Genomic DNA, 71,675 nt, shown 5'->3' on the forward strand with positions numbered 1-71,675 from the left:
CTTCGCTTTCCATTGCCAGCAGAACCCGTAGTGGAGCCGGAGCAGGGAGTGAAGCTGGGAATTGGCGTGGGTGGAAGCCGAGAGGGTTGAATTATTGAGACGCAAGCAGGGAATGTACTTGAAAACACCAGCAAACCTCCATGTCAGTAACCGGCCAGGCGTCTATCTCCCCCTGCTCGCTTCCTTTGCAGCTCACATCCCAGCCTTGTCTGGCTTTGTATTCACTCCAGAGCAGGGAAGCAGATCCCATTTGAAAGCCTAGCTGGTAGCGCCTGGCACCGCAGCAGCTGGGTGCTGTCTGTCGGGGTGGGGCGGGACTGCCCCAGAGGCAAGGGAATACCACCTGCCCTCCCCAATGGCCCCATTCACCGGTGGGAGCACCCGCCCTTAGAGATCTCAGCTGCAGGGATTGCTGGGGGATGCTGAAGCAGTGGGGGGTGGGGTGGGAGAATCCTGGCCCCCATCCAAGTCAAGGGGAGTTTGGCCATTGACTTCAAAGGAAGCCGGATTTCACCCCGTGGGGCTGGGGAGAAGCGGCTCTGCCCAGCTGCAGCGCTCTGGCAGTGGCACCAGTCACCCACCCCCAGCTGGGCCAGCTAGCCTGGGCTGGAGACCCCACTCACCTCAGGGGAGAAGGTTTGCGTGAGGCCAGGAGGGGGGCCAGGGAAGGGCACTGCAAGCCCAAATGTATTATTCTGTCCCTCCCCAAAAGACAGTTGATAAAGGTGCTGGTATAATTCAGGGGCTGATTCCCCAAGGGAAAATGGCCCAGCAGCTCCCAGGGTGACACTGACGGGCATGTTTGCCAAAGCGCTCAGCGCCCAACATGCTCTTTTGAAGATCTGGCCCCTAACTATGGGCCTGCATGGGCCAGCCCTGCTGGGAATGCTCCTGTCCACCTGTCTTAGCCCCCCATTGCTGAGGGACCTGAGCAGCTCAGAATCTCCGGTGCGTTTGTCTTCCCGGCCCAGCCCCGGGGGGTAGAGAAATGCTGCTCTCCTCCCTTTGCAGATGAGGAACCGAAACCCAGAGCGGCTAAGTGACTGGCCTAAGGCCTCATAGACAGTCAGTGGCAGAGCAGATATTTGCCCCTAGGCTTCATGAGTCTGGGCCACCCTTCCTAGCTGCTCTAGCTTATCTCAGACCAGCCCCCTCTGCAATGTGCATCTCCCTGCTAGGAGGTAGCATCCATCTGGTTGTTGCTCACAGCAGGCTGGCAAGATCCCCCGGGCTGGGTATTCGCCCAGTGAAATGGGATGCATTTGTTCCAGAACATCCGGCCCATTCGGCATCAAGCAAAGTCGCTGCGGAAGCTAAGTCATCGCAGTGCCAAGCAGACGAAGTCACAAGGTTCAGACACATTAAACACCAGGGCACCTCCTATCAAAAGAGGCTGGGAGAACAGGGGCAATGTGTGTCCCCAGCATCTTGTTTCAGCCCCTTCTACCAGAGCGCAGCAGTTCTGGTGGCCCTTGCAAGTTCAGCAGCTGAAGTGTGTCCGCAACGAGGCATGTGACATTCCCCAAGGCCAGGCCAGCAAAAAGAAGCAGGTGGCATCGGTGGGTCGGCAACGCACGGAGGGTCAGTTCGGAAGCTGAGTCTGGGACAGGTTCAGCTGAGTTATGCACAAGAGGCTCAGCTGATGGAGCTGCCCTCTCAGGCTTAGCCCTAGTCATATTCAGGGCCGACGTGGCTTGATCCTGACCTTGGCAAGTGGCGCAGTATTGACATCCACCATTTCTGATGGGGAAACCGAGGCACAGAGCGGTTAGATGACTTGACCAAGGCCCCGGCAGGATTCAGTGCCAAAGATGGGTTTACACCTCAGGAACACCTGACTCCCAGGGCGGTGCACAGACTCCAATTAGCCTGCGCCTCTCCTGCTAGATCACGCCTCTCAGATACACCCTGCACAGAGCAGAGCGGGTAAGAGGCGCGAGTCAGAGAGGGCACTGGGACAAGAGAATGGCCATCACGGGTGGTCCTGGTGTGGAGCAGGAAGGAGAAGCCATCGGCACAGGGCTGAGAGGGACAGGCGGAAGTGCAATGGAAGTGGGAGCAATTGAATGGAAATCCAGAGGTTGGATGCAGAGGGGGTTATGGCTTTAGTGTGGGTCACTGCCGTCTGCAACTGGGGGTGGGACCCACACACGATGGCGACGGGAAATTGTATAACAGCAGCAGGATGCTCCTGGGATCTCTGGGGGAAAGGTGTGCCTGTTTCACCCTCTCCCCCGCCTCCTGGCCCCCTTTCTCTGCTAATGCCTCCCCGTGTTCCCACAGGTCAGTACGGAACAGGTTTAGTTCTGGTATTCTACACTTCCCTCGTCCCGCCCATCCCAGGAGCCCCACTCGCTTTGCAATCACCATTAGTTAACTAACCCTTAGGACCCCCATGCGACATGGGGAAACTGAGGCACCGAGCCTAACGTTTTCAAAAGCCCCTAAATGCCATTTTCAAAGGGGACTTTAGGCATGTTAATACCTTTACAAACCTGGCCATTAGGCACTTGTGAGCCAAGGGGATTTAGTCACCTAAGATGATTCGGCCCCTGCTCTTTTTGGGATTTAATTCAATGCAGGTTAGGGGGCCTCAATATCTTTGATGCTCTGGACCACAGATGCTTTTGAAAACATCTGGATTAGCTATGCCACTCAATTCTGCACACGCAGACAAGGCCTACGGGACTGGCCCAGGGACGTACAGGAAGCCAGGGTGCCATTTGGGATGGCGATGGATGGATGCCGTGGCTGCTGGAGTCACCATCCCATTTAATATAGGCCATCCAGCTGCCATCAGCTGGGCACAGACAGGTACCAGGCCAGGCCCTGAAATCCTTACTCAGGCATGATTCCCATTGGAGGCCATGGGACCAAGTAGAAACTAAGTGAGGAGTTCAGGGTTTGGCCTAGCAGCCCTTCCCCACTCTGTGCCTCAGTGTTCCCATCTGTACAATGGGGACAGTGATACCGACCTCCTTTGTAAACCATGTAGAAATCTACTGTTGAAATTGTTGGGGCGACTTTGTACCCCAAGGCTTTTGGGTGCGAGCGGCATCCCTGATGTAGGTGCTTGTAGGAGCTAGCCCTGGTGGGTCCCAGTTCCCTGCCCGGCTGCTCCCCCATAAGTCCTACACAGTCCTGGCCGTCACAGCCTGCTCCACGTGCGGCTCTAGCCACAATTCCTGGGGGTTCTCTCCAGCTCCCTGAAGCCACGGGGCTCAGTCCCACTCCCAAACTGAGCCAGACCTTTCTCCTTACCTGGCTGACGGGAAAGGCAGTCCCTGCTCAGCCAGGAGGGAGGAAGGATGGGGATATGCAATGGAGCGGGGAGTCTGGCTCCTGCTTTACAGCTCCATCACATCATTATCATGATATCCTAAGTCCCAGGTTCGAATCTTGGCTGCATGCCTCACGCTCCCAAAGCATGCTCTGATTTCAAGGCAACAGGCAAACATCTAGGGGGAAACCTTCGCAGCCACCGGCCAGGCAGATGTAGAGGCCTCAGGGCTAGTAGGAGAGGCCACCTGGGGTGGGACGGAGGAATCCCCCCTCTCCACCCCCACGGGGCTTCAACTGGGCGAGGTAGCCACTCCTCACCATGGCGACAGCACGGAGCCCCCAGCTTTAGATTTCTATAGCAACCTCAGCAGATCTCAGCAGCCCCGGAGCCGGGCCCATCCCCCTCATTCCTCGAGGGAGAAAACAGGAGCGCCCTGTTGTCCAAAGCCTTTCATATTACGCCATGCAGAGACGCCCCAGCGTTCCTCATTCTCCTTCTGCTCAGAGTCACTTCCTCCCCCTGCTTTGTGACCTCAGAGGCGTGATCAGCATCTCCCTGCCAGGGATGAGACCTCCCCCTCCTCCCCCCGCAAATCAATTTTCTCTGCCGAGACTTCTGATGAAGGGGCTGATTAATGTCAGCTCTGATCGGGGTTGGGGGGGGGGCTATGGCCTGCTCTCTGCTAGGCCCCGGGCTCGTTCTGTGCTTGCGTGCCTATGGGGATGGACGGCTAAGTGCAAATACTCATCAGAGACGATGCTTTGTGTCTGCACAGAGACACGATCTCGGAGTTCGGGGTGACCCAGCAGACGCAGCTTTAGTTTCGTGCGTCAGGATAATAAATGTAACGAGATGACTTGGGGATGGGACCACACGCCTCACCTGGGTGGATAGGAGGCTTTTAGGATCCCTTAATGTAGCTCTGGCCCTTTAATCCAGCACCAAGGGGTCAAAGTGGGAGGGAGGCTGTTCCCTGCATTCCCGTTATCAGGGCTCTCCCCGCTGACAGCACCTACCGGCTAGTCAGTCACCTCCGTGCACCCAGCCGTGCAACCTGCTTCAATTGCTGCCAATTAAAATAAGTGCACCAGGGGAGATGGAACACGACTACGGAGATTATGACGTCACATCCATACCGTGTGCAGGTCTCACGTCCCGTCGGCGGCGCCACCGGCTGTTTCGTTAGCTAACAGCACTAAGCGGGGGGAAATAAAGGAGACGGGTTAGAACATAAGAACGGCCAGACTGGGTCAGACCAAAGGTCCATCCAGCCCAGTATCCTGTCTACTGACAGTGACCAATGCCAGGCAGGACCGGCTTTATGACCCACGGGGCCCGATTGAAATACTTGGTGGCGGTCCGGGGCTTCGGAGGCACTTTGGTGGCAGGGGGTCCACTCCGGGTCTTCCGTGGCACTGAACGACCCCCTGCCACTGAAATGATGCCAAAGACCCCCGGAGCGGGGCCCCCTTAGGCACGGGTGTGGAGCCCTCTTCGGCACGGGGCCCAATTCCGGGCAATCGGGGGAATTGGCGTAAAGCCGGCCCTGATGCCAGGTGTCCCAGAGGGAGTTGGGAAAGTAACAGGTTCTTATAGTCACTTCATCTCTCCGGGCCTTCGTTCACCATCTGGGACAAGGGGACACCGATCCCTCCTTTCTCCTACTTGCTGTCTTGTCTGTTTAAACTCTTTGGACCAGGAACTGTCCATTACTAGATATATGTACAGTACCTAGCGCAATGGGGGCCCAATCTCAGCCGGGGCTTTCATGTCCTACAATCAGCACCGGCAGCATTAAACGGTACAAGCGCCGCGTTCAGATCAGACTCTGGATGCTTAGAAGTGTCAAGGTGCCACCCCCCAAAAACAAAAAGAAAAGCCTCATGCACCACGGGAACGAGGGGACCAACGCGCGGCCCGAGGTACCAGCAAGTCAACCCACCCGGAGTCAGTAACGCTGATCAGTAACATAATACCGCCCCCTTCTCTCAGGCCTGCTCCGCAGGCAGGCTTTGTATTGCTGTAACCGGCTCAGGGGGTGATGTTCAGTTGACTTACCAGTGCAGTCCCTAGCGTGGGCACAGTTACACTGGTATAAAAGTGTAGCTTATTCCCCTTCCCAGCCTCAGACTCGCTATCCCGCTGTACGTCCCAGTGTGCTGGTCTAACTCTGCCCACGCTACATGGCCCAGACAAGGCCTGAGACACAGAGATTGGAACTGCCCCGGTGACTGCAGGGATTTGCCGGGTGGCTGTAGGGTTTGTTTTACAGGCTCCCGGCTTAGGCGACCCGCTCGGTTGGGAGGAAATAAGCACAGGCCGGGTGACAGATAAGGGCCAGCGCTTTGTTTGAATTCCCTTCGCGGACGGTGGCTTTTTCTCCCACGGGTACAATGCCATTATCGCAGGCCTCAGTTTCCCATTTAAAATGGTACTTCTGGGTCTGAATACATCGCCCGGTGTGGGACGGGTGCTCGCCCTAAGGGACAGAGCGATGGAAGAAGGGGCTGGGGCATCCCGTCCCCATGCGAGACGGCTGGGGAGCGTGAGGCCTGGTTTAATTTCCAGCCCCCCTCTGGGAGCATCGCCCTTCTGCAGCGTTGGATGCCACTGCAGGGCGGCTATGGGAAATGGGGTTGTTTTACTGGCGCTGGGAATCCCGCCCAAGCGAGGTGAAGGTGGCCAAGCCGGCACGCCGTGTCTAGAGGGGCTGCCGGGGGCGGTGGGACGCCAGGCCCCCTGCCCAGCGAACCGCCTGGAACTGAGCTCTCCAGGCTGCGCCCATGCAGACCCAAGCCACAGCACAGAGCTGGGGAGCTGTGCAGAAACCCCGCCGCCCAAAGGCTGCTGCATCACACAGCCCTAGCAACAGGCAGGGAAGCTGACAGGCAGCCGGCAGGGTTCGGCCACCAATGGCTGTGCGGGGATTGGCGGTGGGAATCCTAGCCGGAGCCCCAGCGGGAGCAGGGCCGGGGAGGGAGGGTGAGTCAGGCAGCAGGGCAGCTGGCTGGCTGTTTGCACAGGCCGGGAGGCCAGCTGGTTCCCGCAGGGGGTCCGTGGATGGGCATGCGGAAGGTGGTGAAGGGACTTGAAGAAAATGACCCTGGGGGAACTGGCCCCTCTGAGACAATATCCCCAAAGTTTGCTGGTTCTGAATCACAGAAATGTCGAGCTGCAAGGGCCCTTGAGAGGTCATCGCGTCCAGCCCCCTGCACCGAGGCAGGACCACATCCTTCACGTACCGAGGAGCTGCTCAGTTACCCGGCCACATGCCTTTTGGGGAGCACGCTTGTACGGTGTCAGCCCTTAAGGTGCAAAACCCTCCCCACGCCTGCCCCCTGCAGCCCTGGGCCTGACGAGTTCGTCTATTGCAGTCAGGTTCTGACACTGTGCCCATCTCTGTGGTATCCGGTACACCACTTTCCCTCCAGCATCGTGCCGTTCACTTCAGTGAAGTTACTCTCGATTTACCCTGCTGTAGCTTATCAGACTCAGCCCCTCCATTTCTGTGGGTCCCTCATTCCTTGACAGCGAGCGTCCATCTGTTCAGACGTTGTGTGTCCGGGCAGTGGACTTTTTATTCTGCTTTATATCCTGTGTGTATGTTCATCCGCCCCAGAGCTCCTCAGGGCAGGAGTCCGGGGAACTGGGTGGCTCAGGGCAGGTGGCTACTGGACACAGAAGCCCTTTTCACCATTAAGTCATTGGCTGCAGCACAACCATCACCTCCAGCGATTGCTCTTTAATGGCTGTTTGGTGGCTCATGGGAGACGAGCTGGCCTGGATCTGTCCTATTTCAAGTGTCCACGGCGCACACACTTCACTAGCCGGTTCAGTGGAGAGGCCAGTGGGAGTTAATGACAGTAATACCTAGCTTCTTCTAGCACGTTCCAGCCACAGATCTCCAAGCACTTTACAACATAGGTCAGCGACATGACGGGGCCCAGGGACGGGGCCACCCGCAAAGCAGCAACGTAGGCAGGAACTGAACCCAACTCTCAGTGGAGTGCCCTATCCGCTAGGCTACACTGTCTCTGCTCTCCCCGTTACACTTGTGGGGTTCACTCTCTGAGAGCTTCAGGTAGGATTAGGTCAGATGGGCGTTGAGTCTTTCGAGCTCCCAGGAGGGTCACAGCACATGAATAGGGCCCTACCAAATTCACAGCCATGAAAAACACATCATGGACCATGAACTTTGATCTCCCCCTGTGAAATCTGGTCTTTTGTGGGCTTTTACCCTGCACTATGCCAATTTCATGGGGGAGACCAGCGTTTCTCAAATTGGGGATCCTGACCCAAAAGGAGGTCACAAGGTTATTTTAGGGGGGATCATGGTATTGCCACCCTTACTTCTGCGCTGCTGCCTGCAGAGCTGGGTGGCTAGAGAGAGGCGGCTGCTGTCTGAGGGCCCAGCTCTGCAGGCAGCAGCACAGAAGTAAGGGTGGCAATACCATACCCTGCCATCCTTCTGCGCTGCTGCTGGCAGCGGCAGCTCTGCCTTCAGAGCCGGGATCCTGGCCAGCAGCTGCTTCTCTCCAGCCACCCAGCTCTGAAGGCAGCGTCGCTGCTAGCAGCTGCGCAGAAGTAAGGGTGGCAATACCATGATCCCCCCTAAAATAACCTTGTGACCCCCCGCACCACCTCTTTTTGGGTCAGGACCCCTACAATTACAACACCGTGAAATTTCAGATTTAAATAGCTGAAATCATGACATTTACGATCTTTAAAATCCTATGACTGTGAAATTGACCAAAATGGACCGTGAATTCAGTAGGGCCCTATACATGAGCTCTGACCTGTCATTTTCAGGAAGGGTCAGCTCAAGTGGGCCTTGCTGCACCATGAACGCCAGGAAGGGTCACAGCTGGTGAGCTTCGATCTCAAGCTTTCACGGCTACCAGCTTCTGCATATCAGCCACATGCCCCTGCCTTTACTTTTTCAGACTTTGTCTGGCATCCTCACTCCTACCGCAGAACACCTTACTCTGCAAGTCGCTGCACTGCCTCAGTCCCCATGGGGACGGCAGGGCTGGGGACTTTCCTTTCCTGAGGGCGGGTATTGTGTATGGTGCTTTACTCTCAAAGGTGCCCACCGTGGTGACAAGGAACTGAACGGAATATTCAGCACGCGTAAGAGAGGCAAACTCAGCCCCTTCGAAGAGAGGTGACGGCGAACGCTGCAGGCACTTCCAGAACCTGGGCTTGTTTCTGGCCCAAGCAACGTATGGAGCAGTTTGGAATCACGTCTTTGACCACGTAGTTGATGCCTCTTTTGTTTGAAGGGATTTGATAAACAGGCTGCACCGTCTGCCATCGGTCCCCTGGTTTGGCTGTGCCTAGAGTCTCCAGCCCCGCGGTGCTGGGTGTGAGGCTCAGACTACAATTCCAGCAGGGGTAGGGCCGTGCTCTAGCTTCGACTGAGTCCGGGCTTGGCTACACTTACAAATTTGCAGCGCTGCAGCAGGGTGTGAAAACACACCCTCTGCAGCGCTGCAAATTGCGGCGCTACAAAGCCCCAGTGTCCAGCGCTGTCCGTTATTCCCCACAGGGAGCTGGAGTACGGACAGCGCTGGGAGAGTTTTCTCCCAGCGCTGGCGCTTTGACTACACTTAGCGCTTCAAAGCGCTGCCGCGGCCAGCGCTGCCGCGGCAGCGCTTTGAAGTTTAAGTGTAGCCATAGCCTCCGTCACTGCAGCTATGCTGCTATTTTTAGCCCCCTGGTTTGATCGTACGTAGCTCGGGTATATCGACCGGAGCTGGAAATTACACGGCCGGCTGCAGCATAGACACAGCCGGTAGGAGAGAGTCCCTGCCCCAAAGAGCTTACAGCCTAAATAGGCAAGGCGGAGGGTGGGCGGGGAAATAGGGAATCGCCCTAGGTCACAGGGGCTCAGAACCCCCACCATCCATCACCCCAGTGCTGCACCGAGGGCTCCAGCCCAGCGCCACGTTCACCTGGGACAGGCCCGGGTATTTGCGCCCTGGTAAAATGGGGCTCCTGATACAGACTTTCTCTGTAAAGTGCTTTGAGATCTACTGCTGAACGAGCCTGGGCGCTTTTGGTGGTGGTGTGATTTGGAGAGAACGGGGGCTGTGCAAAGCCACAGATGTGATTAGCACATACAGGCTCGGGGGGCAGGAACGGTCATTGCTCTAGCGTCTGCCCCCCCCCTCAAAACACTCCACCGCGAAACGGATCAAAGAAAAGAGAGGGAATGAGAAAGAGATAACGAGAACCACGCAGAGAGAGACAGACTCACAGCACGAGAGAGACACACGCAGAGAGAGACTCGGGAAGACAGATCCAGAGAGCAAGACATGAAGAGAACAGCAGAGACAGACGCACACACAGGTAGGAGAAGAGAGAGAGACCAGAGATCAGAGCTGTTGCAGGGGATTCAGCGTGTGGCAGGCAGACGCATGCAGGATCCATCTAGATCCAGGGGTCTGTACGCAGTTCGCTGCCCCCACACAAGGTAAAGTGATCGGGGGTCCGGCGTAGGATGATCAGGACGCAGATGGAAGTGCAAAGTGATGGTGTCTGCCCATACCCAAGGGCTGAGGTAGATTTTTGAAGGGGACCGACCGTGGGCAGAGAGAACCACGCAGACTGCAGCAGGCCTGGCACAGATCTGGAGCCCTGCAGCCAACCTGCTGCCCTTGGTTCTCTGCTGGTCTGCCCCTGGCACACTCATTTCCAGCTGTGCCCAGCGGGTGTGCGACAAGCAGATCAGGCCGGGAGCCTTTCGCACATGCTCTGCGGAGACCTACACGATGCCAGCCGAGAACCAGCCCTCTCAGCCAGCTCTGCCTCCCCACATCCCCCCGGCTGGCGAGGGCCGGGCTGCAGGGCTGTGAGCCCGCTGCACTGCGGGGGATTGCTCTGAAGATGGCAGCATTGCTGAGCGGACACTGGCACATGGGGTGGGGAGGCTGCTGCCGGGTGCTTCCAGCACTCGGGCGTCACTGCTAGTCCCTTGCTGCCAGCTTGAATTGCGGCAGAGAGCTGGTGAGCGCACCTGGGGCTAGTCCAGTGTGCTGTGTTACAGCCACCTGCCCAGATTTACCCGCCCCCATCTTGCAAGCAAGTTCTTACCCCCAGGAGAGCTTCTGCAAGCAAGGGAGGATCATCCGTTACCCTGCCCCAGCGCCAGAAGCCCGAGGCGCACCAAGGCGGAGTCGTGCCATTGCCCCCCTTTTAAAGAAGGGGAAACCGAGGCACAGAGTTACTCAGCGATTCCGAAGCTAGACAGGACCACGGCGATCATCTAGTCTGACCCCAGACCAGAGAACTGCCCCAAGATCATTCCTCGGGCAGAGCTTTTACCAAGCCATCCATCTCGATTTAAAAACCGCCAGTGATGGAGAATCCATCAACCCTCGGTAAGTTGTTCCACTGGTCAATCACCCTCACCATTAACGGCACCTTATTTCCAGTCTGGATTGGTCTAGCTTCAACTTCCAGCCGCTGGATTGTGTTAGACTTTTCTCTGCTAGACTGAAGAGCCCATTATTCAATATTTGCTCCCCACGTAGATACATACAGACTAATCAATTCAGCCCTTAACTGTCTCTTTGGTGAGCTGAACAGACTGATTAAGAGATTCGAAAACCTGCCTCACAGTGAGACACCCCAGGAGCTCATTCGTGTGGCTCTTCGCTGACTCCTCGGCAATTCATCAACATCCCTCATGAATTGCGGGCACCAGATCTAGACCCAGGATTCCACCCCAGTGCCAAATCCAGAGGTGAACTACCCTCTCTGCTCCTTCTCTGCATTCCCGTTGATGCATCCCAGAATCGCATTCGCCCTTTCGGCCACCGCGTCACACTGGGAGCTCCCGTTCAGCTGATTATCCACCACGACCCCCGCACCTTTTTCAGGATTCCCAGGATAGCACCCCCTGTCCTTTGGCCAACACCCTGCATGGCCAACCTTTGTTCCTAGAGGTCAACATTTAGCCGTATTAAAAACACATTGCGGTTGCTTGCATCCAGCTTAGGAAAACGAGCCAGTATCGGTGACCTGCCCTCTTCAATATTTACCAAAACGAGGACCTGGGTTAGCCAACCTCACCGGCGGGGAGTCAGTGACAAGGCTAGGAACGCCGGCCACTGGATGCCAGAGCCCCCCAGCTCTAACCACTAGACCGCGTTGCCTTCCAGAGCACTACGGCTGGCCTCGCTCCTCTCCTGCTCTCTCCACTCGTCCACGCTGACTCCACTGAAGCCAGGGACGGCTGGGGTTTTTGCATGGTGCCGGGGCGTGACGGCCTGATCGGCCCCCCTGAGAGACACGGGCAAAGGCAGGAGCAATGGAGTCCGTGGTATCTCACGGCGCTAACCTGGCTCCTTTCCCATCTCCTCTCATCTTACTCCCCAACTTTGCACCACCCACAGTCTCAGCAGCTGCGGGGACTGACAGGGTAGCCACAGGACCCCCCCGGTGTTGGTCACAACAGGCCTAGCTCTGATCCCCCCTCCCCGGGGCCTGCCAGGGGTGCGGGCAGCCTGCAGCTGTTTACAGTGGCCCTACACCGCTCTTGCACTGTAGGAATCCTCCCCCTGTCTTTCAGGGCCCCGTCCGCTGCCCGGGCAGCACGTGGCGAGCAGGCTGGGCTCCGCAGCACGCCCCAGGCTCTCCCCTGTGTGCACTGATTGCCCGGGGCAGGCAGAGCCTTGAGTCGCTCTCTCCAGCCGACGGCCATGGCGCCAGGCCAGCCCTGCCGGAACAAACGGCCTTACTGCCGGGGCAGCAGGCCAGAGCTGGGCCTGGGCCAGGGGTGAGCGGTCAGCCTGGGGCAGCTGAGGGCTCCCAGGGGCCTGGCTTTATAACCCACCACCCGGGAGATTCCTCAGAGAAAGCGCTGCTGCGTCAACGGCCAGAGGGTGCCCACGTCGGCAGGCACGGGCACCAGAGCCACCAGAGCGGGGAAGCACCTGTCAAAGCACAAGGGCTGCCCACTGAGCGGGGACATCGACTGATCTCATGGTCCCTCCCTCCGCCTGGGTTCTTAGTGCAAGCCGGCCTCATCGCCCGTGCCTGGCTCAGCACCAAGTGCGTTACTTACACCGTGCTTGGTACGTGCGCGTTCCCCACCGCCACCAAGCCCTTCCCTCCCAGGGCAGGAGAGATCACACTTCTCGGAGCTCCACGCCTCCCCCCTTCCTCCCGCCTCTCTTTGAGCTGTTCCCAAGCTGAATCACCCACCCCATTCCTGAGTCACTTAGTGCCTCCTCACTGCTCCCAACGTGCCCAGAGTGGTGAGTGGGCTCTGTCCCGCTCCCTCAGTCCATACAGAGAGTGTGACCTGCCCAGGACACCCATGGCCTGCCGGGGTAAGGGCCAAGCCCGGGAGAGATCCTGCGAAGATGGGAGACGCGCTGAAAACCAGGCACTGGCAGGAGCTGTGCTAGGACGGACAGGGGGCCAGGCTGCCACGCAGTGGCTAGCACGCACTTTGAAGTGGCTGAGTGGACAACCGGCGGGGGCCTCGGTGGTCACCCCTGCCCCTGGCAAGGAAAGCTGAGGGCAGGTTGTGCAGTGCAACATGATGTGGCAGGTGGCGGGGAGGGCAGTCTTAGCATGGACTGGCCACGAAAGCTGAGAGGCAAAATCTAACCTAGATTGTGGCTATCTAGGGTCGGATCCAAAGCCCATGGGAGCTGACTGGGCTTTGGCCCAGGCCTACAGCTAGCCAGTTAGCCCTATCAGTAGCCATCTCCCTCCTCTGGCCTCTCTGGCTGTTCCGGCGGCAGAGCCACAGTCGGCAAGCGACCGCACTCAGCCCTGTGTTCGTTTAGCACTGGTGTGCTCCAGCCTGCTGCAGAGTCCACGGTGCAGCCCCACGGCTGGGATCAGGCCGAGCCCGGAGCCAGGCCCACGCTTCACAGCACAGGGCTAATGGGCCGAGCTTGCCCGGCTGGGCGAAGGCTCTGGGCCCGGAAAGCAAGCAGCTCTCTGGGTAGCAGCAGCTAGCCAGAGCGCAGCAACTGCCTGGGAGGGCTGGGTACAGGAGGAGAGGAAGGCAAATAGCACCGAGGTGACTCACCCCTTCCGCAGCTCGTCTGCCGCCAGCAAGCCCAGCTCTGTGCGCCTCTAGGAGCACTGGGAGGGGGGAATTCCCAGCGCTCCCGGTAAGCTCAGGCCTCAGCACTTCCCTGGCCTACCATCAGCCGCAGCTTCCTTCACCAGCGCCCTGCTTGGAAGAGGGACCCTGCCAAGCCCTCGGGTAGCCCTCACCCCTGGGTCATCACTGGGAAAAACGGGGTGGAGCCGCAGGCCCAAGGGAGCTATAACATCATGCAGCTGCCAGCCGTGGTTTATTTCATGGATGGTCCATTAACCCTACACGCGTGTGCTGTAACGGGCAGCCCCACGTGTACACGTCGACTGATTTCTTACTACCAAACTCCTCCGCCTGCTGGAATGGGTTGGAGTGCCTGCACGCAGTCACTACTAGCAGGTGCCTGAGTGGTCCAACACTGGGGTGAGCGTCAGTAAAAACGGAGTGACCGTTTCTGTCGAAGTCGGGATTTTTCAGTAAAAAGCAGTAAAAGCTGAGAACAAAGGACGTTAGCCATCACCTGCTCTGTGCTCATCCTCCCTCCCCCGCCTGCAGAGCCCCTGCTTTAAGGGTCCCCTTGCTCCAGGACAGTGCCCAGGGTGCATTTTTATCCTCACTTGGGCTGAGCCGTGCCTGTGGCAGCTTTAACAGCTGCAGGAATCAACACCTACGACCTTGGTTTTCAAAAGGGCTCAGCAGAACTTTCTGGGTGCTGAGCTCTCCAGTGGTGGCCCCACGTGATCATGGGCGGGTTCCTTGGGGATCCCATGCCCCCTGCAGCCCCTATTCAGCTGGAAGAGCAAGTCAGGCGGACGTCGGGAACCTTCTTTCCCACGAGCGGCTTTTCACGTGTGCAGAGGGGCGTTGAAAGCGCCGCACAGTTCTAGGTTGTTTAAAGAACTTCTGGGAAGAGAATGCGGGGGCTGGAAGAGGAGTCAGACTCGAGCGGGGAGGAATTCCTGCTTGCCGAGCTCCGTCATTGATTCCACAGTCAAGGGAAACCTTGACACAGTCCATTCAGCTCTTGGCGCGACTGGAAGGGGGATTTGCTCTTACTAGAGCAGTTGTCTGAAGAAGCTGGGACCCTGCTAGGACAGCTGCTTTCAAGGAGCGTCCAGACTGAAGGCCATGACGCAGACCAATTAAAAGCAAAGAAATTCAGAGTTAAACCTGACCTCTTCCCCTTCTGTCTTGGCCTAGAGGTTGAAGGAATCTCATACAGGAGCCTGTACTTAGCTAGGGCCCCAGCTTCTCAGTATTTGTTTGGTGAAGATTAGGGCTTTTGATGGAGCTGATAAGGGCCAGGGTTATCTTGAGCTGAGTAAAGAAGCTGCACGATTGATTAACTAGTAGATGAGATCGAGACTCACCAGTTTCGACACAGGCTTTAGAAGTCACGGTCACAATTTCGCTATTTCTATCCCCTAAACGATGGAGAAAAATCAGTTTCTATCAGTTCCAACTCTTTAACCGAACACCACGACAGCCAGAGTAGACAGGATGCTATTCCTCTTGGATTCTCACGCGCGTCGTGCTAATTTTCAAGTCTTCATCCTCATAATCAAAAGAATGAGCATCAAATAGCTAAAACGGTCAGGAACAGAGGCCAGTTTAGAGCTGCTTAAGCTAATCGAAGTCTGCGTACAGGAATCATATAGTCTCTTATTTAGTGGGTCATTTAAAAATAGGCATCTACATAAATGATTGATACAGATGTGCTAAGAATGACCATTTTAATTAGAATGATGATGTATTATTTGTATCACACTAGCAGCCCCTAGTGCCTTGCACCAGGACCCAGTTGTGCTAGGCGGGGAAGTTCTGTGGTCTGTGTTATACAGGAGGTCACTGGATGATCAACAGTTCCTTTTGGCCAGGGAATCAACAAATCATGTAAAGTTCTGCCAAAGTATATTTGATAACCAGTAACCCTTGAAAGGAAAGGCCAATGTTATTTAACAAGTACTGAGCTCCCCTGCATGTAGTCAGTCAAAGAGCAAACGTGACTCTTTGTCACGTCCCCATGTGAAACGGACACTCAGAGCTGACCAGTGTTGATGTCACACAGAGCGGCACCTGGCTCAGCTTTTCTCACTTCTTCCCGATCTGGTGAACGTGCAGCTCGGGGGAGTAGTGGGGAGTACTCAGCAGTTCTCGGGATCTAGCACTTTCACAGAGGAAGTACCCAAGAACATCGACACCGCAAACACGTGGCATTCCGGGGCTGCGGGTCGTTTATTTCGCAAGCCCCCGTTCTCCGAGTCTGGCTGGGGTGGCGTTTTGTCGGTTGAAGCCGAGCACCAGCCACCCAGCTTGTACCACATAGCCTGGGCTGCAATGGTCCAGCGCAACGGACAGAGGGGTAGGATCCCAGGAGCGGTCTAAGGTCGAAGGGTTTTGGCTGGGGGTGGCTCTCCTTGGGTTCCAGCTGGTTCATGGCCAAGGCCCCGATTCAGCAAAGCATGCGCTTTGGTCCCATTAACTTCAGTGGAAGGGAAGCGTGTATGTAAATGGTTTGCTGAGTCAGGGCCCCAGTCAGCGCTGGATGGAGCCCTAGCGTGCCCAGGTGGCATCTCCAGGGATTGACTAGCGTACCCTGCAGACTGGTTATATCCCCTCCTGATTCTGACCCCAGCCTGTTAACCGCGGGGCTGGCTGAGGGCTCCCGGCTCGCATGGAAGACAATGAATGATGGCAGCCCCCTGAACCTCCAGGAGCAGGCCCTTACAGAGCCCTTCATTTTAATCTAGAGAAGAGAAGGCAAAGGGGGAACGTGATAGCCTGGCCTTACGTGAAGGGCTGTTAGAAAGAGGACGGTGATCAGTTGTTCTCCGTGTCCACCAAGGGTAGGACAAGGAGGAATTTGCTCAATCTGCAGCAAGGGAGATTTAGGTTAGATATTAGGAAGAACTCTCTAACTAGCAGGATAGTTACGCACTGGAGCAGGTTACGTGGGGAGCTTGCGGCATCCCTGGCAGTGGAGGTTTTTAAGAACAGGGTGGACAAACCGCAATCCGGGAGGGGCTGGGTTCACTTGGTCCTGCCTCAGCATAGGGAGTGAAGAGAGTAAGGGACTAGATGACCTCTCCAGCTCCCTTCCAGCCCCTGCATTTCTAGGATTCTCTCAAGCCCAGATTTACTGAGAGAAAACGGACGAAGCAGCAGGCCCACTGAAGTCCATGGGGCTATTCACATACTTCAAGTTAGGCATGTGCACAAGTAGCTTTTCCACCGGGGTTTCAAACATCAGCAAGTGGATGTGGCTGGGGTGGAGACGAACGCGCTAATTTCTCTCTAGGCAGCACACACACAATTGCCTCGTGTTTCGCTGTCAAGAGGAAGCAGTAGCTTCTGGAGGACAGGATACCTACGCAGGAGCAGCACATCCAGGCCAAGCAAATCCTCCTCCACTTTAAAACCCTCTTGCCCTGGCAAGACAGAATCCATAAATACCAAAGGACACTGGGTGCTCCCCCATTCCCTGTATGCCACTTCCCAGCATGTTCTTCCCAGCCCCACGGGCAGAGGGAACCATCTGATTCTTCTATAGGTACCTGGCCACCCAGAACTGCGTAAGGTTTTAATCCATCTGGAGCCTCTGAGTCATTCCTGGGGGACAGAGCCTTAGGTGGTGGGTATCACCAGAGCTCCACAGAAGGCACCAGCCAAGAATCTGGCCCTGAGTGTTTGCGTGCACAGGTAGGTGAGAAGGGAAAGTAACCTACATTTCAGGCAGAAACCATCATCTGCCCACATCTTTTTTTGTGGGGGGAGAACCCATAAACCGATGCACAAGGTGGCACCAGCTCCTTGTACAGAGATCAAGCGACCTCATTTCATGGGCTAGGCTGTTATCCAGACACCGTGAAAAGGTGCCAGCAGCTTGGGAAAGGTTTAGACACTTCGAGAGAAGTACAAGCAGGTTCAATCGAACAGAGCTCTGCAAACCGGGAGCATCTCCCGGCCACGTCACGCTTAGCTGTTTGTTGGAGGTCAGGTGGGTCTGCAGAGACCTTAGTTATTTTTGCTCTCCCAAAGCTGGGAAGACAGTTGTACAGACTGTACCCTCTTCAGCATGGAGCTCATTTGCAGGGCGAATGAGTCAACCCAGGCACAGTGTAGGTGTACAGTTTCAAGGGAAGGAGGGATACACACAAAACCTGGGGCTGGGAGCCAGCTTCTTGCTGTTTAATGCACGTCACTATTTATTCAACAACTTCTGTTTTAGCACTAGAACTGTTCTGTTCTCTCCACCCCCACTCCTCGGGGACCAGTATATTCCTGGAAGTCACGGTGAGTAAACCTGGAAAGGAAGATGCAGCTGTTTTCCCTCACTCCCAAGATCCTGTATAATAAGGCTTTTAATGCGGGGGGGAAAAAATCAACTGCGGAGCAAGATCATTTATGCGACAAGGTTCTTTCTTTCCCCTCTGAGCTCAGGCCCAAGAGCAACGGCCATCTGACTTTTGACCTAAGCCAGGAGTCGCAGGTAGAATTTCAAGGGGAAAAACAACTATTAACCCACAGAACGACCCCACCGCTGAGCATGGTTACTTGGAGGAACAAAGTTACTTGAAATAAGACAAAGGCAGGTTGTGTGTTTCACTTACAAGGTGGGTAGTTATTAAAGAGCAGGAGATCTATACAGCAGGGCTAAGAGTCCCCCACCTCCCTTTTAGATAAGGGTGAGCCATCCATCTTTTCTGAACTTAGCTCAGGACACATGCCTCCTTTTCTTAGGAGCGGGAGGGGCTTCCCAGCTGCTTGTGCTGTGACAGGCATGGGAGGCATTATTTGCCTGGAGATAAAGCAGGCAGCCGCTGTCTGGAGGAAGCAGCAGCTGCTACCTGTGAAGCAGGGTGTGGGAAGTTAGGGTAGAAAACATCTGTGCACTCATGACAGTGCACAGGGGGGGGGAAACAGAAAGCTAGCTAATCCTGGCAGCTGGCCTTACTGAGTGCTAGGGAGGGCCCCTCCTCCACACTCCTACTTCCTCATTCCTTGTGACAAGAGCAGGAAGGCTCTGTCCTTATTACCAAGGGAGGGCAGCCCCCTATCTTCCCCCCCCACCCCACACCCAGGAGAGCATCCCACAGACAAGGGCCAAAACACATTCCAGGCACCCACAAGTCTGTTGCTTTCTGCTACCAACCCTGTATCTGAGGGAGGATTGGAGGGACGGCTGCCAGATGTGCTTGGTAGTGCTAGTGCTTCTCCTACCATCTCCCCCCCCCACACACACTGCAGATTAGGAGCTGCTGATGGAGCAGTTTAGAGCCTCCCACTTTCTTCCTGGAAAAAGGAGTCTAGAGTGAGTCTTACTAGCTGCACTACATCACCCCCTCCCACCAGCGAGACCAAGATTGGAACTGCTCACGCACATACACGCACCCTTTCACAGAGGGCGATTTCAAGAATAGCAGCCACAATCGTAAAAGTCATCTGCACAGAGGCTTTAAGCAAAGCACTGTTCCATCAGAGGGCAGAATCCTCCTTACACACAGAATCCACCTTACGAGAGCAACTCCCCTGGCATTAATATATTGAAAGGTGAACTGCAAAAGCAAATCCTTGACACTGATCAAGGTGCCTACACAGCACAAAGGATGCAGGAAGAGGCACAAAGCTGGTTGTTGGCTTTGGACAGTCACGGACAGAGAGAGAGTAACCAACCTACAGAAGACTCAAGGCCTCTCCCCCCCCCACCCCATTCCATTTTGGAAGGATCAGTAGCTACGGTGGGACTTCATGGTGGCCCCAGTGGCTAGCAAGCCTATGCCAGCATAGCCTTCTGGTGTAGATGCAACATATGCTGACGGAAGGAGAGTTTCTGCTACCATAGTACCACCACCTCTCCAAATTAGGTTAACTAGGCCAGATGCTCTCTGCTGGTGGCTTAGCTGCATCTACCCAGGAGGCTTTGCCAGCATAGCTATAGCACCTGGGTTGAGAGACTTTTTCCATACTCCTAGGCCACACTGCTATCCTGGCAAAATGTGGACCAGACCTGGACACCTGAACCACCCACAACCTTCCCCAATCTCCCTACCCCTGCCAATTCTTGGATTGGGACCAGCATGCACAGATTGACAGTGGGGCTAGACTCCTCGCACACTAGTAGTAGGTTTCAAACCCAATTCTTGAAACAATTCCTTCCCCCATGAATAACCCTACACTCTCAATCCTGGTCTTGTGTATGGTCAAGCTATGTGAAGCAGGGGGTTGGTGCTTAAGTCACCATGGAAACAGATGGCTCTATACAAAAGTGTTTGAACAGTTAACCAGTACTTCAGCAGTCAGCTAAGACTCTGAAAACAAGTTAGCTCCGGGCCCTTCGGGCCCTTCGGCTCTAGCCTACATCTAAGTGACATGGCACTTTTCTACACTGAAGTTGTCAAATGAAATGAACATTCATAGGACAGGGGAAGCCTGTTTAGAAACCCAAATTCCAAGGTGCGGAAAGGTCCTTTCATGGATTGAGAATTGGTTAAAGGACAGGGAACAAAGGGTAGGAATTAATGGTAAATTCTCAGAATGGAGAGGGGTAACTAGTGGTGTTCCAAGGGTCAGTCCTAGGACCAATCCTATTCAATTTATTCATAAATGATCTGGAGAAAGGGGGCAGATTGTGAAGAACTTCAAAAAGAGATCTCACAAAACTAAGTGATTGGGCAACAAAATGGCAAATGAAATTTAATGTGGATAAATGTAAAGTAATGCACATTGGAAAAAATAACCCCAACTATACATACAACATGATGGGGGCTAATTTAGCTACAACGAGTCAGGAAAAAGATCTTGGAGTTATCGTGGATAGTTCTCTGAAGATGTCCACGCAGTGTGCAGAGGCGGTCAAAAAAGCAAACAGGATGTTAGGAATCATTAAAAAGGGGATAGAGAATAAGACTGAGAATATATTATTGCCCTTATATAAATCTATGGTACGCCCACATCTCGAATACTGTGTACAGATGTGGTCTCCTCACCTCAAAAAAGATATTCTAGCACTAGAAAAGGTTCAGAAAAGAGCAACTAAAATGATTAGGGGTTTAGAGAGGGTCCCATATGAGGAAAGATTAAAGAGGCTAGGACTCTTCAGTTTGGAAAAGAGAAGACGGGGGGGACATGATAGAGGTATATAAAATCATGAGTGATGTTGAGAAAGTGGATAAGGAAAAGTTATTTACTTATTCCCATAATACAAGAACTAGGGGTCACCAAATGAAATTAATAGGCAGCAGGTTTAAAACAAATAAAAGGAAGTTCTTCTTCACGCAGCGCACAGTCAACTTGTGGAACTCCTTACCTGAGGAGGTTGTGAAGGCTAGGACTATAACAATGTTTAAAAGGGGACTGGATAAATTCATGGTGGCTAAGTCCATAAATGGCTATTAGCCAGGATGGGTAAGAATGGTGTCTCTAGCCTCTGTTCGTCAGAGGATGGAGATGGATGGCAGGAGAGAGATCACTTGATCATTGCCTGTTAGGTTCACTCCCTCAGGGGCACCTGGCATTGGCCACTGTCGGTAGACAGATACTGGGCTAGATGGACCTTTGGTCTGACCCAGTGTGGCCGTTCTTATGTTAAGTGAAGTGTCTGAACTACTCAACTAACACCTTGCTGAACAATGTACCCAGTCTTTCTTCCACCCCCTCCCCCAGAACAGGTGCATTAGGAACTGAAACCTGTCAGGCCATTGTCAGACGATTAAACGGCCAAGGTGACAGTAAATACCCAGTAGTAAAGTTTCCCCAGTAGACACAAGGTGAGTGAGGAAATATTTTAATTGGACCAACTTTGTTATACAGAGCTGTGTACGCTTGCAAGCTTCTCCTTCAGCAACAGAAGTTGGTTCAATAAAAGATTCTTTCACCCACTTTTCCTGCTAGTATCCTGGGACCAAGACAGCTACAACACTGCAAATTCCCCAGTCCACAGTTTAAAAAGATCAACTGGGCAGTGAAGTTCCCATCCCAGCGGAGCCAAAGAACAAAATAAATTCAAACACATAATGCAATACAATTAAGTAGCACTGACATCAGATCTGTAAGTTTATTTGCTCAATGTACGACGGCTACATAATGACTCACATTCATGATATTCCATCACTGAGGAAAACTGCTAAGAATGGTCCGTGAGTGAAATAATTCCTTACAGAAACACGGAGTTGGAAAAATAATCACTGATTAGACCTTAAAAATAGTTCACTGCATAACATGACAAAAAGCACAAACAAAGGCTCATTCAAAGAACATAGTAATTGCTCTCCTACACTGTAATAGTTATAATTTCACCATGACATACACCAGACATTAAGATTAAGCTAACACTGGTGTTTCTTTTGCTTTTCCTTTTTTAAAACAAAATCATATATAATTGCATGTCACTATAGCAACATCCATAACAGATCAGTTTGTTACGATAACTATTTGGTAGAGCAAACTTTACCCCCAAAAGAAAAAAATAAATTAAAAAAAACTTTAAAAAATTTTTGAAGACTAGTTTGTCATAGGAATACATAACATCTACAGTATAAGTTAATAAATTTCAAGCTACTGTATAGAAATACGACACTAGCATGCACAATATTGTATCAATAGAGTAATGGAGCAGTAATCATTTCACTGGAGAGACAGTATCATAGGCAAGTGCATTTCTTAAAAAAATGAAAGAAACCATTCAAGCTGCTTAAAAATCAAGTCCCCGTCCCTATCCCCACTCCATTTTTTAGCCCTCGTGTGATCTTTCCTGCATAATTTTCTAAAGCAGCAAGAGCAAAAGCTGAAATAAAAAATAGGTTTTGTAATTCCAGTAAATCACTTCCAAATTATACAGGTAGGGACAACACTGCTCACTGGACACGAAGTTAAGAAGCCTAAATAAATCTTCCAGTCCATGGCATTTACTGTAGGTTTCTGTCAGTTACCTAAGCTGCAAGCCTCTTCCTATTGATCTTTCCAGTAGGGATCATTAATCAGGCTATTTTAAGTTTACAGAGTTGGGCTTCATTTGAAGTCACTGTGTAAACTTTGTGATGTTGCATATAGCACATTCATTTAAAATATATGTGCACATGGTCATTTCTACTGAGCATATCTTTGCATGATTTCCATTGTAAATTCCCTTTAAAAGTTTTGACGATATAATTGCAAACTCACTCTTGGTTATGAATTTTAGCTACATTTCGGTCATTCCTCTTAACTCACTTTCTTAAAGATGACTTGTTATCTTTGCTGTCACATCAAGGAAAAAAAGCTCCTTAAGTCCAACGGAGCCAGACTCTGTATCCAACCGTACAATAAAGCTGATTGTACTGTATATGCAACACCAAGATGCTCTGTTTACAGACTGACTACCAAATGGAATAGTGAAAGCCTGTTTGAATATGACATTAATGAGCGCAGTTTCTTCTACTGCGTAGTTTTAGTTAAAAATCTACGAAGTTCAGCAATCTGCGAAATCAGAAGGAAATGGCAGTGAACTTCCAACAATCGTGTAAAAAAAATCTTTACTCGGATGGGGGTAAATATTACCTGGTAAGCTTTATTTTCTCCCAGCCAAATCAAACAGATCTGGAAAACGGATATTTTCGAAGAGAACTAATTTACAGGGCTCCCGAGAGTTGACAGAAATGTTTATGATGGTAGCTCTTCCTTTGTGGGTTTCTCTACCAAATGAGCTTCTAAGCTCCTGAGGTTTCACTCATTATACCACAAGCTTCCCCAGGAGAATGAACACCGAGCTGCCATGAAGACAAAACAAGGAGTCTGGGCGCTACAGAGATCTGCTGACAAACCTCATGGTAGAGTGGGAGAAAGTCAGGGGAAAGTGAAATGGCAGTGTAATCCCTGAGGAAGGAGCTGTGGCACCTTAAATCAGGATGGTCTTTGAAATACCAAACAGTACATGACATACAGACCTGAATTCTTTTTATCTAATGGTGTTTTAGTTTAACGTTTCCCCCCTTTCTAATTAAGTTCTTAATCCTTTTGCTGTGGACTCAGTTTAAACAGCCGCTTGCCAAGCATCTGTTAATTTGCTGATCAAAACTAGAGCAGCTTTGATGTTCCTCAGGCAGTCTTCTGGCCTTGGGAGACAAAGGATAGCCAAGCCAGTCCACAGGGGACTGGATAAGGATGGCAAGCCAAGAGAGTTAGCAAAAGAAAGTGTACAATCAATGGCTTGATGTCACATATGGCTGTAATGTAGAAATACTGTAAACTGTAATTTAGTGTTAATACTGTAAGCTACCCTAATAAACATCTTAACAAAAAGTTAAATGGCCTAAATCCTGGGGCTTTAGAAGCCCTGCAATGTAAGTTGTTTCAGTTTGGGATTGTAAGCTACGCCATGACAGGCACAGCGCACCCTGGGGATGCACTGCTACGTGGTAAACATACGGCACTTGAACTGAAGAGACACATGCACATAAACCTTACTGGAACCACAGAACTTCATTTTTTAAAGTGAGGGCCATCTCATTCAAGTTATTTCATCTTTAAACCCTTTTATTTCTAGCAATAAAGTTAAATTAAAGACAGCTCCACTTGTATTATTAATCTACAGAACAGTCCATATGCCAGTGTGAGGCTGCCATTCCATACCCAGCACAGCCAGCCTGACTTTCCACTAGTGGTGTTTTGGCAAAAATGTCAAAGAGGCAATCAAGACAGGTCGTGGGGGCCTCCCTGGGAAGGTTACCCTTCCCTTCCCCTCCCCCACCCCGACCCCCCCCCACTCGTGGGAAAAAAATAAAGACTGCAGTAGTAGCATCAGCGTGCGGCTGCCAGTCCATTTGGGGGTCTAATTGTTGCCTTCTCCACCGTCGTCATCTTGCTGATCGCTTGTCCAGAGCGTTAGGTTGTCACGAAGGAGCTGCATGATGAGCGTTGAGTCTTTGTAGGAGTCCTCGTTGAGGGTGTCCAGCTCAGCAATGGCATCATCAAAAGCCGTCTTGGCCAGGTGGCATGCCTGCTCAGGCGCATTCTGGATCTCATAGTAGAAAACTGAGTAGTTAAGTGCCAGACCAAGCCTAATGGGATGAGTTGGTTGCATGTGCTCCTTGCTGATCTCATGGGCTTCGCTATAGGCTTTCTCCGAAGACTCCACCACAGTTGCCCTCTTCTCTCCTGTGGCCACCTCAGCTAGGTAACGATAATAGTCCCCTTTCATCTTCAGGTAAAAGACCTTACTCTCATACTGTGTCTCGCTGCAGTTCTTGATCAGATAGTTGTCTAGCAGGCTCAGCACATCTTGGCATACAGCTTCCAACTCCTTCTCTATTTTCTCACGGTAGGCCCGTACCATTTCTATCTTCTTTTCATTACCATCAGCAGACGTCTTCTGCTCAATGCTACTAATTACTCGCCAGGAAGAGCGCCGTGCCCCCACTACATTCTTATAGGCTACAGACAACAGGTTCCTTTCTTCATTGGACAGTGGCTCGTTCAGCTCTGTGACCTGCATTGAGAAGGGAGAGAGAGGAAAGAGGGTTGGATTAAATTACACTATCATTTCCCATCCCATCGCTACCTCATACATTCTGCTGTTCTCACCTGCTACCTCTAGAAGAGTGACCTGAACAAGGTGCTAGTTGATAAGATTCCAGTTCATTTTATTTCTGATATCAGAAGTAAAAACCCTGCTCCGTCTGTGGGATGTAAGGGGAAAGGCATTGCAAATTCTGCAAGCTTTCACACGCAGCTGGGAAACAACTTATGTACCATCAACCTGGATACTAGAGGCTGTGCTGCTTTACCCAAAAGTTATGTCAAAATTTAATCACTTTTCAGCATCATTTTTCCAGTTATGAAAAGATGGTGCTTAAGTTATGCCTTGATAGACGCCAACTGGGTGGATGTCAGGCCTCAATAAGAAGCAGAAGAGGTGAAAGTAAGAGCTATAGCAAAATGTGAAGAGATGCTTGTACTCCTAAGACAGTGAATAAACTAGCTGAATGAGATGAATTAAAGCTATAAAATTAGCTTAATGAATGTTTAGTTTCAGTTTTCTGAGAGGCTGGTTGTCTTCTTTTGAGATGTCCAGAGACTTCGGCAAACTGAGTTTAGACAGATTTCTTCAAGACATCCATTACATCTTTGATCTGTGACCAGTTAAAAGCTCACATGGTAGCAGTATGCTATCTTTTTCCTACACAGAAGATTCTCCACTGGTTGTATCGAGAGTTTAGGTGTACAACCCTCTCCGCATCAGGATACACACACCACTAAGATTATTTGCCATAGCCATCCCATTGCTATGGGGAATAGTAAAGAAATGTGGAACTATTTTGCTACAAGACTGCCAGTTTACATCCAGCCAAAATTACACTCTTCAATCATTAGCAAATCAATCTTATGGCTGGTGTCATATCTGAGCCTGACACCTTATTCCAGTGCCAATGGAACAGTGCCCACTTCATCAAATCTATTGCACTGTCACTAGTTACCAACCTTAAGAGTTTCAGCAGTGAGGAAAGTGCTTGAATGGTTACAGAAACTACCTCCTACTTACAGGCAACACATCCAGGTTAACACAAGAATGTTCATGCTACAGTTACCTGTGTTGTCTGTTCTGCTGAACAGTCTCCATGGCTGCAGGTATGGCACCTTTTACTAGCTTAGTAAATGTTAGTACTTGTGAATGTAACTGCTTTGGGTGGTTGTGGCAGTTCGGCTGATCCCTGTAGCAGTTCTCAGCACGGCTAGTCAATAAGCACCCATATTTCAATCTATGTAGCTACTTGAAGCAGTTGCTGGCAGACGTGGAGAATGAACATGATTTACACCATTAAGTCAAGGTTATGTGTGCCCAGTCAACTCCACTTGATCAAGGGAGATGTGATCTATTTCAGCAAACAGAACAGTGTTCATTCTTACTGAATCAATATGCAGGGGAAAGCCATGTAAAAATGCTGTAATTATCAAAAATCCTATTAGTAAATCCAAACCACCTTCCTCCTGCTGCTCCCCAAACCAAGCAGTTCATACAGAAATTCTAAGCATCCAAATAATGTCTGCCTTCAACACCACTCCAAAAAGTCAGACTGAGGCCACCTTAACACCCAAAGTTTCATTTCAGAGACCATAAACACCACAAGTTATATAGTGATTGTACTAACTCCAGCCTTTCTAGCCACGTAGGTCACAAACAACTTGCAAATTATTATTACTGTAGCACTAGCAGCCCCAACCACAGACTAGGACCCCATTGTGCTAGGCACTGTACAAACACAGGAGACAATCTCTGCCCCAAACACCGTTCAATCTAAGTGATTCCCAATTAGCCAAAATTAGTACATTAAGGGCAATTAAAGGCACTTCTACTATAAGCTCAGAGCGCTGCAGCTGTATATGTCCCTATCTTCAAGCCTTTTTTCAACCAGGTAGTGTAGTTATAGCACTTAATATCCCCACACTCACTTTTGCCTTTTGCTTGTATCTGACACATACATTACAGGAGAGTATGTAACTGGCCTTCACGCATCTCTGATCACATATACTAACTTCTCCAAATACAAGACAGCTGCAGGCTTTCTAAAGCCCAGTCCGCAACCCAAATAAAATGCCGTAGAGTAGGTTAGAAAGGAACAAGAATGGCATCTTTGTAGAGCAGAGTTAAGGTTGTTTGGATGCATTTCCCTACTCACAGGTGCTCGTTTCTTCATTATTTTGTAACTTCTCTGATTTTCTAGTTTGTATTTTATAATCAATGTGCTGTTAGGTGGTTTATACACCTTTAAATGACAGATGTACTCTCAGCCTTACCACTGCCTATTGCTTTAAGGGTCACATTGCTGGTGTGTTACAACTAATTAGAATGGAAAGTACTCCCAGGACCCACAATTCAAGGAGTATGTTCAGGAAGGGTTCAGAGAAGAGCCACACAAATGATTGAAGGATTAGAAAACATGCCCTATAGGGACAGGCTCATAGCATTCAACATACTTAGTTTAACAAAAAAAGGTTACGGATTTATTTGATTACAGTATCTTAATGGAGAACAAATATTTAATAAAGGGCTCTTCAATCTAGCAGAGAAAGGTCTAACATGATCCAATGGCTGAAGCTAGATAAAGTTAGCCTGGAAATAAGCTTTTTTCCCTCCCCCAGTGAGGGTAATTAACGAGTGGAACAATTTACCAAGGATTGGGGTGGGCTAGATTCTCCATCACTGACAATTTTTAAATCTAGATTGATTTTTTTCCTGTAAGATCTGCTGTAGGAATTATTTTGGGGAAGTTCTTGGCCTGGGTTATAGAGGAGGGTCAGAATACCTCATCACCAGGGTCTCTTCTGGCCTTGGAATCTATGAATAAGATTCAAGACACTTACTTTAGGGCTGGACAGAAGAGACATGTCTGGACAGAAGAGACATGCACTCCTTGTAATTTAACACGTCTCACTAGAGTAGGGTGAGAGCTGGCTAACAAATCACACAGATCATGTTCCAAATCCTTTTCCAAGAGATTTTTCTTTTGTTTCATTAATCAGAACTTAGGCAGTCTTAACTCCCTCACTTAAACAACTGAAATCATGAAATCCCTGAGGGTACATCTACATGACAGTGCGGCATAGCTGGGGCTATGCCACTGTAGTGTAGATGTTTCCTACACCGACGGAAGGGGATTTTCCATCAATGTAGGTAATCCACTTTCCAAGAGGCAGTGAGTAAGTCAATAGAAGAATCCTTCTGTTGACCTGGCCACATCTACACCAGAGGTTAGGTTGACCAAACTATGGTGCTCAGGGTGTAAAATTTTTCATGGTCTTGAGCAACGTAGTTTGGTCAACCTATGTTTTAGGTGTAGACCACGTCTGAGAAGAGGAGGCAATGACTAAACTGGGGAAGTTTATAATAGCAGGATAATATCTCCTCCCCCTCCCTGCCCCATTCTCTAATGAAAGGGCCTTCAGCTGAAAGTTTGTGCTATAGCCTTATGATCCAAAGGACGGGAATTTGAGTTGGCCCATTTTAAAAATACAGTGTTAACCAGGACTGTATTAGCACTGGCTTATAGGCATTTGGTCAGTATTCACATCTCACTGTCGAGGTTCGTGACAAATCAACACTTTCATGGTATGTGGGGATCTAATAAATGCGTGTCTAAGTTTTGCACAGTTAAATTATTTTGGGCTCCAACAGAAGTTAATCACTATAAGCTTAACTGAGCTTCCACTGAAGTTAAAGAATCTTGTTGTGATTTTAGCTTCCCTGATAGTTTTAGAAAGAGGTTTCAAGCACAGGACTAATTTCTCTTTGTCTTTTGCATTTTTACTGTTATGCAACAAGGCTGGCTCCCTTTGCTGCTCCTGTATATGGCATTTTCAGAGTAAGGAAGGAATGAAACCAGGGATCAGGGCTTTGCAGTCAAGTAACAGAAATGCCACTGGTACCTAAGCTTATTCACAACATCCCCGCCATGGAAAACGCAATATTTTGCTTCGTTTAATTTCTAGCTCTGTATGTACTTGATGTGTTAGAGGTATAAATCTGCAGTAAACAGCAAATATCAAACCCTACACATGACAGGTCAGACAGCAGAGATGCCAACTTCTGATCTGGAAGGAGAAATGTACCCCTTTGCCCAGTGGGAGTTATTGAGATCACTCATTCTATATATAAAAAAAGATTTTTCTCCTTACTCTTTCCTAGAAATTGAATGCCTTTCCTATGGGGTAAGAGGTCATCTGCAAGAAGAAAAAAGTGGGGTTGTGCTCTTTTGCCTCTGCATTAGAGCTGATGAGAATATGGAGATTGTGAAAATGTTTCTATTTATCAAGTTTTCCCACAATCAGCTGCACTCTTTGATACATAAAGGTCTGATTTAGACTACGACTACACTAGAGACCTTACAGCGTCACAGCTGTAAGATCTCATGTAGCCACGCTATACTGACGGGAGAGAGCTCTCCCACAAACATACCACTGTGCATGCTATCACTTCTATTGCTCAGGCGGGTGTTTTTTCACACACCGAGCAATGCAAGTTTTGCTGTCATAAGTGGTCATGTAGATATGACTTTAGTTTCTGCTTGATGAAGTCATTCTACCCTGAAAACCAAGTCTTAAATTTCTACAGGACTATCTACACAGATTTTCACCACAGTAACTAGTTGAACTTCAGCTACATCAAAAAGATATAAATGTCCACACAGATCTACTCCAAAACAAAAGGTGCAAACAGCACCAAAATAACACTTTCAACTCTGTATAGGCCAGCCCAGTGACTGGGGAGCTAGTGAAACAGCATAGGAGTCACACAAGCAAGAGCTGAGAAATCAAGAGGCAATTTGTAGTCAGGCTGCTAAAGAGTTTGGTTTTGTTAACGCCTATTTAACTTAAGTCATCAATATTGCAGATAAATGCAGTCTATTGTGGGAAAGAGGTTAAAATCTTTAACAAATGCTCCAAGACCGAATATATTATATTTACCTTTTGGGCTCTCTTTATATTCCATGAAGGAGCATGAGAAGACAAGCCTTATTTTTAGAGTCCACTGCTGGCCACCTTTAAGAATTTCTTGATATCAGCATCAGGCACAGTAATTTATAAGTGACACTTACTAGTAGCACTGAAATAATTCCTGCTCCCAAGATGCAAAGAGCCAACTTCTAAAAACATTTCTCACCAAAGCACAGTTTGTTTGTACAAGATGGAAGCATTCTAGACCAGGGTAGTTTTAGATTTGGAGGGCTAAAATTTGTTTGATAAAAGAATCTGAATCGTTAAGTGTGCACACAACTTTTGTATGCAGTGTTGTTGTACCTGTGTTGGTGACAGGATACTAGAGACATAAGGTGGGTGAAGTAATATCTTTTATTGGATATGCAACTCTTGACAAGCACAAGTCTGAACACTAAGGCAGGGGTGGCCAATCTGAGCCTGAGAAGGAGCCAGAATTTACCAATGTACATTGCCAAAGAGCCACAGTAATACATCAGTAGCCCCCCCCGTCATGCCCCCCACCCACTGGCAGCCCCACCTATCAGCACCGCCCCATCTCCCGATCAGCTGTTTTGTGGCGTGCAGGAGGAGCGATGGCACAGGAGGCTCAGGAGAGGGGGTGGGAAGGGCTGGAGTGGGGGCAGGGCCTATGGCAGAGCCAGAGGTTGAACAGTGAGCACCCCCTGGCACATTGGAAAGTTGGTGCCTGTAGCTCCAGCCCCAAAGTTGGTGCCTATACAAGGAGCTGCATATTAACTTCTGAAGAGACGCACGTGGCTCCAGAGCCACAGGTTGGCCACCCCTGCACTAAGGGCTTGCCTGCACTGGCACTTTCAGCGCTGCATCTTTCTCCCTCGGAGGTGTGAAAAAACTCCTCCCTGAGCTCTGCAAGTTTCAGCGCTATCAGGGGCCAGTGTAGACAGTGCACCAGGCCTGGGCGCCCCGCTCCCAGCACTGGTAGCTACTTCCCCCGTGGAGGTGGGCTTTTTAGAGCTCTCTCCCAGCGCTATGCCGTGACTACACACGCCATAGCGCTAGGAGGCCTCTGGCAGGCTTGAGGGGCCTCAAGTGTCACATCAGTTACCAGCTCAGATGTGGGGTGAAGCTCCTAACAAAGAGGCAGTCCTATGAGGTCAGCTTTCCAGCTCTCCAAAAGATTAAGTCCTCCAAGAAGCCATCATATAAAGTATCAAGTAAACTACTTCTAAACCTTGTGCCATTTTGACATGGGGCCAGTCTGAAACATAAGTCACAGGTAATTTTGTTAGACTTTGTTGGCTCTGCTCTCTCGTAACATTCACTGAATGAAAGAACATTCATTCTTCCCCTGATCAGGGGGCTGCCGATATAAACCTTCTGAAGTGTTTGTAGTCTTAGGACTTGAGATTGATCTCCTTACAGAGTCCACTGTGTGGTCCTCCACTCAGTTTTACCTGCCTGTTCTATGGAATTCTAGGTTTAATGCTTTCCTACTCCTCTGCAACCTAAAATACTCTTCCTATAGTTCATAGCCAAGAATTCCAGTCCCCCACTGATTTGTCGTTGCACCACGTTTCAGTATTGCTTATGTCAAGGTTCTCTTCCATAGCATTCCAGTTTTGTTTTTGCTTCTAAACTTCTTGTCAATGAACAAGAAGTTTATCTATTTCCAGTGTAAAGTGTTTTGGGTGAGAAAGCTGGAGCCAGCTTTCTACACGGACCAATAAGTGGCTTTGCAGTATACTTAAATTCATTTCTTCTGAGCAATAAGGTATCAAGAATACAGGCAAGATGTGGAGCCAGTGATGTGGAAAACCTAAATGGACCTTATAGGGTTTTTCTTATGCTTATGAAGCAGCTTAATACATTCTTCACTGTGGTCATTGGTAATTAAAACCTATTTTTTAATATCCCTGGGTCAAGCAGCAAGTTCACAGTATTCTACAGGCCTTTTCTTCTAGATCTCCCAGTAACTAAGAAAGATCTATACAGTTGCCAGACAAAGCACTCTCACAAATTATGCTGATAAAAACTTGGGTCTCTTATTAACCCAGCTGTTCTCAACCAGGGGTACACATACCCCTCGGGATGCGCAAAGGTCATCCAGGAGGTACTCAACGCATCTAAATCAGTGTTTCTCAACCTGGAGATGGCAATCCCCAGGGAGGGCCACAGGACAGGCTTGGGGGGTCACAAATGAGGACTAGCATTAGGGGGTAGCAAGCATGGCAATTACTAGGGGGGGCCCATGTCAGAGGGCCCCGCAATGCTAAGTTATATGCTTCAGCCCCAAGCCCCACTGCTCAGGCTTCAGACAAGGCTCACAAGTGAAAAACAGAGTCAAGTATCACACCGAAATGTAAGTACAATATTTATATTCCAATCTATTTTATAATTATCTGGTAAAAACAAGAAAGGAAGCAATTTCTCTAACAATGTGCTGTGACACTTTTGTACTTATGTCTGATTTTATAAGCAAGTAGTTTTTAAGTAAGGTGGAACTTGGGGTATGCAAGACAAAGCAGATTTCTGAAAGGGGTACAGTAGTCCAGAAAGGTTGAGAACCACTGTATTAACCCCTTAATGCCAAGTTCAGAGTTCCCATCTTTAGCACTTGATGTGAAGTTACATCAGTTCTTATAACCTGGCATTTTACCTCTTAGTTTCAGAACTCTGGTCTGATGGAGTTTTTAAAGACATACACCAACTTGAAGTTTAGCCAGTTTCAAGACACTTGTTAGGAGTTTCAGGTGCTGCATCTGCTCAAGCCCCATGCCAAGTTCTCTTTAAAAATGTTTCTTCCCTGTTGCTGTATGGGACTTCTACATAATCAAGGGAAACTGACCATAGAGAGCACTAGCAAATGGCCCAAAATAAAAACTTAAAACGCTGAAAGAACAGAATCTATTCTCAGTATGTTTATACTTTATGCATTTTTAGCCCTCTTGCTCCAGGTAACTATCCTGTTACCAAAAAACTTCTGTTAGCTCATGCAATCAGATGTGGAGAGCCATTTGACTTGAAACATGACAAGCTGGACATCACAATACCAACAAACTGGAAGAATAGGTGGTCTTTGCACATATATATTTTAAATACATATAGTGGGCAGATTTGTATTTTACCCTCCATCCCTTTCACAATCTTGTATCATGGAGTCTAAAAACCTTCCTCCAATAAGAATTTGCCAAGGTATTTAAACCTGCTGAATTTTTCACATGATCTAGATTTTTGGTTCATAGATTCATAGAACATTAGGGTTGGAAGAGCCCTCAGGAGGTCATCTAGTCCAACCCCCTGCTCAAAGCAGGACCAACACCAACTAAATCATCCCAGCCAGGGCTGTGTCAAGCCGGGCCTTAAAAACCTCTAAGGAAGGAGATTCCACCACCTCCCTAGGGAACCCATTCCCGTGCTTCACCATCCTCCTAGTGAAATAGCGTTTCCTGATATCCAACCTGGACCTCCCCCACTGCAACTTGAGACCACTGTGCCTTGTTCTGTCACCTGCCATCACTGAGAACTGCCTAGCTCCATCCTCTCTGAAACCACCCCTTAAGGTAGTTGAAGGCTGCTATCAAATCCCCCTCACTCTTCTCTTCTGCAGCCTAAACAAGCCCAGTTCCCTCAGCCTCTCCTCATAAGTCATGTGCCCCAGCCCCCTGATCATTTTCATTGCCCTCTGCTGGACTCTCTCCAATTTGTCCACATCCTTTCTGTAATGGGAGGCCCAAAACTGGACGCAGTACTCCAGATGTGGCCTCACCAGTGCCGAATAGAGGGGAATAATCACTTCCCTCGATCTGCTGGCAACGCTCCTACTAATGAAGCCCAAAATGCCGTTAGTCTTCCTGGCAACAAGGGCAAACTGTTGACTCATATACAGCTTCTGGTCCACTGTAATCCCCAGGTCCTTTTCTGCAGAACTGCCACTTAGCTAGTCAGTCCGCAGCCTGTAGCGGTGCATGAGATTCTTCCGTCTTAAGTGTAAGATCCCGCACTTGTCATTGTTGTACCTCAGATTTCTTTTGGCCCAATCCTCCAATTTGTCTAGGTCATTGTGGAGTATCTGGCACCAGCCACAGTCTGAAGACAGGATGCTGATCTAGATGGACCATTGATCTGGCCCATATGATTGTTCTTACGCATTCTCGTATTGACCTAGCTATGTTTGCATCGGGGGTTAGGTCAGCATAGCTATGGTGCTCAGGGATGTGGATTTTTTACACCATAGCTATGCTGACGTACACTTTCAGTGTAGACCAGGCCTAAACTGGAGGCAAGCATGACAGTTTACCCCAGTAGAGTGCAAGGACAGCAACCTGGTGATAAGCCCAACACATGAATCCTGATCATCCACCTTCCTCTTCCCATTTTAGAACTTTACTTCTGGCTCATAGGTGCCAGGTAAATTTGAAGCTGCTTTGGTTTACTGGAGTTATTTCCATCTTCCCTCCTGCCCACTCTGCTCATCTTTCCTCCATTCCCAGCATTTGACACTTTTCCTGCTTTGTTATTGTGCCATCTACAACATCCCCAGCTTTGCCACAGCAGGCTTGAACACAGGCAACTCCTGTAAGTTTGACTGGGGCGCATTTAGCAGCCGCGCGCGCGCGCGCGCGCAGCAGCGCTTGAGCGCTTGAAGTTGAAGCAAGCAGCCCAGCCCCCAGCCAAAAAAAGCCTCCCAGCGCTGTCCGCACTCCAGCTCCCTGTGGGAGGGCGGACAGCGCTGAGAGAGCCCCCCAGCGCTGGGGCTTTGACCACACTGGCGCTTTGTAGCGCCGCAATTTGCAGCGCTGCAGAGGGTGTTTTTTCACACCCTGCTGCAGCGCTGCAAATTTGCAAGTGTAGCCATAGCCTCAGTTGTTCCTGCTTGGGAAAACCAGTGCTGTTCCTGCAAGTGACATGCGACTGCTGCAGAATGAAATGGGAGAAATCTCCCCCATGCACATAGCAGTTCCCTGCAGTAACACAATCTCTTAACTATGTTTCATTCGGGCAACTTCCCCACTGGCAGCTCAAGGCAGGGCTTTGAAGGGTAGTTTAAAATGTAAGTTGAACTATTAATTGCTTAAATAAAAACAGACCTTTGTTCAACATATGAACTATGAGTAGCTTTACAAACATGAACAACAAAAAAGTGAAAATATTTTACTAGGTTAACTAATAGGTTCTTTAAGAAGCTAGTTTCTTTTGGGGGGGGGGAAGCAAGTTCCCAGCTCCTATGAAACAGGAGTTTCTCTCTATGGTTCTGAGTACTAGATGTACTTTATTCTACTACGACTACTACAGCAAAATGTGCAAAATACATGCTGAAAAGGAAGATGTACTGCAGCCCTTGGATTTCTGTTCTGCAAGCACTGGACATTATCAAGACAAAACAGACTACAATTTCAAGTTTGAAACATGCTGACGATCGTCTGACTTAATAAACTTCCAATCATACCTGTATTTAAGTTTAAACTAGATCCTGAAGATCCAGAAAAAAGTCTTGTGTTGCCATTGTTTTAATGCTTTAGACCAAGCATTAAATTTAATTCTTAACACTTCAAGACAGTAGTACAGAGGAAATCAAGGTGAAATAACTGTGCTTAAGTGCAGTTGTGCTCTATAGATATGTAAAAAAAACTGACAAATTTTAGTAGACTGAATATGGCACTAGAGCAGTGGTTTTCAATTTTTTTCTACCGCGTACCCCCATCTGAGATAGGGTCATAATATACCTATGATTAGATTGCCAAGTCTTACTAAATAAAATGCGTTGTCCACTATTACAGAATTTTTCTTGCATACTCCCTGCCGAGAGCTCCGGTATCCCAGTTTGAAAACCACTGTACTAGAGCAATTTTTACTCCCATACAGACCTGTCACTGATTTACTGCCTGCCTTGGGCAAGTCTCTTAGCTTTTTAATCTTAGCTGAACACCTATGAGGTGCTCTCCTTCACAGGAGAACATACGTATTTGTTCAGCACTTTAAACACAGCAGAATATAAATACAGCAGGGATAGCTCAGTGGTTTGAGCATTAGCCTGCTAAACCCAGGGTTGTGAGCTCAGTCCTTGAGGGGGCCACCTAGGGATCTGGGGCAAAAATCAGTACTTGGTCCTGCTAGTGAATGCAGGGGGCTGGACTCAATGACCTTTCAGGGTCCCTTCCAGTTCTATGGGATGTGTGTATCTTCATATATTTAACACAATTCCTACACAACTAGATTCTTGTCCTCTGTGCTATTGAACATGACAAGCCCATGCACCACCATCACGACTTGCAAGGATGCCAGACAGCAGAGACCAGCAACGTTTTTAAGGCACCAATTGTATCCGGTGTTACCTGGAAGTGAGTGCTAGTCTGGTTCCTCCAACCTTCCAAGAAAGGGGATTTATGGTTTAAGGCATTCAGATTAAAAGGTTTAGAGGCAGGTTAGTTTTTGGCTCAGATTAGGACAGGCCCCCTTTTAAACCCAGCCTTTACTGATCTCAGTGTTTCATTATCAGGATTCTTGCTCTTATACACACACACTCACATCTGGCATAAAGTAGTTGCAAAAATCCACTCCATACTCAAGTAGGCACAAATTGTAACTATGAGCTGTTTTCTGATTTGCACTTTGAGCACCATAGAAACAATGTATGCTTCACCTACCACCTACTTCATACTGTGCTCCTGCACAGTAGTGTTATTGTGGTTGTGGCTGCAGCAGCATGCAATCAGATAGGACTGAATGAGGATTTTACTCAAACCCTGCTGCAGTAGTCCTCAGAACCCCCCCTCCCAATTCTTCCCTGCCTTACATCTAGTGTACTCATTTACATCTGTGCAGAGTGGCTGTAAAATGCTATTGTGACGCATGACCAGAAAGGGTTAAGTGTTCTGCAGGATGAATGACTCAAATTCAACCCTTAAAAATATATGGGGAGATAATGTTTGTGTTTTTACATATATATTGGTAAAGCTCAACAATGTAATCAAACAGCCCCTGTATGCTGTATCCTGTTAATTCAGAGATCAAAAAAAATCTTAGCATTTAAACAAACTGTAAACACAGGAAATCACTGCATTCATCTCTCTGAAGTGTATAGCATATCACCTGCAAATGGTGAAAAAAAAAAAACCAGGCAATTGCCTTATGTTAATAGTGTGTGTGAATAATTACCAGGTGATGCTTAAGAAGTGAGGGCCTATTGTTCACTGAGGGACTCCAACCTGTCAAAGGCGGCCTGAATTGTATAAAAGATGTTTGAGTCCCAATCCTTTTCATCTCAGGGCTTGGCTACACTTACAAATTTGCAGCGCTGCAGCAGGGTGTGAAAACACACCCTCTACAGCGCTGCAAATTGTGGCGCTGCAAAGCGCCAGTGTGGTCAAAGCCCCAGCGCTGGGAGCGCGGCTCCCAGCGCTGTCCGTTATTCCCCACAGGGAGGTGGAGTACAGACAGCGCTGGGAGAGCTCTCGCCCAGCGCTGGCGCTTTGACTACACTTAGCGCTTTGAAGTGCTAAGTGTAGCCACAGCCTGAGATCTTTTTAAGCTTCATCAGGGGAAGTCTGAGTCGCAAGATTGAGATCCCAGTTAAACTGGACACCTTGAATAAGATATTGGTCACTGGACTATAACATATGGACTAAATTCTAAAAACTCTTTCCAACTACAAAGCTCATCTAGGCTATGAACCTGAACTTCAAGAATTGAATCACTCTTATGTCTGTATGTATATTGATCTTTTAAACATCCTCTCTTCTAATAAATGTTAGTTTAGTTAATAAGAATTGGCTGTAAGCTTGTATTTGGGTAAGATCTAGAATATTCATTAACCTAGGAGGCAATGTGGATTGGTAGAACATTTTTATATGACGAAAAAGGATTTTCAGTAATCTTCATTGTTCTTGACTTGGGTATCTAGGCCTGAGGCTGGGTTACTTTAAGGAAATTGTGTTGTTGGCTTCTGGGCAACCAGTGAGGTAATAAAGAAGCTGTTTTGTGGTGGCTTGGTAAATCTAAGTATTGGAATATCCACCAACTTTGGGGCTTGTCTGCCCCATTCTTTGCAGTTCACCCTGAGTGACCTCAGCTGGCTCCCCTAGGACCCCCGTCAGTTATCAAAACAGAATGGCACAAACCTGCTTAGCACAGGTCCAAACAGGTTACACATTATGCTCAATGTCTTAGTAATGACTAAGTGGAATTCATTTACTCTTGAAGTCAATCCTCTGATGTCTGATCTATGCCCACGACTTGGCACAGGATTGTACACTCTCCCAATGGTCATTTTATCAGCACCTACATGTGCAGAATCTTGCATAATCATTCTTCCAGATATCATGCCTGTGTTCATTTACATCGGCATTGTTTTCCTTCAGGTTAGCCTTATTTTACACAAAAGAGAGGAACAGATGAACTTTTGCTTCTAAGTAGGATCCTTCTCTCATGTTTATGTACTGCTTAAAAGAATGGGTCTGGACAACTGAGAGTCCTTGGGTCCCTTGTTCAAATCAAGTTACCTGTGACCAAGTTCATCAATTCAGCACCAATGATACTAAGCTCTCAATATACAATGCCACAGTCCTCCTTAAGTTACATACATGAAGAGCTCTGTACAGCTCAAAAGCTTGTCTTTCACCAACAGAAGTTGGTCCAATATAAGATATTATTTCACCCACCTTGTGCGTCTGTAATACAGTACATCTAAGGCAACAGACTTTGGTTAAACACTGAGCGAGCATGCGGTTCAGAATCCATAGCCACATCACCAGGGCCATGCTTGCCACATATTTTGTAACCATTGGTATCATGGGTTGCTTGTGTGCATTTTTGGGGGGGGGGGGGGAATGAAAGAGGTAGTGTGAAACTTTGAGACCTTTCATCCTGTGCACTTAGTTTAGCGAGGTAGTTAACTTAGCCTGCATAACAGCCAACATTTTTGGTGTTTACACTCAGTGTGCCTGTTTAAATTGGGCATAAAAAGGAACTTCATTTAGAGAGAACCAAAAAGAGCATTACAGGAATTTAGATTGACATTTTATTGTAGTAGGCAAATAATTGAGTTTTAACTTGGAGACTTGTGCTGCAGATGCATAGATGCTTTCAAACTCTAATAGAACAATGGCATAAATGTTGTGAACAGATGTTGCCAGAAGTTTACTTTGTCTGCATTTTTAGTTCTAACTATTAGTTCTGGAGTTGATCCTTCCGGCTTAAACAAAAAGCCAAGTTAGCTAAACCTTCATTGATGTAGCCACTTAATTGTATCCTAAAGATTTTTTTTTACTCCAAAGAGATCATTCCTCAAAGATTTGATACTCTCTGCTTATCACCAACGCGACAGAGCCCGTTAAAAATTAGATGAAAACCTGACTCCACTAAAGTCAATTGCAAAACTCACTGACTTCCACAGGGTGAAATCCTGGCTCCACCGAAGTCAATAGAAGTTTTGCCACTGACTTTAATGGAGCCAGGGTTTCACCTTATGGATCAGATTCCAGCTGACAAAGGGACAAAGCGACAATGACTTCAGCAGCTTATATTACTTTACTCCAATTGAGAATCTGGCCCTGAATTTTCAGCCACTACTGACAGCTAAGTGTTAGCCCAGTCTAGTGGTGTAGTCTATTGAAAGTTTCCATGCCCATGTTCAAACATACAGCACTACTGTAGCTGTTCCAAAATTACTCATCAACTACTGATAGTTCGTAAGAGCACTTCCAGGTACTCCAGAACCGCTACTGTCCAAATGGTGAAGCATCTACCAGTGAGATTAACCACTGGCAACTAACCTAGTAGTTTGGATTTCTAGAGACTTGCTATGACCTACTAAAAGCCAAATAAAAGAAATACCTCCATGCCAAATGGCTGTGTCAGGTGCTTTGGTGAAATTCAGTCATGATACACAACCAGGAAGGCAAAAGAAATTAGTGTGGGGTTACAGGCAAGTAGAGGATTTGTACTACTCAAGTTCTGCACTCAAAATAAATAAACAAACATTTGAGGGAGGAGAGAACATACCTCAGGCTTCTGTTTTTTGGGGTTTCTTAACTGGTTTATTTTTTAGTAATTGAGTTTTATGTAGAGGTAAAAAAAAAATCAGGGTTTGAGACTCTCAGTTCAAACAGCACTGCATTAAAGCATACTAGGGAACCATTAGAAGGCAGGAGCAGGTCTACACAGGCCAATTAATACACGTGCTAGCGTGCTTTAGATATCACATCCCAGTCCACATTACTGCTCCATGTAGACAAGCCCCTTAAATACAAGTAAACACTACTGGTGTTTATTGGATAAATACCAATTTCATTCACTGGCGTTCTATTGATTCAAACTAAGATCATAAGTCCTAAACATAACCCACGAGGCAGTCACATCAAAGCTCTTATAGCCAGGCATTGTAGCTGCCATTCTTAAGTGACCCACAGAGAGAAATTATACAACCACCACACTATTTATAAATACTTTGGTTTAATACTTTCCCGGGTCTCTCACTACATAGAGATATTATTTAAAACAACCTTGTTTTTGGCAAACTAGCTGTGCACATTTATGGATCCATATGCAAGTGTGACCTAACACCTGGAAGTTTAACCACATCCCTGCTGTGCTGTTTCTGCCTCCTCACTCTGGCAATTTTCTTCTGTATCACTGCAGCTGCCTCTGCAGTCAGCTGTTCAACAGAGGAGTTTTTCTTTAGCCATGTTGTCAATACCACCCCTTCAGCTGCATAAGGTCAGTCATATTTCCAGCCTTGAAGCAGTCTTGCACCACTTGTGACAGCAGGTTGTAGCTTACCTAGTAGAGAGTTTAGAGAGCCAGTATATGCTAATTGAACATACAAGCTGTTCTCACTGTTCAGAAGTGAAGAGTTGTGTTCTCTGGTTAATGAGACAATGTGAGTTGCAATTCATATGAGAGTTTTAATATGTAGTGAACTGAAAGCCTCAGAAAGATTAACAGCTGAATAGTTGAAAGTTAGCAGGGATTTTTTTTTTTTTTTTAAACAGTCGTATTTTATTTCACTTTTTCTGAATCCTTCAGATTAGTCTCAGGATTGGATTCTTTGCTATTCACACGAAACATCCTCGTATGTACTGGCAACTGTATCAAAAATATCTAGTGATCCCCTCTCAGGCAAAGAGCACAAGGAATCTTAGAAGTGGTACCCCATTAAGCTTCCATACTTGTACCCATTGGGGCATAGGCCCTAATTCAGCTACTAAAAGGCAATGCTTCCACATACATTAGGGCAACTCCACCATACCATCCAGTAAAAAAGACAGTGGTACTTAAGTGTCATGGGAGGTTGCAAAGACAAGTGAATCACCATAAGAACTGCACAGTCTACATTTTTTAAAGCCTTAAAGAGCCACAGAACATTGACAAACCAATTTACTTTCTGTCTCCACTCCACCCGAACACAGACTTCCCATTCCAGCACTTCAGTGATGACATCGGCTCAGTACAAGTACATGCAATGACTCAGTATGCAGTTGTGGGGTAGTAAGCCTGGAGACATTCAGAGAAATCCCTACTTGTGGATAGTTCTCCAGTTTCCCCCAAAAGAAACCTTTTTACCTTTAAGACTTTTTACTAACATCAAGCAGCAGTTGAGACTGCCACGCTAAGACCACTCTTGTTGCTTCTACACATTTACATGGAGTTATTGTTTAAGAAGTCATTTGATACAATTAACAATTCTGCATACCATCGAGTGCACTTACCACCCAGGAAAGGAATACGAAACAGTGAGGGAGGTGAATGCTAATTAGGGTAATAAAGTTAGTTTGGGCCTGGAAAGTTGTTGAGACTGAATTTCTTCAGCAAGAATAAGCCAGTATGTTGTGGGGAATAAACAGTCAGTTGCATTTTCACTTTTGAGCTGGTTTGCCCCCCAAAGGCAGATTTATGACATTCATCCATCCCACGCTCTGGGCATTCATTCACTGTTCAGAGCCGGGAGCGGCTTCCCCAGGCTTTATGAGATATTAACAGCCAATATTAACAGCAGCAAAGTGGAAGCTGAAAAGGTGGCAGAGGCATGTGTGTGCAGACAGGAAGGGGGATGAGGTGGACCAGAGATTCTGTAGTAGTGGTCTTCAGGCCACCCAACTCTCCCTTGAACAAGGACCAAATATTTTATTTAAGCAAAACATAAAAATCCCATTAAAGAGTCCTCTCAGGATCCTGACTTATCCAAACAAGCCAATGTTTTAAAAAAAAGTAAATGGACAGTGTTCCTTTTGGATATGTGAGTAGCCACAGAGGACAGTTCTTGGAGACAAAGGTGACCAGCTTCTGTCTCTTTCAAGGGTGTCCATTTAAAAAAAAAATTACAAAACTGAATGCTAAGATTCTAGCAAAGGAGAATGGCCAAAGCCTGGTGAGGACAGAACAGATTACCTAAAGGTCCACACCAATCACTATGTTAAGTGACTCTGGAAAGATGTGACAATCAGGTTTAAAACACCCTGAAACCATAACAAAAGCAGAGGTAAAGCAGAAATGCCATTCTTAATTTTAAGCATCACATCAAGTTACGCATTACACACAAGTTTGCCCCCTCTAAAGTCTTACAGTGGGTTCATTCTCTTTTTGGAAAGATGGCCATCACCTGGAAGCAATGTAGCTCAGTTAGAGACCCTGGCTGCCACAAGAGATGCAAGAAGCTTTGGCTCACCAGAATCAAGCAAAAGATTAAACACTTAGTCAACAACCTCACATGGGTTTAAAGGGGTTTTGTTTTGAATCTCAAACAAAATATTTTATGTTAGATTTCCAATACACTGATATGAAAGCTTTCACAACCTTCTCGGGGTGTGGGGGGCAGAGGGGAGTCAGGGAGAAAATCTAAGTGGCAAAGGAAATACCACTTCATATTGTCTGGAATGAAATACTTGGAATCCCATTAAGAGCCAAAGAACAGGCCATCTCAAGTTCGTGTGAGCCAGCAAAGTATGGTATAATTGCTGAACCCTTGATACTTTCTGAAAGCACCAAGGATACACTACTCCTCAAAATGTCAAACCAAGAAACTCAAGCACGCTCATGCTAACAGCACAATATTTTTTTTTTTTTAAATAGTGTTAGTTTGAGACAGAATAACCATGGAAATTTAGTATGTCAGCTGCTCTTCAATGACCCATTCAGAGGTGAACTATATCTAAGGCTGGTTATTATGGCACATGGGAAAAAGTCTGACTAGTATTACCATACTGATCAGTTTTAGTGACAGAGGAAGAATCATGGCACATTTTAATTAGTACGATGCTGCTTGTAAAAGGAACTAAACATGCTTAAAGTAGTATAAATTAAAACCCTTACAACTCCACTGGCTACAGAGAGCCTAATTTGTCAATATTCACAGAGGCTCGCTCAGCTGGCCTCCTTCTGAAGAGATCTGCATAGAGAAGAGGGTAGCTTTCTTTGTTCTGAACTCATGACTACGACTAATAGCCTTACTTTGGATGAAATGACAGCCCATGGAGCCTCATTCCACCTGCTGAAGGCCAACAGTTGTACATGTGCCTTTAAATGTTAATCCCTGACACTTATTAAAGCTAAAGACTAGAAATCAAGAGCATAACCATATGATGCAATGACCAAAACAGGAAGCTAACAGATACTTCCTCTTAATCTTTTGTAGGTCCTCAGTGTGAAAATCTGAGTACTTTACACTTGAGAATACTACCTGTTCTATCCAAACCCCAAGTAAACTCAACAAGGAATCCTGCCTGATTTAGGTAAGCAGAGAATCATTAAGATACCAAGTTTAAAAGCCAAGCTGATAGTTTTAGGCATTTCCCCATAATCTTTACAGAAATATATTCTTTGTTTGGAGCCAACATCAGCACTTATCGAAAGGGGAGACGGCAGTGATGAGGTGTCTTACTATTTATATCAGGCCTTGATTTAAGAACCACAAATGAAAATCAGAATGCTAGCTTCTGGCTACCAATAGCCGACTGGGTTTATGATCAAGCTGGAGAAAGTTCTAGTTTGTTTGAAATTTTGCACTGCATTTTCTCAGATACTGGTTTACATTGATTGCCACCAAACTCCTTCCTGTGCCTGTTCACTCTCTGAAGTGGTTTTATTGCCTTGATAAAATCTGTTTGTGCTTTATGAAGCACATCAAGTCCTTGGATAAAGTGGCACAATAAAATATCAGATCTTGAAAACCTTTTGTCCATAGCAAGTAACAGACCTCTGGCCCATGAGTTAGAGAGCAGCAGCAGCTTGAAACAATCATGATCTTGGTCAGTTTCACTGTTTCCCAACAAAACAGTCCTAAAGTTGATCCATCTAATTCATTTCACTCTACTGCTCCTAGATTTTTTTTTCTTGAAGTGACAGAGTAAGGAGTCGCTCCACTCCTCTATCCAGTGCACCAAACAGCAGCAGATTGTGTTTTTTTACAGATGCTGAGGGGATACATTGTGAGAATTACAAATGACTAAACAGAAGACCCCTGCAATATTGCTTTTTTTTTTTTTGTTAAAAAAATGCTGTTAGACTTCATTAACAGCAGTGGTGACGCTGACCAGAATTGAACCATTTTCACGCTTCTGCATTTAGGAAAGCTTTGAGGGGCAGTAGAAAGTAGGGATCTGAAGACCTCCAAAAAATGCATGGGTGTGAGGAAGAGACATGAAAGTCCAGGTAAAGGAGTACTCTGAAGAGGAGCAAAGCAGACAGGGAAAGCTGTGAGATTCCCCCTAGTGTGACCTAGTATGAAAAACGCAAATGTTCATGCATTGTCGTCATTGTATGCAACATCTCTAGGGGGAGACCCGATTAAATGTTAAGTTCTGGGACCCAACATGCCCAACAAGAATGAACATTTGAGTGGGTTTCCTAGGACATACTTGGAGGAGGTGAATGCAAATTCCCACCTTCAGAGCCAACCTTTTGAAGCTACGCTTGAGGAGAAATCCATTGTGTGCTGATTACATGTTCCCAGGGACCCAAGATTGAAGGCCCAAACTGTATAAAGGAGGGACTCTGATTTACAGTGGGTTTCTGTTCTGAGCGAAAGGTGTCATGAACTTGTAACAAGAGGAAAATCCCCTATGTGGGGTTGAAGGACTGACTCCTACCAGAGCCCTTGTGGGGCTTAGGGGATGATCTCTGGCAAGCTTATTAGCACACATGTAGGTTCTTTATTGTTTTACTATGTTTTCTCTGTAATGCTTTCACCTGAAGAATAAATATGCTTGCTTAGAAAGAGCTGTGTGGTACCTTATAGCTATGGGCAATTATGCTGTATACAGCCTCGGAGGTGAAAGCAAAGCAGGTCTGCTTACAGTCTGACTTGCTGGGATACTCACAGCACAGGAGGGCAACTTTGCAACATGGAAAACCCCCAGCCAGCAGCAGGAGAGACATATGTCTTCACCAAAGAGAGGCAACAACTGGGGAGCCAGAAGCCTAAGAGGAAAAATTCCTAGTCCCAGCAGCTGAGCCCAAGATAAACTTGACACTTTCCCTAATCGTGCCTGACACCACCTAAGCCCTACCACAAGCAGGGTCCACAGACAACATGCTAGCAACATGAAGCGCAACCTTCCTGCACTTAGGCCTGGTCTACATTGGGGGGGAAATCGATCTAAGATACACAACTTCAGCTACGAGACTAGCATAGCTGAAGTCGATGTATCTTAGATCGAATTAAAATTACTTTGCGTCCTTGCAGCGCTGGATCAACGGCTGCGGCTTCCACCTCTCGCACTGCTGGAGTTCAGCAGTCGATGGGAGAGCGATCGGGGATCAATTTATTGAGTCTACACTACACGTGATAAATCAATCCCTGATAGATCGATCACTACCCGCTGATCCAGCTGGTAGTGTAGACGTACCCTTTGAGTGGTGTACATAGGTCTATCAGCAGGATACTGGACTTTAATCTCAATGCCTCCCCCATTCAATTTTGATAACTTCTCTTGTAGGCATCATCCACAGTATAAAGGAGGGCTAGTGAAACCAGTTTTGTGGCTAGTGAAACCAGTTTGGCCAAAAGCCAAGGGGCAAAATGAAGTCCTCAGTTTAAGCCAGATAGGACAAACCAACAAGAGTAAAGGTGTCAAATAATGCACGTTTCAAGATAGCATGAAGACTCAATAGGATGTGCTTTAGTGGTCCATTGGCAGGGAGTTTTCTGTTTAATGGTCTGCGAGGAAGTAGGGTGTTGCAGCTGCATAAGGAATTCTGTGATCAATTTAGATTGTGGTTTATAGGACTGAGTGTTTGATAGAACACTTTTCCTTGAATTGCATTTAGCAACCTCTGCTGTAACTTTGCTGTTTTGGAATAATGACCAATGTGTCACCAGCATGCCAGTCAAGACTACAGCAAGGACAAAGGGTCTGATGGGTAGAGGGGAGGGCAGCATCCAGCTGACCTGTGACAGGCTCTAAGGAGAACAAGCCAGCTCAGATCCACCTATGGATAGTTAATTGCCTAACCAGTTGGGCAGCAGTTTATTAGGTCTAGGTGCTCCTTACCTAATGAAGGCTAGACCCAGAGTCAGTCTAGCCCCAGAGCAGAAAGGTTCTTCCTCAGGGCAGCTGGTTAGGAGGCTACTTCCCATGGTGTCTCCCTGGAGAACAGAGCAACAGGTCCAGAGAGAAAGTGCTCCCAAGGCAAGGGACTGAAGCAGTCCAGGAGAATGAAGTGGGTGTGGGACCCCCAAGGAGCTACTAGGGAGTTGCTCAGCAAAAAAACACAAAAAAACCCACACCATTTGGGGGTTAGACTGGCATGTGGCTGAATGCCTAGCAGAAACCCAAGCTCCAGGAAGGGAATCCAGCCTAGGAGTACTCAAGGGTGGTGCGTTGTCATTGGAGTAACTGAGTAACGTTTTTGGTTGTTGTGTTGTCATTCTAAAGAGGGCACTTTAATACTGGAAAGCCTGTTTGGACTGGTTTCTACCCAAGTGAAAAAAACAGGCAGGGTTCACCTGCAGCCTGCACCTGACTGCAAGGGGCACATTGGGGTGACCGCCACACCTTTACAGGGTCCATACACCAAGTAGTGATTTTATATGCAGGTCACAGTGAAGCTTTTCGCAGTGATCTGCAAGAGTCTCCAGCTCTTGTAAACCAGCCATCCTTAACTGGCAGGGTGATTTGTTCCAGCAAGTCCCAAGAGTAATGCTACACTCACCTTGACAGAGCCTCCTCTACCATCTAGCCCTGCCTTGCTATGTTGCAGTGTTATTCAGATTCAAAAATCTATGCACCTTATCATAACCACTCATTGTTTTATATTACTGTTAGCTGAGCTACTTGTACTGAAGTGCTGCTGAGTATTGCAGCCAGGTATATACTTCAAATGCAAATCCAGTGCATTTCTTCTGTCTTGCAAATAAATCTATAGGTTTTCCCAAGATGCACATGTTAAAGAACTAAAAAGTCAGGGGAGTTCTGCTGGGAGGAAGCAAGTGGAGAAGACTCCAGGCTTTGGCTGCTGAAGATGGTCAGTTTTAGATCTTGTATTTTTATGTAGAGAGATTTCCTGCTCCCATTTTATTTACACAGTGGTGTGTGGTTACCTATTCTGTGAAATGAGTTGTGTGTGTAGCATCACCAACCTTTAGTACACCTGGAAAAGGATTTGAACATGGGAAAAAATCAAAGTGTCAACTAGTCACTCAGTACACAGCTTTGAACAAAGTACTTAAGGCAGATATGCAGTAGAGTAGCTATGTTTGCCAAGGCAAACATCTTGGTAGACCCTAGGACTCCAAAGCTAACAGTCTGTCTCTACCTGAGCTATGAGCCAGGCTTTCAAGCAGAGAGTTGTAACACAACCACATCATCTGTGGATTGGGCACAGAGAAGAACATCACTAACCCGGGGGTTCTATTTACCTATTTTAATGTTACAAAAATATAGACTAACCCTCAACGACAGTAGGATGGTCTGTGGCTCTATTGGGCTACCTTGTTTCTTTCTGTAGGTCTTAGTCTATATTAAAGCAAACAAATACTTCATTAGTTGAGTTATAGAGTTTGAGTGTTGCACGACCTGTTTTTTCCATATTACAGCTTATTCCAACTGTCTGAGCAACAACAAGTGCCTACACAAGTGTTATTGCCTACAGCTTGAGGGAATTACATAACAAATTAGCAGATCCCTTCTAGATACAGATTTTTTTTTTTTTGTCAGTCTACCATTGTAAGTGCACAAAAAATCAGGAAGTGAAAGAGGCTACAATTATGGCATAGCTTTCCACAGGCAGATTCCACCGCTGTCTGTCTCAATTCCTGACACTGCATAAAATAGGTAGCCAAACATTCAGAAACTGATTTTTCTTCATTTTAGCTAGTTCAGCCAGTAAAATTATGCCCCACACAGTTCAGGCTGCTGCCTAATTTGCCACAGCATCCAATACTGGTGTTCCATAAAGAATTTGGTAGCTTTGCCATAGCATTTAGGGTCAATGTACCATGACCCCTTTTGTGGCTGCACTGAAATCACGCAAGGCAACAGCAGGAAAAGATGAGACCAGAAATTCAAAGGAGTTCAGAGGGGGGGAAAAAAAAAAAGACAGCTGCATAAAAGTTAAATCTTTAGAAAAGCTTACAATTTGCAGGGAGCAGAGCTCTAGCATATCAGGCTCAGAAGCTCAATATCTTGTCAGAAGCCTAGCTATTTGAAAGCCCCTTCTTAGGGCTCATAGCAACCTCACTCAGTTATGATGCATGCCCACTGAAAGACCCCTTCTTGTGGCAGACAGGAACCAAGATGGCCAACACCTGTATCACCTCAGAAAAAGCCACAAGAGGATTTTTGCAACTGCAGAATTCAGAGAACTTCAATGAGGGTCCTTAGTAACATTAGTTCACTCACTGGTGAGCTATTCACAATGAATGCTGTGGATACCATGTGTATAAAAAAGATCAATGGTATTCACGAAATTGTAACAGACTAGCACATGTTAACAGGTGCTAAGGTTACAGGGAAGAGTTGTAATACATAGAACTTTAGCTATGCCCCTTGTGCCTATGCAAATAGCTTTGGCTCTTTCACATTTAAGACTTTAGCTACACAACCATAATGGTCTAGATTTCTCTAGAAGAAATATTAAGACAACTTGCTGTCTGCTATATGCTAACTTTGATTCTTCCCCTAGTGCCTAGGCATTATAATCTTACTACTTCAGTATACATCAGTAGATGCTACTCTGTCCTGATACCAAGAAGATTTCCAATTTCACCTCCTGTTTTATCCTCTGCAGCCACTTCCCCTGTGAATTCCCTACTTCTCATTGTGTGCCCCTCCAAGATGTGGTTAAAATAATCTCCCACACTCTCTCACTTCCCCTGAGTTTGGGGAAGCCAAAGAGATTTAAAAATTAGTCATCTTCACAGTCCAGGTTCTGCACAGCTCCATTCCAGATCACATATTTGCTCTAGTTTTCTCCTTCCCCATGCCTACCAATTCATTCCTGCCTAGTCATTCCACACTTAACTGTCAACATGGAAAAAAACATATTAAGACTGGAACAGCCTCTATGATATTAGCCAACCACTCTTCCATATCCCTTTCTAGTATTTTTGCTCTCCTCTGAGGCCTTCCAATAAGCCAAACATTTGTTACATAATTAAAATTTGAGCTTTTCAAGACCAATGAGAAACTTGCAAATTATTCACTCAAACTGAGTACGGCCGAAATAGGTACAAACCCCTCCCCCAAGAACAATTTGTACTTTGTGTTTACTGATTTCCTCGTCACTCACTGTGGCCTACTAGTATTATGTTCCTGATCCAGAAGAGATTGTAAACTCCAAGCAGCAGTAATCTCTGATATTTATCTATTTGTATAACACTATGTACAGTTATCACACTATAGCCTAATACCATTATGTAATACAGACATTTAGATGCCCAGAATCAAGTAACCAGGGAGTCAGCCAACAAGAGACATTTGTTGAAAACTTAAAGCCACACCTAAATCCATTCTATCAACTTGTGTGTGTGGTTTTAGACACAGCTTAATGATTTTCTGTAACAATAATATTTTGGACACCTGCTTAGAGAGAAACAATCAGACAGGATTTATTAGTTTCCATCCCCAAAAAGTCTATTGCTGGATTTGTTAATTTAGTTAAGTGAAGACTGGTAAATTTCTCTTAATGTAGCAAATATGAAGGTGATTCAGTATTAAAATGGCATAATTGAATTTCCTTGGAGATTACAAATTTTTATAGGAGACAAGATGTGACTGAAGACAGACAGAATCAGGGAGATAGTTTGGACTGCTCTTGTTACATGCTGCATAAATGCAGTCCCTATAAAAATATTGCTCACAGAACACTGAAGAATGCAAAGACCACAGTCCTGAAGCCTTAAAATGCTTCCAAAAACTGCCCTTCAGAAGTGAGTTTCTTACAGATAGTCGGTGTTCACTGAAAGTCACTCCCGTCTGGGAGGACAGGTGGAATGATAAGGCTGAAAACTGTAGTATAGAAGTGCCCACCTAAAGGCAGAAACAATTCCCCAAGCATCACATGACTTGGATGGTTGGAAGGACTCCACCTCTGAAAAGCCTGCAAAGGCATCACCATTCCATTACAGCTAATGGATATTGATTTATCCACCATGGCATAAGCAGCTGTATAACAGCAAGCTTTAAGCTAAGTTAGGCTAGCCTCCTAGAGACCCAATTCAGAGAAAAAAAGGCTCACTTCCACTTAAGGCACAGACAGGGTTCCTGAGTGCCCATGCTGATGTTCTGTTCAGAGTCTTAGTAGCCTACTCAGGAAGAACCTCCAACCTTCTCCTGCTGGCTTTTTAGAAATCAAGCTACGAGTTGACATTATGACTGACTGAATAGTTAGAAGAATACAGAGACTATCCAGAGAGAGACCAATCAAGAGCCTTATAAGAATATAATTTTATCCTGATCTTCCATGGCAAATGCAAAACAGTATACTCCACTTTACTGGGACATCTCAATAAGCCTAATGAGCTCAAAGACTAAACAGTAATACTAACCTGCTTACAGAATCACTAACAAGTTCTGTTTGCATATGCCCTGTCTAAGTGCATCAATGGGTTAAGTGGTTCTAGCAAGTTAAAAATCCTGCTTTTAATAAACACTAGAAAGTCGAGTGTTAAAACACTGAATAATAAGGTGACTGCATTTTCATTCAGTACGATTTTCTTTTTAAGCTTTTTCAGAAGGCTTCAAGAGTACATTCTCCTTGCAATGATGGGTTACCCAGTGAGCGATTTAATCAGAAGGAGTCTACTGTACCAAACTGATTCTGAACCCCTTAATAGAAAGGCTGCATTTAAGAGCTCCCAAAAGGATGTGTTGGGCTCACTTAATTAGGTAACGTGAAGCTGCATCACATACAATCAGTCATTAAGTTACTGATACAACTCAATTTTTGAACTGTCATTTAAAAGGCAATTATATTTCAAGTATCTATTGTTCACTATTAGCTATTGCTCTCTACTTAAGAGTTTCTATTAACAGAATAGCCATCACAAATATTTAACGTCTTACCATAAAAACTGCTTTGTACAACAGGAAGCAAATGTGAAATTTTGATGTAATAAAGCTCATTATTTGCCTGTAAGGGAGTGGTAGGCACCAATTGTGAAAGGACAACTGAAAAAGACCTAAGTTTTCTGCGAGGGATATCAATCCAGTTGGATCACTGTACTAATTACATTTCAGCATTACCTTGAATATATGCAATTTGCATCCTCTGCTACCACCTGGGTGCATTGCAGCTTCTTTCACTGAGACACACATCAATGTGTGTTGCTACGGAAATGAGTGTGAGGTCACAAGCCTCCTGCACAACTGGAGTTGGGGGATGGGATGGGACAAATATCAGGCATAACTAAATGTGACAAGTCCACTGATGGACATGAGCTCAAAATTTTAAGCAGTATTTTACAAGTATTGTAAGAACAAAGCTCTACTTTTTGTTTGCTGAAGTAAGAGGCTTTAGCACAAACAGTCCCAGTGTGAATCAGTTTCTAATGGCTGAACTGCATCAACTGAAGATGCAGCATTATCCCAGATTGCTGCTGTTTCAGTGATGGCCAATAAAAGATTAACCCTCTCCTTGATTACATGAGTAATTTTATTTAAATCTAAAACTGGTGTAAGAGTGCTAGTCAAGTTTTTGCAGGAATGGAAATACTGCAATAAGGCTACTGCTTGTAATGGTCTCAGCCATACTACATTCTGCCTTGCCATAGTAATAGATACATTACCCATATAAAATAAGGTTTAATATTTGCACTCTTAGCAAGCTGCTGCCTTAAACTGATAACTGAAGCGATCAGTATAGACACAGACCTGTATAAAATTCATATTGCAGTAGAGAAGATCAGATACTAGAATCACTGAGTACTGTCAAGCTAATATCTTATTCTGATTTTTCCTTATTTCATTTGATATACCTCCTCCTTCCCCATTCTCAGTCAGGTTTTGACAGTTCTGTTTGTTTGAAAAATGCAAGATTATTGACAAAATGGTGCAATATAGGTACTGAGAGCTGCATCCTAGACAGACTGCGACATTCCAAGATCAGCATTCACTTTTCTTCAGCAAGGGAGGACACCCCAGCTTCTCTTAAAGGCTCAGACCTGACCAACAAGGCAAATATAAAGAACAGTTTTCCCCTTTAAAGCAACCCCTCCCTCCCTCCACCCAGTCTAGCCTCTCTGCAATATGACAAATGCAGAATCTTCTGGAATGACTTGATACTGCCTCCCACGATTGCTTTGTTTGCAAGATCAGAACAGAGTGATTTCTTACTTATTGATTTCCAAATGATGTCTGCATTTATTAATAAGGAACATTAAGTATCACAAATCAGATCAGTCTGATAAATGCAGAGTCTTTATTTTAAGAGTGTAAAATGAAAATAAGGCTAAATCCATAAATCTTGAAACAAACAATAAAAAAATTAACAAACTTAGATAATTGAAAAGACATGTATATGCTCTTCCCAAATACAGGCCAATACAGGACAGAAGACATGAAAAGGGGATGCATTAGAGAAACTGGGAGGTGTTTAATAGATATAGTGAAAGACGTGCATAAAAATCCCTCAGTGTGATTTTATATAAATTACACACACGATTATGAATTCCCCTGAGCAGCACTGTGACCTCTAAGAAAGCAATTTAAATGATACAGCTAGAGACAACATACATGTAAATCTCTGAGATGAGGTTTTATAGGTACAATCCAAAGATCTCAGGTTCCAGAAGAAGGCTCACTGAGACCTGTCAGGAGAAGCAGTTTAAGGGAGGTGGCAGAGGATGATGGAGGATGTGTGTAGGGGGGAGGGGGGCCGCAGACTAGCTGAGTTAATGGGAAAAGCTGGCAGGGAGCGGCACCGCCCAGATAAAAGGGAGGGCGAGGAAGGGAAAAAGCAACTGCATCTCTACAGCCCCAGTGCTCTTTAGACCCCTTTGGGGAAGCCAGTACTAACCCCCCCCATCGCCCCCTCCAAACACATGGGAGGGAAGAGTTTAGCCATAAGTCACCCACAGAGAAGCCCCCTCCTACGCGTGTCCCCTCTACCGCTTCCCCATGACACCCCCACCCCGAGGGGGACAATGCCCCCCCGCCCCAATGAATCAGAAGGTTGGAGACAGGCAGGGCGGGAAAGCGACCCTAGAGCCCCCCCACACCCGGGGGAAGGGGCAGATGGACAATAGCCGGGGCAGCCCCGCCCCGCCAGGGGGGTGGGGTGATCGAAGGGCAGAGCAAAGGGGGGGCACAAGCCTGACAGGCCACTTGCGGGGGCAACCCCGTTAGCTGAGGGGGGACCCCCCCGACCACGGCCCACGCTCAGCTCTAGGGGGAGCCTGAGGCTCGCTCAGCGCCAGCGCGGGGGACCGTTGTCCGGGGGAGCCCGGCGGCAGCAGCCCCCCCGCAACGGTGCCCGCCAGGTGGGCGCAGCCCCCTCCGGGAAAGGCGGGGCCCCCGCGCCCTGGGGTGAGCGCCCAGCGGGGGAGGGGGAGGCCGGACTCACGTTCTTCATGGCGGCCGCCATGTCATCGTAGCGCTCGGCTTGCTCGGCCAGCCGGGCTTTCTGCACCAGCTGCTCGCGGTCCACCATCTTCCCGGCCGGGGCGGAGCGGGGCTGGGCTGGGCTCGGCTCGCGGGCGAAGCGGAGGTGGCGGCGGGCGGGCGGCTCCCTGAGCGCGCGACAGCAGCGGGGCAGCTCCGGCTGAGGCGATTCCTGCGGCTCCGGCGGCGGCTGCTGCACACCCGGCTGCTGTGCGCGCACCGCCCGCGACGAGGACAACCCCCCTGCGGCCACGCCCCCTGCCCGCGCGCCTCACTCCGGCACCGCCCCCCGCGCGGGGCACTGTGGGAGTGGTAGTTCTCCACCCTAGCGGGCCTCAGCCTGAGCCTGCAGAGGAAGACTCCATTTCCCAGCGCACCCCGCTCAGGGGCTCCGTGGAGGAGTGCCCCCCCCCCTCAAATACTCACAGCCTCTTTCCTCTCAGTGCCACCCCCAGGCTGTGGGGCCCAGAGAGGCTGGTTCACCCCCTCCCCCCCAGCAGGCCTCTGGGCCCAGCAGCTGGGCCCAAGTGCTGACTCTCCAGCACAGCCTCCTGACAGAGCTGCACCGGCTCCCCCCACAGCCCAGGGCTCAGGGACCCCCGCCCCAGCACCCCCACAAACCCCCGTGCAGCAGGGCCGCCGGGGGGGGGGGCAAGTGGGGCAATTTCCCCCAGGCCCCGAACCCTGCAGGGGCCCCCACGAGAGTTTTTCGGGGACCCTGGAGCGGGGTCCTTCACTCGCTCCGGGGGCCCAGAAAACTCTTGTGGGGCCTGGGCCCCGGGAGCTTCTTCCGCTCCGGGTCTTCGGTGGCAATTTGGCGGTGGGGGTAGGGTGACCAGATAGCAAATGTGAAAAATCGGGACAGTGGGTGGGGGGGTAATAGGAACCTATATAAGAAAAAGACCCAAAAATCGGGACTGTCCCTATAAAATCGGGACATCTGGTCACCCTAGGCACGGGGTCCGTCCATTTGGGGACCCGCCGCCGAAGTGCCCCGAAGACCCGCGGTGGGGGGTCCTTCCGTTTGGGGACCTGCCACCAAAGTGCCAAGTCTTTGGCAGCAAGAAGACCCCAGACCCCCTGAATCCTCTGGGCGGCCCTGCCATGCACTGTAACCTGGGGCCAGCCACCACCTCCATGGACATAGGCCTAGCTTAGGGGTTGCCAACTTTCCAACCAAACAAAACCAAACACCCTTGCCCCGCCCCTTCTCTGGGGCCCCGCCCCACTCACTCCATCCCCCCTCCTTCCATCGCTTGCTCACCCCCACCGTCACTCACTCTCAGGCAATGGGAGTTGGGCGCCTGAATAGCTTGGCTGGTCTGGGACCTCTCCCTGTCCTAACATATGGGTTATTCCTGCTGCAGTGATGCAGCGTCACAGTGGGAGAATATCCCGTAATCACGCTTACATCTGACATTGCGGGATTGTCACAGACGCCTATGGGAGTCAGCGGCTAAACCCCACTGAAAATCAATGGTTGTTAAGCACCTAAGTCCTTTCAGCACCTTTGAAAATCCCCAGTTGTCTGTAGGTCTCACAAAGCACCATTGAGCAAGGGAAGATGAGGTGCAACGAGCTGAGTGCGCGTAGTTTTTGGGTGCCCATCTTGAAATGAGATCCTTGGATGAAAAGTACACTGTTACAGACGTGCAAAGTATCGTTGTAATCTGGCAATTTGTCCCATAGCGCAAAAAAGATACATCATGATGTTTGTATTACCGTACGATGACATTTCTGACATGATGTTGCTGAGTCATCTTGTTGCTAGCAATCCTAACCGGGCTTCCCTCAGACTGATCCGTAAGCTACAACGGCTGCAGAATATGAGCACCTTGTTTGCTCCTCAGGGACTGAGGGAGTCGTTTGCACCTGCCTCCCATGAACTACATGGTTACTGTTATTCCAAAAGCCACGAGTCAAAGTCTTCATACTTGCATATAAAGTCCTTCATAAACTAGGCCCTCTCAGTATTTGAGTGATCATGTCTTACTCTATATCCCTGCCAGGAAGAGCTGGTCAGTTGGCCAGGTCTGCTTGTAGGCCCTAAACCAGAGCCAGGATTTCACCCCATGTCTTTTTTCTTAATCCCTGAAAAGCACTGAACACATTTATAGCTCTATAAAAACATATACTGCTAGGTATTCATAAATGGACAAGGCAGGAAATTCCTGCCTTGGGTTGCATATTAATGATAATTATTAGTCGTAGTATTTATTTTTGTTACCATAAGACTTAGGAGCGCTAATCGTAGACATAACCCCTAGATGCTGTTAAAACAGAGATGCACTATAATTAAGCCCCTTCATTTTCAGTTTAAACCCATTTTTACCAAAAATATCCTGGGTTTTCCAAAAATTATTATTTGCTTTTTTCCAATTTTCACCCTACTTTTGTATCATTCAAATATCTAAAAAATAGCTTGTTTTATTCAGAAAATACAATACATTGCATGAGGTATATGTAGTACGATAATACATTAGCCAGTGTGTGTATGCTTATGTATTAGTCTAAAAGATACACACAATAAACAAACAGGCGCGCACCAAAGCTCTGAAGTGTGTGCGCATCTGAACATACCAATCACTCTCATGCCTACCACGTACACATTTCAAGCTATTAGCAGATAACGGTTTAAAGATCTGACACACTAAAATGGTAAGAAAACGAAAATCTGTATCAGAATACATTGCAGGACACAAGGAAGTATTGGAACGTTTTGAAAAAACAAAAACAGGAGAAAAGGATGAAGCTGAGTGTATGCGCTGCAAATGGTGTGGCCCGATTCTTAAATGTTTTTATAGGATAATAGTTCTAAGTCTACAACAGTAAACTGTTTATTCAAATGAAAAGTTTTATTTGGGGATTAGCGATATATTGTTTTCTTAAATTCCGAGGTAGCATTGTGTTTTGAGTTCTGTGTTAATTCTGCAGCAAACCACACTGAATTCTGTTCATCAGAGCATTAATCTACTGAATACATTTTCCTTGGTCCTTCCGTCCACCAAAATAAACCCCAATATTTACCTAGACAAATTATTACGAGTTTTTTGCCCTGATTTTCACCTGTTTTTGTTGTTGTGGTAATAAACACAGACACATTCTCAGGAAAAATAAAATAAAAAAACCAAAACCCAAGGGCCCTAGATGTGAAGGAAGATGGGGCAGGGCTCCTCTTCCATTGCTACACACCTGGGCCGGGTATTTTCTTACTGATCTCTTGAGCACTTACACCAGCATGTTCACAAATGGCTACTGAGTTTGAATGTCAATGGAAATGGCGGCCTTAAGCACTGAGGGATGCATTCAAAGCCCACTGAAGTCCATGGGGAGACTCCCATAAGCTTCAGTGGGCTTTGAATTAGGCCCTAGAAGAGGCCAGTCTAGCTAATGTACCTACTGACACTGCAGCCCCCCCCCCCAAGGGGGGCAGAGTCAGGAGGCTCGGGGGTGTAACCAAGCCCACCCTGACCTGTAGGCTGCTGATAGCCACAGTCCTGTGCTACTGTTTACATTTACAATATCCTTTAGCTACAGAACAGCAATTGATTAGTCTTTCACAAAACCTGGGATATTCATTCCTCTAATAAGGTTTTGCAGTTTCTAGAGCAGTGGTCTTCAACCTTGTACATTTGAGGACCCCCTAACCTTTTTTTTCAATTAGCAGGACGGATCCCTTTGGAAATCTTACACTATAGTCTGCAGACCCTCAGGTTGAAAACCGCTGCTCTAGAGAGGCCAACAGCGTGTTTGGTGGTAAGCTATGCGCTGTGCAGGGGCGGCTCTAGGAATTTGGCTGCCCCAAGCAGGGTGGCACGCCGCAGGGGGCGCACTGCCTGTTGCCGCTCCCGCGGCTCCGGGGGACCTCTTGCAGACGTGCCTGCGGAGGGTGCGCTGGTCCCGCGGCTCCGGTGGACCTCCCGCAGGCATGACTGCGGAAGGTCCGCCGGAGCCGCCTGCCGCCCTGCCGGCAAAATGCCGCCCCAAGCGCGCGCTTGGCGCGGTGGGGTCTGGAGCCGGCCCTGGCGCTGTGTCTGGTTTTATGTATATTGCGCAGACAAACAATGATACAGGACTAAAGAGAACATTAAAGATATTATGTGGGTTCCATATTAGCGGTAGCGTTTCAGATAAGGACCTGCTGTTGTCATTTTTATTTATATGATGCCAGTGCCTAGAGGGTCCAATCACATCAGGGCCCCCTTGTGCTAGGGTCTGGAAAACCAGAATACGAGACACTCCCTGCCCCAGAGGTAGGACCCTACCAAATTCATGGTCCATTTCTGTCAATTTCACGGTCATAGGATTTTAAAACGTGTACATTTCATGATTTCAGTTATTTAAATCTGAAATTTCAGAGTGTTGTAATTTTAGGGGTCCTGACACAAAAAGGAGTTGTGGGGGGGGTCTCAAGGTTATTGAGGGGGGCGTTTGCAGTACTGCTACCCTTACTTCTGCCCAGCTGCAGGCAGCAGTGCTGCCTTCAGAGCTCGGTGACCAGAGATTGGCAGCTGCTGGACAGGAGCCCAGCTCTAAAGACAGAGCTGCCACCAGCAGCAGCACAGCAGTAAGGATGGCATGGTATGGTATTCCACCCTTACTTCTGCACTGCTGCCTGCAGAGCTGGGCCCTCAGTCAGCAGCCGCCTCTCTCTAGCCACCCAGCTCTGCAGGCAGCAGCGCAGAAGTAAGGATGGCATGGTATGGTATTGCCACCCTTATGTCTGTGCTGCAGCTGGTGGGGCACTGCCTTCAGAGCAGGGCGCCTAGCTAACAGCCACCGCTCTCCAGCTGCCCAGCTCTGAAGGCAGCGCAGAAGTAAGGGTGGCAATGCCACGATCCCCGCCTAAAATAACCTTGTGACCCCCTGCAACTCCCTTTTGGGCCAGGACCCCCAATTTGAGAAACTCTGGTCTCCCCTATGAAATTGGCATAGTACAGGGTAAAAGCCCACAAAAGACCAGATTACATGGTCCATGACGCATTTTTCATGGCTGTGAATTTGATAGGGCCGTACCCATAGGGCTTACAGTCTAATTTAAGACGCGATACAACACTAGGTGTGATAAGCAAACTGAAGATACAGGGAAGAGAAGAGGGCTTGTTTACACTTTCCAAGGGTTCGACGTGTGGCAATCGATGCATCGGCGGTCAATGTAGCGAGTCTAGTGATGATCGCTCTTCCGTCGACTCCTGTACTCCACCTGAATGAGAAGCACAAGGGGAGTCAATGGGAGAGCGTCTCCCGTTGACAGAGTGTAGTGTGGACCCCACAGTAAGTAGATCTTAGTACGTCAACTTCAGCTACATTATTCACATAGCTGAAGTTGTGTTACTTAGATCAATCTCCCCCTGTAGTGAAGACAAGGCCTGAGACCTGCAAATATGTGCTTAACTTTACTACCCAAGTGGATGGGACTACATGCAGCAGTAAAGTCATGCGTGAGTGTTGGAGGATTGAGGCCATAGGTAGAGTTGAGTTTTATTCTTTATTATTAAGCAAAGATGTCTACATATATTAACAAAGATAAATCCCAGCCACCTACCTCAGCAGTCAGTTTCCCAGCGACAGTGTGGTAGAAATGGGGCTGGAGGAGGAATTTGAAAGAGGACAGGATAGCGGCTTCATGAACTGGTACATGCAGGCAGTTCTGTATCCAAGGGACAGGATGGAAGAAATCACAAAGGTGCTGATGGGAAAAATGAACAGATGATGGCGGCATTGTGGACTGATTTGTCTTTAAGGGATATGGATTTACTCTTTCATACTGTCAAACTCTATCCTCCCCCTCGCTGAGGCAGGGCTGCAGCCTGTTTCTGAGTGCCTGGGCTTGAAGGCTGCTCTAAATGATGCTGCTAGATTTGGGCTGAGTGAATTGCTGTTTTAATTTGCAAAAATACTACTAGCTTCTAGAGACTACTGGAATTGGCATGGATAAATAGATACATATAATTTAACACTTACATAGTCATTTACATACATGGGACAAATTCTCAGATGGTGTAAACTGCTCTAGCTCCACCAATTTACGCTACCTGTGGATCTGTCCCATCCTGTACAAACATTGACTTATTCAGGTCATGGCATGAAAGTGATAAACAAACATCACGTTGCAGAGAAATTAATTCCTCACAGAAAATATTTCAGCTCAGATTTCCTATATATTGTATATTGTAAACTCTTCAGGGCAGGGAACCTGTTTGAATATTTCTCTGTAATGCATCTAGCACACTTTTATTGATCTATAATTAATCCTCAACAAATCACTCCTGATAACACCATTGGTAGGTGGACACAGAAATAGCCTTCGTCTTATTTTACAGATAGGGAAATTGAGGCAGGGAAGTTAAGTGGTTCTGTGAAGGCTACATTGAAAATGGCCAGAGGTGGGATTAGAACTCAGGACTGCCTGGTGACCAGTTCACAAGACCAGACAACCTCCCAGAGCAATTTGTTCATAAAGGTTTTAACTTGGAGGAAGCTCTGGAGGCTGGTCAATGAACATTCATCTCCAGAGTCCACCCCGTGACACAGATGTAACCCCAATGACTTAAGGCTGTATGAGGAATAGTTGAGAACAGAGAATATCCTGTGAAGTCGAGGCTGCTGGTTGTTCTGAATGAATGCCTGGGTACAGAAAGTTACAAATAACCAGAAGACTTGCAAGATTCCAATGTATATTCAGTAAATCCCCCAGAAGGGCCTAATAACCCTGATTCTGCCTACACTATTAAAATAACTCAAAAGCATTCAACTGCACCGCTTCATTAAGTCCTGCGGCCTGGGAGACGAGGTCGTCTCTTCGCATTTTCTCCCCTCTCATGTTGCTTGTGGTAAATGGCTTGTGACACATTAAGGGAATATTCTAAATCTGCTTTGACTTGGAGGCTTGTTTTGATTGGCTGCTTAATATTCTGATAGGTTATCCGGAGATAATCACCCCTTAACTTCAGCAGCGATGAGAGATTCATGCTGATGCTTTGATTATCTCCTGCACAACCAGTAGAGGATCTTCAGATCTTCTGTGGCGACAGCCTCATAGGAAGCCCTGCAAGAGGTGCATATGTGCCTCGACCTCTAAATTTGCTGATACCTCAATGTTATTTCTGTTGCGACAATGCCTGGTCGCCCCATTCATGGACCAGGACTCCACACTGCTGGAGTGTGGTAAAAACACCGAACAAACAGAAGCATTCTGCCCTAAACAGTTTACAGTCTAAAGCCTTGAGCAGAGCCAATGCATTGTGTTTTGCCCACTGCTGCAACATAGCCTCTCATTTAAGCATCTCGGTGACAGTTCTCGGGCCTGAGAAAGAGGGACATTCAGGAACACAGGAACATAAGGGGATCACTGTTTACTGGCCATTTACCCAGACTTTTGCAGCTAGAGTTCAATGGTGGATTCTGCATTCTGCATCCCAACAGGAGGAAAGTTGGACGCCTGAGAAATGGTCCATTAACAGAAAAGACGGGGTGCAAGGGAAGGACTCCAGAGACCGAGCTGGTTTGAGGCGGTGTCACTCTCCCTTTTACTAGGGGGCTGAGTATCCGGGATGGATTCTGGAGACCCCGGCAGTAACTTCTCCCTAGCTGTAGGTTCCAAAGCCAGAAGGGACCACTGTGACCATCTAGTCTGGCCTCCTGATAACACAGCCCAGAGAACTGCCCCAAAAATTCCTAGAGCAGCTCCTTTAGGAAAACCTGTGCCCACTGATGAGCTGTTCCATGTGCACGCTACTCCTCTCTGAACGTGGGTTAGCACATCTGGCCTCTGCGTGCCCAATTCCCCCAGGAATTAGAAGGAACTGTGCCATCCCTGGATCTTCAGGCTGGGTGTTGAGGGAGAGCTGGCTATAGCTTCCCCCTTGCTGGCCCCCCATTGCCCACTTGCTGAAGACGGTAAAGCCAGCGACACTGCAGCACCGTGCGATGTGAGTTGGGGGAAGGTGAGTGGAAAATGGCAAGCTGAGTCTAATCTCAGATGGGCAGCCCCATGGACGGGCAAAGAATCCCGTGGGTTACACGGTAATGACCAGGAACAGCTGCGACGGGAGCACCACCCTGTAATACAAAGTCAGTGGCAGAATCAGAGAGGATCCACACAACTTCCTAGGGTCAGACACACGCAGAGAGTAAAATTCACTCCTGGGAAGGAGGCCCCTTGCACCCCCGTAGCCCTTTGATTAATGTAGGTTGCAAAATGCACAAGTTACTAATAACAGATTCTTTACTCAGGCAGCTCCGTAAGAAGTATAATACGAACTGAGACTGGTGAGACACCCAGCGAGACACGGAGACTTTGTTTAATACAAACAAGTGTAAGTGAATAAGATAAATGCAACAGAACGATCCCCTGCATTGTGCGTTCTCCTAACCTTGTGGAGACCATTAGAAATGAAGATAAGCTAGAAGAACAGGAAGTGGAGAACATCTTAAGCGGGATGTGACAGGCCAGGCTTCCGCCATTCTGTCACCCCAATGTGCCCACCAGAGGTTGGACTTGCATGTTATTTTATACCCCTTTCCTATACACCCACACGTGTCCGGTGGCCATATGTAGATTAAGTCTCAACCCCCTGCCCATGTACGGTGTTCCAGGGGCCATGATTAGGGTTCCGTGTGCTTACGCAAGCGATTTGCATCAATGCATTTCCAACACGCTAAAGCAGTTAACCTGGTGGTTACAGATACCAAAACTCCATTAGAAATACGTTGGTTTTGTTCTTTTGCGGTTGACTTGTTCATCACGCGATATTTATTGCTAAATCCTTTGACCTCAGCACTCATGCTAACTCTTACGCTCACTGCTACCTGCTGGGCCCTGTTAGGCCTCAAGCATATTGCAAAGCCTACTATTACATCGAATTCTTCCCTACTTGTATTACAGCTTTAATGTCAACATCTTTAAGCATCCTAGCTTCCCTCTAAAATATAATTTAACACAAGCATAAACCTTCCAAGGTCAAGGTCAACAGGCCTGTCTTTGCAGCCTCCTCTTTGGTATCTGACACGAGGGATGGTTACCCTGGAGAGAGCAAGAAAACTATATGAATTGTGTTTTCAGGGTTGTTCCAAGGTGCTCCTGTTCCACTTCTCCTGTCTTCTTGCCAATCCACCTGGTGACCCATCTGGCTCCCTCCCTGTCCCCATTCCAACTTCAAAGGACTTTCCCTATGTCCATCTTAAATGTCAGCAGCCTTCCGTTCTCAGGCATGTCCCAGAATCCTTTGCACCACTTACCAGGCATCCCATGATGTGGGGCTATAGGAGGTCACCACTGCACTCACTAGTGCTACATGTCTATGGGCGGCAGACTTTACACGAGAGCTTGACAGTTGGGCTCCTTGTGCAAACGTGCTGGGTACTCCAGGAACAGGCCTTTAGCACAACCGTCTCTGCAAATGCCCAGCTACTTTAGCAAGCTGATGTTATTTAGTCATCAAAAACTATCATCTCCTCACACCAGCTCCAGCGGGTCGGCATTACGGGCTTCCCAAGAGGCTGAAACACTAATTAATTTGCTTGGAGCATCATTCATTAGCAGATTTTGGAACATTAAGAAGTCCCGTGTTGAGGACAGCTTTCCTATCTAATCTATCTGCCAGCATCTGAGCTATCTGCTTAGCTATCTCCAGGATCTATTTACTGTATCTAATCCAGCTGCATGCGCTTCCAACTTTCTAGGTATTTATACCCTGCTCATTATTGTGGGTTTTGATCTCCTCATGGGGGAACTTTTCACAACTGTCCCAGGCAGTGCATCCTTAAAATACATTTTATGGACACATTTACAAAAATGTCCCCAGGAATGATAAATATGAAAAACCCAGAATGCCACAGAACAGAGTAATATGAATGGTACAATACTGGGGTTATGACCATAGTGAGTCTGCCCAGCAGGACAAGCTGTGTGTTGCAACCTCTTTAATTCTCCTGGTCCATTCCAAAGCCATGTGACAGTGCTTTGGTGCGACCAGGGAATGTTGCATCCAGGCACCACAGTGTTGTGAGGAGACATCGCAAACACAATGGCATTTTTAGCAGCTTCCCCCAAAGTGATTTTGTGATTATTGCTTGAGGGAAGTGGGCACGACCCCCACCAGACAGGACAATCCTGTGTGAAAGTAGAATGAATTATATTGTAAAAATAAGAATGGATTAAAGAAATGTTGTATGTACCTTTAAGCAGAAATAAGAAATGTTGAAATACAGGTGCCAGGAAAAGAAGCATTAGGCATAAACAATGGTGCTAATGGCGAAACATTAACAGAAGATGGGTAATAGTTATGCATGCCTAGCCCAGGTGAACTTATCTGATTCTGCTTCCTTTGTTATCTTGTTAAGTTCTCACCCTTTATCTGTATAAATAAGATAGTTTGTGTCTTGCATGGTGCTCACATTATCTGGGTGTCATTAGCAGAGCGCTATGCTAATAAAACAGAGTGGTCTGACAAACTGTGAGTCCTGAGTCTAACTTTGACACCTGGAAATACCCCAGGCTTGTGCTGCAGGGCGTAAACGGATCACCGGCATGAGGAGGAGCTTCCCTTCTCGTCACGTGGACAGCATGCAAACTGGCACGTTATGTGAGGGTACCAGTCTGCTTCTGATGCACACTGATCATTGCGGGAGGCAGGATACCAGATTTGAGGGACAGGTGGTTCGAGCCACTCTAGCGAAACTTGAATTGGTATGGACATTAGGCTTCTTAATGAGACCACGCCCTTATATTGTGATTGAGCCACAACAGCAGGGGGCCTCTTGGCTTCGGATGACAGCCGCCCTCACCGCGAGCTGTTAACTGACCGTGTGTGACATGAGATGCTGAAACATTTTCCTCTGATCCAAGCTTCACACAGCTGGCAAAGGGAGCCAGAACAGAAATGATACTCTGCATGTACACAGCGCCGTTCCTCCAAGGCCTTCCAAAGCTGGGTGGGTATGATCCCTACGTTACAAGTGAGGGAAACTGAGGCACGGAGCCGTGAAGAGACTTTTCCAAGGAGTCAGTGGCACAGCTGGGATTCCTGATTCACAGTCCCCGGCTGTTGCCGATAGCCAACATTATCTCCCACCCTTATTCCTGTTGTTGCCTCCATCCATACACATGGCCCGCGCCAGGCTAGAGTGATACCCCGCTAATTGCGTTAGTAGAACTAATGCTCTGCAAGCCCCCAATCTCAATAATAATACAACTGCTGTTACCGCAGCACAGAACTGCACTGAGGTGGGAGAACTGAGGGCAAGTGAGAAGAGGCATCATCTGCTCGGCTTGCATTGCACCTGAGCACCTACAGCGCACAGGGCAATAGCACTGAGCCGGCTCCATTTCAGAGCTTCCTCCAAGGAGCCACAGAGGATGTAGAAAATGTGCAAGTTGCTCTCTCCCCACCCCGCTCTGGGCCTGCTCCAAACCCACTGAAGAAAAGAAAGAGGCCCCTTGATTTCAGGCTCTCCTGGTGACCCGCCCCCCGCAAAGCGGGCTGCCTCGTTCAGCTGATTCCTGCTGACATGCAGAGACTCGCCGCTCGAGGGCGCAGGTCGACGATGAGTGAAAATCATTACACCCAAAGGCTGTTTGATGGCCTGTAAGAAGTGAGTTGGGTGGGCTCTGGGTTCACCTCCTTGCGCTCAGCGGTTTGCATCACAACCGTGGGCCTTTAGGACGGCCTAGCCCTGGCTCAACAGAGAGGACTGAATTTGCCTGGGAGCAGGTCTAGCTTTGGCCTCTCTCTTTGGCTGAGGCACTTTGGAGAAGGGGAAAGCCTGGGGCTGTGAAAGGTGGGGGGCGGGGATGTGTGCCCCGGCCCAGCCTGTAGAGAAACTCAGGGCCGCCCAGAGGGGGGGGCAAGTGGGGCAATTTGCCCCAGACCCCAGGCCCCGCAGGGGCCCCCACAAGAGCTTTTTGGGGCCACTGGAGCGGGGTCCTTCACTCACTCCGGGGGCCCTGGAAAACTCTTACAGTGCCCGGGCCCCCGGAGCTTCTTCTGCTCCGGGTCTTCGGCTGCAATTCGGCGGTGGGGGGTCCTTCCGCTCCGGGACCCGCCGCCAAAGTGCCCCAAAGACCCGTGGCGTGGGGTCCTTCCGCTCCAGGACCCGCCGCCGAAGTCCCCCAAAGACCCGTGGTGGGGGGTCCTTCTGCCCCGGGACCCACCGCCAAAGTTCACCGAAGACCCGTGGTGGGGGGTCCTTCCGCTCCGGGACCCGCCGCCGAAGTTCACTGAAGACCCATGGCGGGGGGTCCTTCCACTCCGGGACCCGCCGCCGAAGTGCCCCGAAGCCCCGCGGCGGGGGGGTCCTTCCGCCACGGGACCCACCGCCAAAGTGCACCAAAGACCCATGGCGGGGGGTCCTTCCGCCCCGGGACCCACCGCCAAAGTGCCCTGAAGACCCATGGCGGGGGGTCCTTCCGCCCCGGGACCCGCTGCCAAAGTGCCGGGTCTTCGGCAGCGGGGCAGGCCCCCCGAATCCTCTGGGTGGCCCCGGATAAACTGACCCCTTCCGTTTCGACTGCTGCCGAGATTCAATTCCCCCCCTCCCCAAGTTTGGTTTGGGTCCATCTCAGTAAAGATCCTGGGCTCGATGCTTCACTCTGTTAGTCCAGGTCAGCACTGGTGTAACTTCACTGAAATCAGGCCTGAAACAGGAGTGACAGGCCCGTAGGGCCGCTGCTGTGCGTGGTGGATGCATTCAGTGCAGAAAGGAAAAGGGCTCCAGAAAGCATCCCTCAAATTAGGGGCTGAAGTCCTCACCGGAGACAGGAGATGACTGAGAGGGCAGGGAAAGATGAAACACCAGACAACAGTTGTCAGGGATTGCATGGGAACAGCCTGCTTGTCTGTAGATTCATCGGGCTTTGCACCGGTATGGGGCCTTTCATCTGCGGATTTCAAAGCACTTTGCAAGCATAAATGAATGCAGGCTCCCCGCCTGCCCCCTGAGGTATTTATCATTATCGCCAGTTTACAGAGGGGGAAGTGCTTTCTCCAAAGTCACCCAGCAGGAGACAGAACACTGCAGTCCCCATTCCCAGGCCCATCTTCTGACCACTAGACTCTTGCCTCCCACAGGAATCTGCCTCATTCCCCCAGTTTAACCCAGTCCGATAGGACAGATTATTGGCTCTAGGGTTCTAATCTGCAGCTGGATCTAGTTAATGACAGTGGTTTTCTGGCGAATGCTAATGTTAGAGTCACTCTGCTGGGGTATATGGGCCTTGCGTGGCGGAAAAATAGCTGCTGTCCCCTTTTACTGTTAGAGAAACCAACTCAAAAGAAAGAAAGAAAGAAAGAAAGAAAATTTGATTTTTTTAGTCTCATCCCCTTTCTGCAGCTGTTTCTGGTTCAGATTGCTCATTAGAGGGGAGCACTTTGAAGTGAGTGGGGGGGGGGGGTTGTACAGTGCAGAGATAGGGACAGCCGAGTTCAGCAGCTGACACACAGGCAGAGGAGGGGGATGGGGCGAGGCAGAGCTCAAAGACACTAATGCCGTCAGGACTGCTTTGCAGCCTTTGATTTGGGTCTGTGCCGGCAGGAGCAGGGGGCGGATTCTTTTGCGCTGAATCTATCGCGGTGACTCGCCGGCTCTTCCATTCCTGGTGCGGGGGAACCTGCATTGAAGGAGATGTGAGAGGTGTAGTCCCCTTTCTTCATGTGTGCTTGGAATCAAAAGGAATTATGCAAAACTCTCACAGGGGGGGTGGGGCCCCCAAGCATCTGAGAGCAACCCACTAAAGCAAAGACATTGCCACTGAAAGGTGAAATGGGGTAATTAGCTGTCATGGCTTGGAAGGCCTAACACTATTTACTAACAAAGACCCCACTGCTGCAATCAGATCCACATGAGCAGACCCCTGTAGGGATTCTGATCAGGGTCTGCCAGTGCAGATCCGACTGCAGGATCAGGGCCTGAAAAAGGAATGCAGCTATCTCCGAGGAAGCTCTGCCCAAGGGATATCACATGCTGGGAAAGGAGGTGTCAGAAATACCCATCTATCTTACTAACTGCAGCTCGTAAGCACTGACTCATCCCATTCTGGGGTGGTTTGGTACGGCTCTGTATTGAAACTTCTAGGCATCTCGGGTGAAATTCCCCCATCCGTTGCACTCATGAGGCAGGAATAGGCGTTAAGCCAGCTTTGTGCTCACTGCATGCTGGCACTATTGGGACGGCCTTTCCTAGACCCTGGGAAGCAGAAAGCAGCTGTAGTGTATTCGCCCCCTACGCCTCCTCTCTGTCCACCACACTATGGGCTGGTGCAAGATCCACCTGGGGTGGGTTTGCCCCTGGTGCAGGGAGCATCCTCAGGGAGCTGCTTTCACCTCCTTGAAAATCCCTGTAGGCCACACGTGTGGTGTTAAGGGACTGTCTGTAAGTGAGGATCAGCCTCTCTTGGTTCTGAACTTCCCCAGGCAGATCTTTCTGTGCAAATCAACAGACAGGCATGTGCCATCCCCAGTGAGAGTTTGCAGCTGCCGCAGTTAGGGGGAAATAATCATCTTCCGGCTGTAAACAGGGCATATTTGCTCTGTATGTCACCTCAAGAGACTAAATATAGACCCTCCTCTGATGGCATGTTACAGAGACACTTCTCCGCACACGACAGTGCTGCGGCCATCTGGAAGTGGATGGTTGTCTAGCACAGAGAAGTCTGAGATGAAAATGCTCCGGCCATTCCCATCTCCTGGCCAAGTATGGGACCGACACCCCAGATGTCCAACTGGTATAGTCCAGAGCCTGGTCAACACAAACTCCCCAGAATTAGAGCTTTAAACTGAGTTCTCAGATAAACCCAGGCCCCTCTACGCCCCCTTGACACTGCCACAGTGGTGCAAAGGGCCCTTCCTCTAATGGACAATTCAGGGCCCAGGCGTTTAAAAGGCCTCCGTCAACCAGGTGGCTAAATAAATGAAGCCGTGCAGGAGAGCTTTGTGTTGCTAAGGCATGAATCCCTGGAGGCAGAGGGCCAGCTGGCTGTCAGGGAGGCCTGGCTCCTGGTATGAGCCAGCCCCGGCTCCACTAGGCACGGGGCTGAGGAATTACCTCATTCCCCAGAGCTAGGCCCAGCCACACTTCCCTCCTGGGGGTGTGATGGGGATAATGTCGCTGTACCTGCCTCTGGGGAGGTGCCGAGGGAAAGATAGCTAATATCTGTACAGCGCGTGCAGCCACAGTGGCTGATTCAAAATGCATTGAAAGCCCTGCAGAGCCGCCCCGTGATTTCACTGGGCTTTGTATCAGGCCTCAGAGGGCTATAGCCCTGCTACGACGCAGCCACCTTTGCCTGCCCTCCCTATTCTGGGCTGCGGCCTGGCAAAAAATAGGGCAGACAGGAACTGTTCCCTTTCCCAGCAGCCTCCTGAGGGCTGCCTGTGTTACATTATGTCTGTGCCAGGAAAATTCTGCCCCCGCCAGCTACCAGGCTTTTAGCTGTGGCCAACAGCATCCTGTCTCCCTCTGAAATGGTTTCGGCCTGCTCCTTCGTGTTCTGAACGGGCCACTGCTAAACAGCTGCCACGTCCCACCCCAGAGGTGGCTGCATTAGTGGCAACTGCGAACGAGCTGCAGAACGTCTTCAGATCCTTTTGGGATGGAGAGCGCTGCCTAAATGGAAAGTATTTTTGAATCACGGTAATTAACAAAAAGAACAGGAGGACTTGTGGCACCTTAGAGACTAACAAATTTATTTCAGCATAAGCTTTCGTGGGCTACAGCTCACTTCTTTGGATGTGTCTGTTACAACTGTCTCCCTGCTGCATTCCTTTTTTGTTTTCCTCTCTGTGTGTCCGCCCCTCCCGGCCATGGGCTAGCAAAAGTCATAGCCTGGCTCTGCTCATTGGAATGGCCTTTGCAGACTAACCGGAGCCATTGCTCTGCTCAGCGGGGGGTGGGCTTTTGGCTCCTTTGTTCAGACCCGGGCTCGGCGTAGGGGGCGCTGCCCAGAATGCAAGACCTGAAGTGGCCACATAGCTGAGCATATGAGTAATGCCTGTGGCTCAGAAACTAGCCCAGACATGTCTGTGCCACCTGAAGTCTCCTCTCAGTCTCCTCTCCTCCCCTGTAAGAAGGAGAACCAATCAAAGTTACTGGTGGGAAACTGCCTAAGGGCTAGTCTACACTTACCGTCCGGGTCGACGCGGTGAGTTCGACTTCTCGGAGTTCGAACTATCGCGTCTGATCTAGACGCGATAGTTCGAACTCCGGAAGCGCTGCGGTCGACTCCAGTACTCCACCACTGCAAACGGCGGTGGTGGAGTCGACGGGGGAGCCGCAGAGTTCGACCCCGCCGCGTCTGGATGGGTGAGTAGTTTGAATTAGGGTACTTCGAATTCAGCTACGCTATTCATGTAGCTGAATTTGTGTACCCTAATTCGAACCCCCTTTTTAGTGTAGACCAGGCCTAAGTTTGCCTATATAACCAGACATTTTCTGATCAGACTTTAGAAAGATTCCTGCATTGCTGCCTGGTCTGATCAGCCAGGAGTTCTGGGGGGTCCTTTCTCCGCTCTCGTTTTATTTTTGAGCGTACCCCCGTTTTTAAACTCCCCTCCCACGAACAACGAATTTTGCCTGGAGATCTCCTGAGTATTGTGAGCGAATTGAGTCCTCTGATGCTGAAACTGCTGTGCCTGTCTCTGCCTTTGCTGCTGTCCTGGGGATTGGTAAGAACTCCCTCTTGCAAACCCACCCTGTCTTGGCCGCTGGCTTTCTTTCCCCAGCAGGCAGACCCAAACTAACTCCTTGGTCTGCATCTGTAATCTGTTTCTAGTTCTGCAGCTCCTTTGCTGCTAGAAATAAACCTGTGCCTCCCTGGATTCTATCCTGGGCAGCCCACTTGCAGTTATTCCACTGCTGCAGCCACACCCTTGGAGAACCACCCCTAGTATAAGGTGCACTCATTAGGTTAAGTTAGGTTTAGCATTATACTCTGTAAGTTAGGCTTAGAGAATTGTTGCATTGTGTTTTGTTACTTGCTAATTTGTGTAGTCTTGGTTACGTTAGATCATAGATAAGATTTTGCTGTGTTTTGTATAATTGTGGTTAAGTCTGTCTTCCCACTGCAACCCCCCACCCCCCCGAGCTTCTCTGTGTCCCTCTGATTCCTTACAGTCTCTCTGTTCTCTTTTCAGAGTAGCAGCCATGTCAGTCTGTATCCGCAAAAAGAACAGGAGTACTTGTGGCACCTTAAAGACTAACAAATTTATTTTAGCATGAGCTTTCGTGAGCTACAGCTCATGTGTCTCTCTAAGTTTAAATCTCCCTCTGCTTCACCACGTGCTCCTCTCCCCCAATCCCAATCTAGCATAAAACCCCATTGGTTACTTTTTCCTTTCTGATACACCTCACATTCTACATTTACACCACTGTGACACATTTTTACCTAAAATTGTTTGTTATTTAACATATTTTTCCATAACTGTTAGTTGGTTATATGCTGCTGTGACACACCCTGTACATAGAAAATTGTTAGCTACCTGTTACATCATATATTTCTGTGTTAATTGGTTACCCACTGTATTGTATCCTACTGTATTGTACCCCACTATTGAAACCCCCTGTACTGTTCACCAAAAGAAACCCCTCCCCAATTGTCTACCTTAACAAACCCCACACCCCTCACTATTGAATTTTCCCTGTTTTTGCATTTGCTTAATAAAGTTTATTTTGCACCCCACCAGTGCAGTAATTGTCCCCCAAGATCCCCTACCTGCTGGCAGGGACAGGATGCACCCGAATTTGTCAGTCTCTAAGGTGCCACAAGTACGCCTGTTCTTTTTGTGGCTGCAGACTAACACGGCTGCTACTCGGAAACCGGTAATTAACAAGTTAACGACAAAAAGGAAACAAGGAGAAAAGGGTTGTTGGAGGG

At 48.1% G+C, this 71,675-nt stretch overlaps 1 protein-coding gene across 3 annotated transcripts; it reads right to left on the reverse strand.

Annotated features, from left to right (window-relative positions):
• Positions 1–21,372: 21,372 nt before the first annotated feature.
• YWHAG (tyrosine 3-monooxygenase/tryptophan 5-monooxygenase activation protein gamma) lies at positions 21,373–54,016 on the reverse strand. 3 transcript variants are annotated; one of them, XM_039508288.1, is made up of 3 exons: positions 51,272–51,346; positions 47,657–47,722; positions 21,373–24,810 (listed from the first exon to the last, which is right to left on the reverse strand). In XM_039508288.1, the coding sequence occupies exons 1-3, from the start codon at positions 51,329–51,331 to the stop codon at positions 24,154–24,156; spliced, it is 783 nt and encodes a 260-aa protein (XP_039364222.1). In that variant the 5' UTR covers positions 51,332–51,346; the 3' UTR covers positions 21,373–24,153. The 3 variants fall into 3 exon arrangements, with proteins under 3 accessions (XP_039364222.1, XP_039364224.1, XP_039364223.1); XM_039508290.1 differs by lacking the exons at positions 47,657–47,722; positions 51,272–51,346 and adding an exon at positions 53,769–54,016; XM_039508289.1 differs by lacking the exons at positions 47,657–47,722; positions 51,272–51,346 and adding an exon at positions 51,452–51,510.
• Between the last annotated feature and the right edge of the window lie 17,659 nt (positions 54,017–71,675).

This window comes from Mauremys reevesii, linkage group 20 (assembly GCF_016161935.1).
Source record: "Mauremys reevesii isolate NIE-2019 linkage group 20, ASM1616193v1, whole genome shotgun sequence".
Lineage (NCBI taxonomy): Eukaryota > Metazoa > Chordata > Testudines > Geoemydidae > Mauremys > Mauremys reevesii.

Coding starts and splice junctions, on each gene's coding strand:
- YWHAG (XM_039508288.1), bottom strand. CDS start 51,331: ATGAGCTTTATTACATCAAAATTTCACATTTGCTTCCTGTTGTACAAA. Junction 47,723..51,271: donor TGTACAAAGCAGTTTTTATG/GTAAGACGTTAA, acceptor GCTTTAATATAG/ACTAAGACCTACAGAAAGAA. Junction 24,811..47,656: donor CCATCCTACTGTCGTTGAGG/GTTAGTCTATAT, acceptor TTCTCAATGCAG/GTCACAGAGCTGAACGAGCC.